The 72089-nt window shown below is 37.6% G+C and overlaps 1 non-coding gene and 1 pseudogene across 1 annotated transcript; one reads left to right on the top strand and one right to left on the bottom strand.

Moving 5' to 3' along the window:
* The first annotated feature begins 40405 nt into the window (after positions 1–40405).
* LOC132305660 (small nucleolar RNA R71) lies at positions 40406–40512 on the top strand. Its single transcript, XR_009481663.1, has one exon. It is a non-coding gene; the product is annotated as a small nucleolar RNA R71 (small nucleolar RNA).
* Positions 40513–54672: 14160 nt separating this feature from the next.
* Positions 54673–54771, bottom strand: LOC132305658 (small nucleolar RNA R71; annotated as a pseudogene).
* Between the last annotated feature and the right edge of the window lie 17318 nt (positions 54772–72089).

The following is a 72089-nucleotide window of genomic DNA, read 5'->3' as shown; positions in this document are numbered from 1 at the left end:
GTTTGGTATGAAAGATTCAAAGCATCTGCAAACCCCTATGAGTACTTCATCCAAATTGGATAGAAACTCTAATTCTAACAAGGTTGATCATTTCTTGTATAGGAGTATGATTGGTATCTTGTTGTATTTGGCAGCAAGTAAGCCATATATTTCATTTAGTGTAGGTGTTTTTGCTAGGTATCAATCTGATCCTAGAGAACAACACATTCTTGCAATCAAGTGCATTATTCGTTATGTCAATAGTGCATTAAATTATGGATTGCGTTATTCTTCTGAGTCTAACTCTGAGATTACATGCTATACTGATGATGATTGGGCTGGTAATAAGGATGATAAAAATAGTACTTCGAGTGGTTGTTTCTATGTTGGTACTAATCTTGTTTCATGGTACATGCTTCTAGATTATGGAGTTGATCAAGGTATTATTGCTATCTTTTGTGATAATACTAGTACAATAAATATTTCAAAGAATTCAGTTTTGCATTTTAGGACTAAACACATTGACAATCGACATCACTTTCTTAGGGAACTTGTTGAACAAAATGTCGTGTCTTTTGAAAAAGTGCAAACTGATAAGAATTTGGCTGATATTCTCACTAAACCATTAGATGCTCCTAAGTTTTCTCATTTTAGGAAATCTATTGGTGTCTGTTATCTTGATTAGATGTATTGCAAAGACATAGTCTAGAAAGAATTTTCATGCATATCTTGAGAGTCTAGATTATGTTCTTAAGAAATTAAGCAAACCATATTGATTGAGTATGCTAAACACAAGGAGTTTAATGACATATGGATTATCTGTGGAAAACATACAATGGCTATGAATTGATGAAATTGGTTTTGCTTACTTATTTCGTATAGTAAATGAATCATTGATAATACATTTACTTAAGATGTCATTGTTTTAGTCAAAGATAATGTTGATATGATTGAGAATTGCCTTGGAATTTAAACTTTCTTTATGTATTTTAGACCAAAAGAGTGAAAAGAAAAGAAAATTGAAAAACAGCTTGGAATGAAAAGTTTTTAAAAAAGAAAGAAAAATATTTGCTATTTTGAAAAAGGTGAGATGGAAAAGGTTACCTTTGGGATTTGTCCGAAGCGACCTTGACTCAAAACAAATGGGAATAAAGGAAAGAGATGGTTGCCCATAAGCATGAAAGCTGCCAATGTGCAAAAAGAAAAATGGAGCACAAAGAGAGAAATAAAAAAAAAAAAATGTCTTTTGCATATGTTGATTGTTTGATTTCTAAGTATTTGTGATATCATTGATTTATTATCTGAAATCTGAATAATTGACAGATCATATGTTTTTGGAACTTGGTGGTGATTTTACTACACTTACTAAGTTTGTGGAACTTAAAAGAATTGATCTTGGTTATTTCTATTGATGCATATAATCTTGTGCAGTCTACATTCTCATTGGTTTCAATTTACAAGATTTATATGGTTGGTTGCTTACTACTTCTAGGATATTTATTCCTTGTGTCCCTTGTTAATTTGTGACAAAAAGGGGGACAAAGTCTAGAGTCTTATCATTCAGGGGGAGAGACACATTTTGCATTAAGGGAGAGAACTTTTTGCATTGAAGGGGAGAAGAACCATTGTTATCATTGCATGTGTTTACATTGCATTGATATTCAGGCATTAAAATTTTTATTTTTATGCTTGTATTTATTTTCTTGATTAAGCTTCACGGATAGTTGTGTTTGAGCTAATATGCAGATTACAGGTTGCTACATGTGTTGAAGCTTCTTGAAGTTCAAGAAAAAAATTCCGCGGTTTATTTCCTTTAACAATCATTGTAATTTACTTTCCTATTTGGCTAGATTGCTGAATTGTTTTTAGGGTTTTGTCACGAAATTGAGAAAGGGGGAGATTGTGATATATATATATATATATATATATATATATATATATATATATGTAATTGGCTAATTTCATTGTCAAAACTAGTCCGATCGAGTTGTAATTTTTCGGTTCAAAATTTCAAAGATTGAAGATCGGATGCGAATTTGAAGAAGGTCAAGTGTTCATGAGATACTACACTCAGAGTTGATGTGAACAATGCTATAAGAAATTTTCAGAGGTAGTGAGAACATTTAGGAAGGGTTTTGGAAGGTTCGGAAAGAGATTATACATTCTGGCCATTTTAAACTGGTTCAACAGGGCTGAACTATTTCAACTTTTGCAAAAATTATAAACTGCCCATCTTGAACCAGTTCAAGGGGGCTAAACCGATTCAAGAACCAAAGTTGGCCACGCTAGAAACTTTCTGGCCTTCTTGAACCGGTTCAGCCCCTCTGAATAGGTTCAAGGTCTCCTGGCAGCACTTGGATTTTAGTTTCTTTTTTGCTATTTGATTCCTTTTTTATCCTAACTTCTTTCCAAGTCCTATACATAAATTTTTCATATTTTTTGAGGGATTAGGACTTTATAAACTTTATATAAACCTTGTTAGTCTTTTATATTTAATCATCGCTTTAGGAAAAATCAATTCTATATTTTGAGAAAACCTTTTAGAGAGAGAAAATTCAGAAAATCAAATTTGATTGTTCTGAATTTATTTATGAGAACATACATATATATATTCATAAGTGATTTAGTAGTGTTGTTCTCTATCTCATCGGAATTATAGCTATATTGAAGATTTAGAGATTCCATAAAGAGTAGGATTTAATTCTTCTATATCGAGTTCAAATCTTGAAGAACATAAGTAAAAGCAATGACACTTTGAAAGGGTTGGAACATTTGAGGAGTATTGTCTGATCTACCTGTTACTCTTCTACAAATATCAAGCATAAGCCTGAGGTCAAGTTACCATTGGACGGGGAGTCGCAAAGTCAGAGGATTGTCAGCTGTTGACCTTAAGGATTTCATCCAAGCACAATCTAGATGTTTTGATAATAACAAATCATTAATGATGTTTAAGGACTAATGTTTGTAATGAGTGTTATATAGATTATTCACATTCAAAAAAGAACATCAACGAAGCTATAGAGATCATTCCAAATATTCCGTTATTCAAGATCTGTGATACCCCTCGATTCTAGAGCCACGGGCGATCAAGTCCCAGCACAGATCCAAGGGATACCAGAAAATTAATATGTAAATGAACACAGATTACAAAAAGAATTTAAGAAATAAATAATAAAGCCTGAAAAGAATTCTAATTATAAAAATCCTTAAAAGTTGTGAAACTAATATAATCCAAACTTTCCAAAACCTCCAATATATATACAACTAGGGAATCCATCTAGTCGACCTCTAATAAAATCCCAATAAAAAGTAAAAAACTGAAATAAAACCCAAAGCTAAAACATGGAAGGAAATCCTACGTAGTCGGAGGAGTGAGTAAATATCTTTGCTCAACACGATCAAACTCTAAGCCTAGAACTGACGAACACCCTGAAAAATAAGAGTGGGTCAGACCCACTAGCAAGTTCTACTCTACTATAATCCATAGAGATACCCGATACGTAGATACATTCTAGATAACCCAGCAATAACTAAAATAGTCCATATATGTATACATACACACTATAGGACGCTCACTAGCCCATAAGTCTGTCTCAGCCTGAGTAAAGATAACATGCAAATCGCACATAACGTGGGCATGTATACCTAGACCTACCAGGAGACTAGGTGTCTATGTCCAGTTATCCATCCTAGGTGATATACGCACCCTAACTATAATCATGAGACTCAAGCTTATATCATGGTACCACAGTCATATGTATATAAAGTCCGTATAAGCCTAATACAAAAATATCATCCATCTGATACAGTAGCCAGACATATGTATAAAAATCCATCCAAAAACCAAAGTATGTCATTCAATTGTTTATTGGCCTGACATAAATATGAGTAGGACTTAACCTTTATAGTTAATCCATACCTCAATCCAGAATAGGTAGGATTTAGTATTTTAAACTAATCCATCTATTTTATGCCATCGTCCCATACCGGTGCATACAATCCACCAAACAGTCCAATAATTGATGCAGTATATATTAAATTAAATAAGAAAACAATTACATGGTTTCCATTTACATCAAAATTATAGACGTCACTAAATTTGCCAACGATACATCATCATTCTCCCATTCAACACAACAATTACATGGTTTCCATTTACATCAAAATTATAGCCAAAAGTCTTAATTATGTCACATGGCCATGATTTACAAAAGAATGGGAAAATATACAAAAGGTATAAGATAAACTCCTAGTCATCCTCATGTTTATGGTAGGTCGGCGTCCACTACTTCTTTTCCGAGTCCTGAAAAATGTTAAATAATTAGGTGAGCGTAAAGCTCAGTAGGTGGTGCCTAAGACACACCTTTTAACGAGACTTCACTCGTCCACTAGTGTTAACCTAGGGGTTTAAAAGGCTTGTTGCATATGCTAAATGCAATCGTGTTCCCTACGAAAATAGCGTTATCTATTTATTGCTTTCTAGTTCGTAGTTAATTAGTTGTTTATTCCATTCCTTTACTTTGTAGTTCATTGTTAGGGACTAGCAATATTTAAGTTTAGGGGTGTGATGAGCGCTGAAAAGTGCACATTTCAACCCCCTAAGTGAGGTATTTTAGTCCATTTATCTATCTTTATTTACCCGTTTTAATACTTATTTGTGTTTTTGTCTATTTCAGGTCAATAAGGTTTCTTAAGGCCTTTTTGGAGTCAAACCAAGTGTTGGTGAGAATCTGAAGCAAAAGGAGGCTGATCTAGAGCAAAAAGAGGCTAATGCTGAAAAACTGCCAAGGTGGATAAATCTGAGAAAAGTCTGATAGATCTGAGAAAAGTTGGATCGATCGAACCAACTTTGATCGATCGAAAAAAAGTTGGATCGATCGAAAATATGCTGGCAGTAAGCTGTCTAATTTCCGAGCGCGCCAATTTCTACCTACCACATAGTTGCGGGATTAAATATTTTTGGGCTATATTTCTGACTTAGTGACTAAGAAAATGACCTTGTATTTAAGGGGAATTGAACCATTTTGTAGGAGAGCTTTTTATCATTTTTATTTTTACATTGTTATTTTAATTTCTCTCTCTAGAAAAGTTAGAGATTAGGGTTAGAAGAAAAGAGGGAAGTGGAGGCACATCTCAAGAACCCATCTCTAGATCCACACACACTCTCTCTCTCAAGCTTCAAAGAAGAAGAAGAAGAAAAAAAAAAAAAATGGAGCCATGTTTGGAGCTTACTCTTGAGGGCTTCATGACTACATCTACCTCCTCCATGATTGGCTAGATCTACACTTAGGGCTTGGATGAACCCTAAGACTTGTGTAATCTAAACCCTTGTATTTCTATTTTTGGGGATTTATATATATTGTTGTGATTAGTGTTCTAGCCTTGTGAATTTAATGAATCTTGGTATATTTCTATGATTTCTATAGTTTAATTCTTCCTATTAATTCTCTAGTTTATTTACATGTCTATGTGTGATTAAATTAAAAATTATTTCTTACATGATTCATATGGATTAATTCTTTCTATTGGTTCTCTATTTGATTACATGTTGTCTTATGTGTGATTATTTGGGAATTGATCTCTACACTAGTTTCTCTATGTTAGTTGCATGTCTATGTGTAATTAATTAAGGATCTAGGGATGGCTAAGCATAGGTTTTTATTGAATGGGTTTGTCAATTAATTTGATGGATTATTCTTATATTTGATGGGTTGTTCTACAATTTAATTCATGCTTGTAGGTAGGTAGACAATCTATACATTGTTTGATATTCCATGGCTTATTATTGCAAATTCCATGATTCTCTAGATTGATGTTTGCTACAATTGTGACTAGTTTGATAGGTCATGCTTAGAATTGATGGGTTGTGCTACATTTAGTTTATTTGTTAGTTAGGTAGACAATTCATGCATTAATTCGATGGTCCATGCTTAATATTGCAATTGGTAGTCGCATTTTGTTCACAACAATGTATTCCCCATTAATGGAAAGAAATTGGTTAATTACATGAGCTTAGTGGTGATTCCAACACCCTAAGACCTCTCTTCATATCTCTTAAATCCCTATCTCTCACTAGTTTACTTTACTTGCATTTTAATTTAATTGTTTTCTAGAGTAATCAAACAATCAATCTCTTTTTGTAATCTTTTGATACGCTAGAGTTGAAGTTAAATTCCAACACGTATAATCCCTTAGGACGATCCCTACTCACCCTTGCTACGTTAGTAGTAGTGGTTTTTATAAATTTAAATTTGACCTAAAAGGCTTTTCTTGAACCGCACATTCACTACATTATTTTGGCGTATAGGAATGGCCTCGTCACACTCCGATATAAGTAGTTGCTGTAGAGCTCCTAGCGGCCTCTGATGATCAATCTTGACCATCTGACAAGTACTACACTGAAAGACAAAAATAACAATGTCCTTCTTCATACCTGCCCACCAAAACTACCGCTTCATAGCCTAATACATTTTGTCTCCTCCTGGATGAACATAAAACTCGGAGTGATAAGCAGAAGGTACCACTAATTGTCCATTGTACCTCAAACCTCCATCAGTCCCAACATAATAAAATGGAACCTCTCCGGAAGCTATTGCTGCAACTTTATCAATGCACTGTTGATCAGTGAGTTGTGCAGTCAAAACCATATGAATGATTGAAGGTGTAACTACCATGCAAGCCATAAAAGCATGAGACAACTCATCAACTATCTTCAAAGTATTCCACTCAGTGATGAATAAAGTAGAAAGACTAGCATAGGGTCGACGACTGAGTGCATCTGCCACCACATTCGCTTTCCCTGGATGGTACAATATAGAGAAATGATAGTCTTTCATAAACTCTAACCATCGGTGCTGTCTCATATTCAGCTCCGGCTGAATGAACAAATACTGCAGACTCTTGTGATCACTAAATAATCTGAAAGACTCACCCAACAGATAATGCCTCCAAATACGTAAGGCAAAGACCACAGTTGCCAACTCCAAATCATATGTTGGATAATTAAGCTCATGAGGCTTAAGCTTACGAGATCCATACGAAATTGGTCATTCCTTCTGCATCAAAACACACCCAAGACCTTGCAAAGAAGCATCCGTGTAAACAAGATACTCTATCCCGCTCTGTGAAGTAAACAGAACCGGTACAGAAGTTAATTAACTTTTTAGCTCATCAAAAGCTTTCTGATAATGTTCATCCCATACGAATCATACACCCTTCTTAGTCAAATGAGTAAGTGGTCCCGCTACCTTAGAGAACCCTTGAATGAACCTACAATAATACCTTGCCAATCTGAGGAAACTCCGAATCTCGGTAGGTGAAGTAGGCTGTCCCCACTCGACCACTGCTGAAACATTGGCTGTATCTACCGCTATTCCCCTTTCTGACACTACATGACCCAGAAACTTCACTTCCCGCTACCAAAATTCACACTTCTCGAACTTGGCATATAACTGGTGTTCACGAAGCTTCTGCAATACTATGCGAAGATGTCTAACATGATCATTCTCTGACTTAAAATAAATCAAAATATCATCAATAAAAACAATGACAAATTGATCTAAGTTAGCCCTGAAGACTCTGTTCATTAAGTCCATAAAGACTGATGGTGCGTTAGTCAATCTGAAAGACATAACACGAAACTCATAAGAACCATATCTAGTGAGAAACGCTGTCCTAGGAACATCTTGCTCCCAAACCCGAAGTTGATGATATCCATAACACATATCAATTTTAGAGAAATATGTACCTCCCTTCAACTGATCAAAAAGATCATCAATCTTGGGTAAAGGGTACTTGATCTGAATAGTCACCTTGTTCAACTCCCAATAATCTATACACAAGCAAGGTGAACCATCATTCTTCTTCACAAACAAAATTGGTGTTCCCCAAGGTGAAGTACTCCTACGTATAAAACCCTGGCTGAGTAATTGCTGAATTTGATCCTTCAGTTCTCACATCTCCACTAGTGTCATTCAGTATAGTGCTCTAGCAATAGGCGTAGTGCCTGGAGCTAAGTCAATCATAAATTCTATCTCTCGACTAGGTGGTAATCCTGGAATCTCCTGAAAAATATACAGAAATTCCTGAACAATTGGCATACTATCCAATGGCATTGTAATATCCTTATCCGTTTCCTCCTCCACTTAGAACAAATAAGTGCTAGCAACCTCGTTAGAACATGACATAGCGACGACGTACATATCCTGACCAGGTATGGTAAAAACAACAGACCTTTTATAACAATTAACTTGGATATGGTAGTGAGATAACCAATCCATCCCAAGTATCACATCGTAAGTGTGCATGTCCAGGACCAATAAATTGGCTAGAAATCTGAGTCTACCAATATCTAGTGTCACAGGCCCATCACTCTTATATAGAATAGTAGTATTGCCTAAAGGTGTAAATATACCATGAGGTCTATCGCATTCTCGTGTCGTCATCCCAGATAAAGCAACAAAATATTTAGATACAAATGAATTTGTAACACCCGTATCAAATAAAACACGACCCTGTGAACCATGAATAAAAAACAAACCCTCAATAGCCTGGGTGCCTGAACAGCCTGTGGCATGGGGTTGTACACCCTACCATAATGCAACTACTGCGGTGCATGTCCCTAAGGCTGTGGCGGTGCTGGTAAAGCCGGATATGTCTGTCCCTGAATCCGTGGAATCTGTGGAAATGGTAAAGGTACTGGTGCCCTCTGTCCCTATTGCACAAGTTGTCCCTGTCCTTATCCTGCTTTCGGACACTGCCTGGAAGTATGACCAAACTCTCCACAAGTGTAGCAACTACCCTGGAAAGTGCCAAATGACCTCCTCTGTCGCCTAGCCTGTAGCTGACCCTGTCCTGCCTGTGGTCCCCCATCCTGCTACCTCTGAACAGGTTCCCCATTCCTGTGAGCATTTAAACCACTCTTATGCTTCTTCCAAGAGTCGGTGTCCATTGCCATTCCCTTTCTCCGCTAACTGATTAGTAGAGTCTCTGTCACCCGCTTCTCACCCCTAGCCTGTCTGAAGTCCACGGTCAACTGATATTGCTGTAGAGCGGCGTCTACCGCCTAAGCATATGTAGTAAGCCGGACTACCTGTAATAGCTCGCTTAATTGACCACTTCAGTCCCTTAACAAAACTATTATGTTTCTTCTCCTTTGTATCCGCCTCCTCTAGAGCAAAAAGAGACAAGCGTGTGAACTGCTGCTCATACTCTACAATCGTCATGTTCCCCTATTCAAGATTAAGGAACTCTGTCTTCATAGCTGTCCTAACTGCATATGGAAAGTACTTCTCATTGAAGCGAGCACTGAACTGATCATAAGTCAATGAAGTCCTCTCATTTGTGGTGGTAACTAACTCCCACATTGTAGTGCATCTCCGACCAGCTTGAAGGTAGCAAGCATCTGCTTCTGAACCTCCGTCCACTGAACCATTCGAAGATGTCGCTCGATATCCTTATTCCACTAATGAGCTACTTTCGCATCGGTGGAGCCTGTACACTCAGGTGGGCTCCCCTTTGTGAAAGAACTCCTAGCCTTTTCCCAATGATCAGTTTGAACCACTAGTACTGGTAAAAGTGTCTGTTGAACCTGTGGTTGATTCCAAAGTGCAGCTGTTACCCCTACTTCTATAGCCCGAGTAATGAGGTCATTGAGATGAAGAGGATACTCTAGATCTCTGCCCTAATCCTGAGTCTCCTAAACTTCTTCCCACTCTTCGTGAAACTGACCGTCCTCATCTTGAAACCCAGGCAATTGATACTCTTCCTCCATTAGCTAATGTTGTAGGAGATCTTGATGCCTACCGCTTCCCTTCGCTGCCAATTATTCTATTTGGTTCTAGCGTTAATCATTCTATTAACACAGAAAGACAAACATCAGTACAATTTAAACGAACCGTAAAGGAATACAACGAATCCTAAACTTAAGCTCTAATCAAGAGAATACGCTACATGAAAGTTTTATACAATAGAATCCTAGAGACACTTGAAGCTGAAGTGCTCTGATACCAATTGTGATACCCCTCGATTCTAGAGCCATGGGTGATCAAGTCCCAGCACAGATCCGAGGGATACCAGACAATTAATATGTAAATGAACACAGATTACAAAAAGAATTTAAGAAATAAATAATAAAGGCTGAAAAGAATTCTAATTATAAAAATCTTCAAAAGTTGTGAAACTAATATAATCCAAACTTTCCAGAACCTCTAATATAAGTACAACTCGGGAATCCATCTAGTGGACCCCTAATAAAATCCCAATAAAAAGTAAAGAACTGAAATAAAACCCAAAGCTAAAACATGGAAGGAAATCCTACGTAGTCGGAGGAGTGAGTAACTGTCTCTGCTCAACACGATTAAGCTCTAAGCCTGGAACTGACGAACACTTGAAAAATAAGAGTGGGTCAGACCCACGAGCAAGTTCTACTCTACTATAATCCATACAGATACCCGATACGCAGATACATCCTAGATAACTCAGCAATAACTAAAATAGTCCATATATGTATACGTACAAACTATAGGATGTTCACTAGCCCATAAGTCTATCTCAGCCTAAGTAGAGATAACATACAAATCGCACATAACGTGGCATGTATACCTAGACCTACCAGGAAACTAGGTGTCTATTTCCAGTTATCCATCTTAGGCGATATACGCACCCTAACCATGATCCTGAGACTCAAGCTCATATTGCGGTACCATAGTCATATGTATATAAAGTCCGTATAAGCCTAATACAAAAATATCATCCATCTGATACAGTGGCCTGACATATGTATAAAAATCCATTCAAAAACCAAAGTATGTCATTCAATTATTTATTAACCTGAAATAAATATAAGTATGACTTAACTTTTATAGTTAATCCATACCTCAATCCAGAATAGGTAGGACTTAGTGTTTTGAACTAATCCATCCCTTTTATGCCACCGTCCCATACCGGTGCATACAATCCACCAAACAGTCCAATAATTGATGCAGTATATATTAAATTAAAACATCAATTAATCCAATCTAAGCATAATTATTTTCAGATAATCAACAACACTTATAACACTGCTGAAACATGACTAACACTATTAAATCATGTAAAGAAGAATTGCTAAATTTCAGTAAGCAATTAAATCAATTATTCGATACTCAACATGCAGGTTTTCTGTTTAACTTCATGTTGTTCCATTCCTTAACATATTAATGTAATAATGCTTCCAAGTATTTTTATATGTCCGAAACAACTATTCAGACCATTAATCGCAATTTAAACCACTTCAAAATACTCCAAACGGCCAAACAGAAATCCAAACCAACGAAAACAAACAAACTGGAGAATGAGCCGCCTCCCTAAACAAGGGAGCCGGCTCTCCCTTTGGTGGAGCCAGCTCTACCCCTTATGGTGCCGGCTCTCCCCTTGTGAGAGCCGGCTTTCTCATCCCTAGAGCTGGCTCCCTCCTTTGGAAAGCCGGCTCTCTCCCTCTGAGAGCCGTAAATCAATTATGTTCATCTTCTTCACCTCCGGCGATGTGCAGAACCCTCTATACTATTTTAATAAGATTCCTAGGATTCAATCTATGTCCCAAATTAATTACAAGAAGTTATCATACATCATCAACATAAACTAAAACAAGTTTATAAACAAGGAACAACAAGATTTAATCAAGAACATCTATCAACCATAAACCAGTTTTAATTCAACGCAGTTAAATTTAACTCAAGCATGCTTAGTAAATCAATTTTAACGTTAATTTAAATCCAGGAGACTACCTAGGCATGCATAAAACACAAGTTTAAGGGAAAAAGTTAGAATATGAACTTGCCTTCGGTTTTAGTTTTAAAACCTTAAACTGTCTTCTCTAGTAATTCTGGCGACCTTAATTGTTTTCACCGACCTCTGTTACTCCTGGTTCAACCCACGAGCAAGCTTCAATTACCCTTCCTTGGTTCAGCCCTTGTCCTTAGCCAAACCCTAACTTTCCTCTCTCTGTTTTTCTTTCAAAACTCTCTCTATTCATGAAACTGAATAGGGTTTTCTTAACCCTAAGCAGACTTATACAATTATATTTATAGGTCAATTAACTTTACCCTAATTCTAATCATATGAGGAGACGGAACAAAAAACTGAAATAATATATATATATATATAGTCGACAATTTCATATATATAAAACCCTAAATAAAACATTTAATTTAACCCTTACGTTAAACAAATAAAACTATTTAATCCCACAAAACACTTAATTGAATTTTCACATAAGCACACATTAATGAAAACAAATAAAGTAATTAAATAATTAAACAAAATAATTACCCAAATAAGCACATAATTCAATTAAATAATTAAACCATTAAACAAATAATCAAATAAAAATGCAATAAAACAGTTAATTAAAATACCGAGACTATCCTTTTAAAATTAGGAATATTATAAGATCACATCAAGGAAAGTAATGAATACAAAGAAGACATGAAGTTGTAAAGAACCAAATGCAAAGTCCATCCAAAGATAGCTTGGACTACAATGAGCAAGAAAGCAACTCAAATGAAGGAAGAAAACAAGACTACCTCAAAGCCTAAAGATCATGCACAAAGCTTGAAGAAAAGGGTAGATAGGATGGTGAGTGTTTATGATTCATTGTCAAAGTATTTATGAATCAATTTGAAGCTCATCTCTATAGGACCATGCATATCATATTATCATTCATATGCTCCTATATCCATTAGGAATAGACTATGCACTTCAGTCATATATAATTTTACACATGAAGTCATTGCTAAAGAGTGAGTTAGTTCAAGCTTGCATAAACTTTGAAAAAACTCATCACTTGTGCTAGAAATGTTAAGATAATGCATATCAATATATAATTCATATTGATCAATAGTTAAGGCATGAGAGGCCTTCATTACCATGAGTTGGTAACAGACATTAGAACCCCAAAATACGCGTCATGAAAAACTGTATTTTTATCTAAGTGTGAAAAATGGATTTTTAGAATAATGATTATTTCAAAATAATTTTTCTCGGTAATAACTCTTCATATTTTAACTAGCCTAAACTGATTTTATCAGAATTTTTGACCAAGTCTGCATTGGTCTACATAAGGATTCATTTTTATCAAAACTGTTAGAAATCCAAATTTGTATTAAAATTGAATTTCTACATTTTGATTTAGTTGGATTTCAATTTTCTATTATTTTTTATTGAATCCAAATGGGGGTACTTCCTTATTGACATTATAAACTTAAAGTAAATGGACATATAAATACTTTAAAGACATTTACTTAAATATTTTCAATGGAAATATGGTATGTCCAGATATCCTGTAGAAAAACTATATCATTTGTTAACTTAGAACAAAATTTCTAAATTAGCAGTTTCATTTTGGTCTGCCGAAATATATAGGCAAATCATTCCGGACAACCAATTTGGGCAGTAGCTATGCAACAAGGCCTCAGGCTATTTCGAACGACCGAAATAAAAAGCCTATTCATTTCGTTCGACCAAAATAAAATGGTCCAAAGGCATCCTGTCATCTCGGACGACCGAAACAAAGTGTTGATTCTTTTCGGTCGACTGACTTAGCGTAGATTCAAACTTGAACGGCTATTTTGCCTTGAAACCTGTGTTCAACAGCTATATTTTTTAATTAGCGGCATTAAAACTCTATAAATAGAGCTGGGGACTTCGGGATTTAATATTGCTACCAAAGAGAAACATCATATAGCACCCAAAGAACTTTTGTTCTTCTATTCATACATCCCATATCATTAGAAGAGTATTGTGCTTCATTGTATTCATATATATACTCTAGAGTGTGATCGGTTGGTCAATTAACATCAACCTTCGCAATAGCACGAATCATTGTAAAATAGGGCTATTGGTCGGGTAAGTCGAACCACTGGGACTGCGCTAATCTATGGCAACCTAAGTGTCTAGAGTCATTTTAGAGTGATAAGGTGTAATAAAGAGTTGTTGATTGGTTTGTCACTAAGCTAGAAATGTAAAGATGCATAAAATAATAAATGGAAGGAGATTAAAAGGAGTGAAACTTAGGTGGAGAGGACTAGGGAAATGAATCCACCACATACCTCATAAATATGCTAGCTTGCAATTAACTTGGGGAGCTACTTATGTAAATGACCATGATATGTAGAGATGCATGATAACTACACTATCTTCGAGAAGTTCATACAATCAAGAGCTAAGTATAAACCATTTAAGTATAATCCCTAGGAATGGCCTATCAAATCCCTTACTTTGTATGGTAAATGCACATGTAATCAAAGACTAAGTATAATCCATCCACGGTTGGTATGAACCATCTACTTAATTACATTAAACTAGGGGTGTAGTATGGTTCATCGTTCCTAGGAATGGACTATCAAAACCTTCACAAGACATGCCAAGAAAACCATTTCATAATCTCATCTCCATTCCCACTATGAAGATGCAAGCTATAAAATCATGAGAGAATATAACCTAAAACAAGATGATAAAACTCAACATAATCATTAATAGAAATTAAGATCCATTACAACATGTGTAGAGCTCTAGATTATGAAAAATACCACATACATACTTCATTCCCCAAATTAAGAACAAAACTAGAGTATGCTTACAAGGGAGGCTTCATCACCTCCCTAGAAGAAGAGTTAGTTACCCATTGGAGCCTTAGAATGAAGAAGAAGCTTGAACTCCATCTCCAATTTTCGAGCTCCCCTTTGTTAGCTTGAAGAACTCCTTTCTTTTCTCCCCTCTCTCTCCTTTTATCTTGTAAAAATGTAGGATAGGATGCATGTGGCCCTTAGTTGCCTTATATCTTTCAACCAAGCTCTCTCTCCCTTCCAAAGACATTCCCAACCACTCCATAAAGAAGGAGGGTGGAAATGTGGAAACCAATGCACAAGTGGGCTGAAGAGGGGTTCATTTCCGAGCTGCAATCTGGCTGATTTTCGAGCACTCGAAGAGTGGTCTCGAGCACTCTAAATTAGTGTAATGTGCAACATGCTCTTCTTGCTCAGCACTAACCTACTTTGGTAAAACTGCTATAACTTTGTGTCCCGAACTCTGAATGATGATCTGTTTGAATATTTGGAGAGCTGATTTAGTGATTTAAAAACTTCATTTTTTGATGAAGACCCAATTCTCAAGTCTGGTTGGTCGAAAATGGGGAGAAAGGCAGTACTTCAGTGCTGCCAGGCAGTTCTGCGCACCTCTGTTAAGAAGATCATAACTCTCTGTTCCGAACTCCGAATGATGAACCGCTTGAAGATTTGGAAAGCTGATTCAGAGCTCTAAATCTTTTATGTTATGATGGAAGTCCAGTTCTTGAGTTTTCTAGGTCGAAAATGGCGACAAAAGTCAGGTTCTACCGCTGCCAGAAATTCAGAATTGGCACCCTTTTTGTTCATAATTCCACAAGGCATCATTTTTGCTTCTTTTTTGCACTTTAACCTGAAAATGCACAAAAACATGCAAATGGAGTTAATCTACATAAAATAATCAATTAATGGACTTTGTTAATGTAATTTAGGGCGCCTGAATATACAGTATTCAGCGCTTATCACACCCCCAAACTTACATTTTGCTAGTCCCTTAGCAAAACCAAAATGCAAAGCTCAATGGAATGAAAACATGGGAATGCTATTACAAAAATATTCACCATGGCAAAAATAAACATAAACATAACTCAAATACAACTTGAAACAGATAAAGAGCTGGAGACGGATCATTGGGAAGACTACCTTGCATATATGAAGCATTGATACAAAAATTGGGAAAAACCATTTCAACATGCATGCATCAACATCATAGTCCATATAAATAATTCAATTGTCATCTCTTAAATGGAAATAACTCAAACTCCAGTGAAAGTGAATTGGATTCTCAACATGCGGCTTTTACTTTCTTTTCCAATTCCAAAGCACAAGTTTTCAAATCATTGAATTCCCCTTTAAATGAGGTCCCTAAGGCATGATTTTATTTACAAGACAACTTTTGTTGCTTGTTGACAATTTATTGCAACTCATAAGCGAAACATAGAATGGTTGTGCAATGCTGAAGTCCCTTAAGCTTTCTAACCAACTTATGTAGCAAGCGATAGGCCAACAACTCCCAAACCAGATGGCTTTAGGGTGCTAAGTGTAGAGACACTCCATAGGGCTTAATAGCTCAAGTTGGAAAGGCTACAAACTCCAACGAACCATGTTTATTACTAGTTTATTTTTTTGAATGACCGTGCAATGTTTAAGTCCCTTAAGCTTTCTAACCAACCCTTGTAGCAAGCGTTAGGCCAACAATTCCCAAACCAGATGGCTTTAGGGTGCTAAGTGTAGAGACACTCCTAGGGCTTAATAGCTCGAGTTGGAAAGGCTACGAACGTCAACTGGTCATCTTTTCAATTTTATTTTATTATTATTTTTTATTTTTTATTTTTTTTATTTATTTTTTTTATAACCTTGCCAAAAGTATCCATCTATCAGGTTCATCAAATCAGATTAACTAGGCCAAGGTCAAGGTCAATCAAGTTGCATGCCTTACAGTTAAGTTTCCAATGTGCATCTGTGCATTGTGAAGCTTATAAGAGTGTAAATCCAGCAAGAATCTAATTGAGGCATTTATACAGACTACATTGTATTTGCATGATCACTTCAAATTCAAATTTCTTTATTTTCAAAAATTTCTCAATTGCTTCTATACACAAGGTATTAAACATATGCTTTGTCTCCGACAAGTTCCAAGTTACACTATCATTGCTTTACAAAAATATGATACCAAAACTATGCCAAGAATGCTTTGATGCATCCCCAAACTTAAACTACACAGTGTCCTCAATGTGGGACATGGATGTAAGTTAGAGATAAAAATGACAAAGAGTATAAAAAGGAACAACAATACCCAGGGGGAGGAAACGGCATGGTGATACAAAAACCCCCAAACTTGAATTGGACTGCGTAACCTGGAGAGCATCATGAAGAACAAAAAGAAACAACCACAAACAGCATTAATAGCACAAGCATAAATACAGAAAAAGAATGTACCGAAAGTTAACAGAACAGAAAGAATTTGCATTTCAAAAAGAGTTTACATGATTACAAATAGAGCTGTACAGGGATCATGTCTACTAGAGCAACCTATACATAGCAAATTCTTACAGTTCAAAAGGAAAACAAAAGATACAAGAGAAATAGGTACATATGAAACAAAAAGATAAGGTCCAACACTCGCAACAAGCTACGGTCCAGAGGGTAAACGGGCGAGGATGGAATGGAGGAGAGATTGAGTCTTACGCCATTCAGCGGAAGCTAAACGACGTTCCTCAGCTGCGACATGACGGTCTTCAACAGCAAGATGACGATCTTCTTCAGCACGTGAAGAAGTCTCATATAGAGTCCGAGTGTACGCAGACAAAGAATTCTCAAAACGATCCAGTCGCTCATGAATACCGGCAATGCTAGCCCGGATGAAAGCCTGGTCCTGGTGAGAGTCGACCGGAGGCTCTACCCTTGCAGCGGCTGCTGCGGTGGAAGCATCCTCAGAAGGAGGAGGAGGTGGAGCTTGGATGAACAGGGGGGCAGCAGGCTGAGGGGTACTAGAATGGCTAAGAACATTAATCCACCGGCGCTTGGTAAAAATTTTAATCTTTTCGCCTTTTGGTTCATGGAGAGGAACAACGAAACCCTTGTGCTGAAGGAGCCGAGTGATGAAAAATGGCAAAAGCAATTTTCGATTTTCAACTCGCGGAACCCGTGCATTATGAGCGTCATGCCAAAACTTCATAAATGTGGTCTAAATGAGCTCTGGGATGGAGAACCATTGGCCTTGGTCCATGGCATATAAGGCTTACAAAAGGAGGCCCCAACGCTCGGTGCTATGCACCAAAGGGCAGACATTGTGCTTGAAGACAGTGTCAATGAACCAGAGGCGTTCCGGAAGATTGGTTTTGCGGATAAAAGACCGGGGCCTAGTAGGATCGTCAACAGTGCAAATGGCAGCGGCAATCTGCTCCACAGTTAATGTATCCGGCTCCTCATATAAAGGGAGATTCTCACGATTGACAATGTCATCGGGGCACTCAATGGGGCAACCAGAAACCTGAATGATGTCAGTCATAGTGAAAGCATAGGTGGTGCCATCAATGGATGTAGTGAGAGAAATGGGTGGCTCTTCAGGGCAGTGGAGATTCTGATAGAAGAGGCGCACTACACGGGGGTAGGCAACCCTGGCAAGGGGCGCGCAAATGTGCTGCAGACGCCGGTTAGTCAATTTGGCTACAGCCCACGAAGTTGTGGGTAGAATATCAAAGGCATCGGTGAGCGGAAAAGAAAGCTCGTAGTTGAGTTGTTTGCGATCCCAAGGATCACGTGGTCGCTCACGATTGATAGCACGGGCACCCGCAGAGGGTCTAAGAGGGCGAGAATGACCGGCACGAGACATTTAGAGAGGTGGACTTGGTTGAGGAATTTCGGCGAACACCTGGCGTGCACCACAAAAAGGAGAAGGTGAAAATGAGTGGGGTGGATGATGAAGCCCAAAAATTTTATGCACAAACAAGGCTCGAGCATAGAGCAACATCAACAACAAGCAACACAGAACCAAACTCCAACATTACAAGCCCATCCTCCTTGTAAAACACCATGAATGAACAAAAGAAAAGAAAAACAAATGACGAGGTCACAGACCTGAATTTTAGTGTATCCGAGAGCAAGAAGGAAGACAGGAAGAGGTTGCTGGCAGGCATGGGTGTGCATGGGTTTATGGGTTTATAGGTTGCTTCATGGTGCATGGTGTAGGGGGGCATGGAGAGTGGGTTGATGGAGAGATGAAGAAGAGGAGGGAAGGGTGTGAGATAGGTGTGAGGGAGTCGAGAGGGTTGAGTGAGAGAGGCTTGGTTTTAAAAGAGAGAGGGAAGCTTGGTTTGAGCACTCGAAGGGTGTCTTCGAGTGCTCGAAATTGGGGCAGTGGCCTCGGCTGAGGATGGTGCATTGTGCTCCACACTTTGAGCACTCGAAATGGGACTTCGAGTGCTCGAAGTCTTGGCAGTGAGTGAGGTGGTGTGCATGGTGAGGGTGGTGAAAACATGGTGTGTGAGATGTGTGTGTGAGATTGATGTGTGAGATGTGAGCCACCATGTGTGTGATGCTGATGTCGAGGGTGATGGTTTGATGAAGAGAGAGGCTGGTTTGGTTGGTGTTGCTGGAGAGTGCTCGAGCACTCTCCAGGTGGGTGCATGGGAAGGGTTTGATGCTGAAGGTGCATGCATGCATGGAGCTTGCATGCATACATGCATGGCTTGGGGATGGGTTGTGAGAGAAAGAGAGAAGGGTTGGGTTTGAGTTGAGGTGGCTGAGAGGTGGGGAATGGGAAGTTTTGGTTTGGTGTTGATGGGTGGTGAAGGAGAAGTTGTTGGGATGGTTGGATGAGAGAGATAAGGAGGGCTTGGTGTGCTGTATGTAGGGTGGTGAGGTTGATGGTTGAGTGAGGACGAGGTTTGGGTGGTTATGGAGCACTCGGAGGTGCATGGTAATGAGGTTGATGGTGGTGGAAGATGAATGCCGAGAGGGTTTGTGGGTGGTTTAGGAGGTAGGTTGGTTGTGGGTAGTGTGTGGGTTAAAGGGATGTCGAGAGATGAGTGGTGTGGTGGGGGCATGATGCTCATGCATGGTGGTGGATGGCCGAGAGGGTGGGGTTGAGGTAAGGGTGTGAGCTTGCATGGAGGAGAGGTGGAGAGAAGGTGAGTTGGGTAGGCTCGAACAGTCGAAGTGGGGGCATTGGCGTTGGTTCGAGCACTCGAAACTAGTCTTCGAGTGCTCGAAAGCTAGGCAGAGAGTTGAGAATGAGAAAGGGATAAGGGCTTCGAGGGCTCGGGATGAATGGTGAGGAAGGTGTGTTGGGTTCGAGTAAGGAGGAAGGTGGCGGGGTGTTGCCGAGATGGGTTTGGTGTTGGTTTGCATGGAGAGGGGTTGCAGAAATGGTTGTTCTTGAGGAGTTGAGGTGGGTTTAAGATAAGGTTGGTTTAGAGGTGGAAGGAAGCTAAGATAGGAAGTTAGAGTGGTGAGGTTGGATGGTTGTGGGTTTGGGTAGAGAGAGGAAATTGGTTGCATGGTATGAGGGTTGATGGTGGTGGAAGATGAATGCCGAGAGCTTGTTGGTTTGAGAGAGATGTGGGTCGATGAGAGGGTGGGTGGTGTTGTATGTTGGTTGTGAGGTATGGTTCGAGCACTCCAAAGAGGAAGCTGGAGTGCTCGAGCTTGGGGCAGAGAGAATGGACAAGATGTGGAGGGATGTCGAGCACTCGAAATGGCAATTCGAGTGCTCGAAATTGGATCAGTAAGCTCGGGAAAATGAAGAGGCTTATGAGATGAAATGCTGAGCACTCGGAATGGGTGCTAGAGCCCTCGAACTGGAGGCAGTGAGCATGCTAGGCGGATGAAATCACTGGGAAGGATTTTTGAACAATTGCAACATTATGCCAATGGAAAATTTTCCAAGCTTGATACATTGCAACATGATGCAAAATGGATGAATTTCTCAAAAATGAAATTTTCAAGCTTGGCATGCATGGGAAGAAATTGAGACTTTGTATTGGAAAATCATTGGAAACTTTGCATGCTATTCCAATCCAATGCATGGATAGATTTTTAGGAAAATTTTGAAAACTTTGCATGCCATTCCCATGCATGGAAAGATTTTTAAAGCTTTGCATGGCAGTTGGAAAAATATTTGAAAACTTTGCATGCCGTTCCATGCATCGAAAATTTTTCATGTCATTCCCATGCATTGAAAAATCATTGCAAGCAGCAGCTTCAATTCAAGCCATGCATGGAAAATTTCTGGAAATTTTTTTTTTAAATTGCTTAACCTCTCTTCTAATGCCTGGATGAAATTAAGAAAATTTTTAAATTGCACACAATCTCTCCAATACATGGATGATTTTGAGAAAATTCTCAAAGTTTGCAAGAATCATGTTAATGCATTAAGATAGAAACTTCCAGGAATGAAAGTGAGAATTGAGATAATCTAAGAAGCCAGTCTAAAATTATGGAACACAACTAAAAATATTTCCAGAAAAATTAAACTTTTGGCTTTTCTAAACCGTTTCCCAGAAAATTTCAAGGCACGAGCAATTGAAGACAAGGGAAGCATGGAAATTGTAAGAATTGCTTCCCTTGAGTTGCTAAATTTAATGTCGATAGCTAGACAAAGCTAGAGCAGGCACTAATCCTCATAAATTGGATCCGTCAAGAGGACTTCCTCAACTTTTCGGGTTAGGATTGTGCCGTCAATGCAAGGCTTAAGCCGTTGGCCATTTACCTTGAAGAGTGATCCACTTGCAGGATCATGAAGTTCGATTGCTCCATGAGGAAAGACGGTAGTGACAATGTATGGACCATCCCATCTTGACCGGAGTTTACCGGGAAAGAGTTTCAAGCAGGAATTGAAAAGCCAGACCTTTTGTCCCGAGGCAAAAGACTTCTTGACGATGTGTTTGTCATGAAAAGCTTTAGTATTTGCCTTGTAAATTTTTGTGCTTTCATATGCGTCATTACGCAATTCCTCAAGTTCATTTAATTGCAACGCACGATTAGAGCCGGCTTGTTTGAGATCAAAATTGAACCTTTTTATGGCCCAATAAGCACGGTGCTCTAATTCTACCAGGAGATGACATGCTTTGCCAAAGACAAGTCGATATGGTGACATGCCAATGGGTGTCTTATAAGCTGTCTGGTAAGCCCAAAGCGCATCGTTTAGCCTTAATGACCAATCTTTGCGGTCCGGTCTAACCATTTTTTCCAAAATGTGCTTAATCTCCCGGTTAGAAATCTCTACTTGACCACTCGTTTGAGGGTGGTAAGGTGTAGCAACCTTATAAATGACGGAATACTTAGCAAGGACGAATTTTAGATAACGATTTCGGAAATGAGATCCACCATCACTAATGATTACGCAGGGCGTACCAAAACGACTAAAGATGTGAGACTGAATGAAATGGATCACGACTTTATGATCATCGGTTTTGGTAGCCTCGGCTTCAACCCATTTAGACACATAATCCACCGCTACAAGGATGTACTCATAGCCATAAGAAGATGGAAATGGTCCCATGAAGTCAATCCCCCACACATCAAAATTTTCAACAATTAAAATGTTGGTAAGGGGCATCATGTCTCTTCGGGACATGGATCCAAGTTTTTGACATCGTTCACACGATTTGCAAAAATTGTATGCATCCCGAAACAAGGTAGGCCAAAAGAATCCGCTTTGAGGAACTAAAATGGCCTCCACAAGCAAGAGTATGGCAAAAATTTAGAATGCTTGTGGCCTCGGTTTCAGGAATGCATCGCCGGATGATTTGGTCCAGGCAATACTTGAATAGTTCCGGATCTTCCCAAAAGAAATGCTTGACTTGGGAGAAAAACTGGTCCCTCTCTTGTTTGGACCAATGAGCTGGAATTTTGCCAACCGCAAGATAATTGACAATATCCGCAAACCATGGAAGAGTAGAATGTGAAACTTGAAGAAGTTGCTCATCCAGAAAGGAATCACGGATGGCTGCGAATTCTGAAGATTTCTCAATAAGCAAACGAGAGAGATGATCAGCGACAACATTGTCGGTCCCTTTTTTATCCCGGATGTCAATGTCAAACTCTTGAAGTAAGAGGATCCATCGAATTAAACGGGGTTTTGTCTCTTTTTTCGCTAACAAATGCCTAAGAGCGGCATGATCTGAAAAGACGATGACCTTGGACCCAAGAAGATAAGAGCGAAATTTATCCAAGGTGTACACCACAGCTAGCAATTCTTTTTCAGTGGTGGTGTAGTTCAATTGGGCATCGCAGAGAGTTTTGCTAGCATAATAAATGACATGCGGAAGTTTATCCACACGTTGGCCCAAAACCGCCCCTAATGCATAGTCGGATGCATCACACATGATCTCAAAGGGAAGAGACCAATTAGGGGGTTTCATGATTGGGGCGGATGAGAGGAGAGTGCGAAGTTTGATGAAAGCTTCCATGCAAGCGTCATCAAAATTGAACGGAACATCCTTGGCTAAGAGATTACACAAGGGCCGTGAGATTTTGCTAAAATCTTTGATGAAGAGACGATAGAATCCGGCATGGCCGAGAAAAGAACGGATTTGACGGACGGAATTCGGAGGAGGAAGATTAGAGATTAACTCAGCTTTTGCCTTGTCTACCTCGATTCCCCGCTTAGAAATGACATGTCCTAAAACAATGCCTTCTTGGACCATGAAGTGGCTTTTCTCCCAACTTAGAATGAGATTCGTCTCTTTGCATCTTTGGAGCACAAGAGATAAATTTTTGAGACACAAGTCAAAGGAGGAGCCAAATACGGAAAAATCGTCCATGAAAACTTTCAAGAACTTTTCAACCATATCGGAGAATATGGACATCATGCACTTTTGGAACGTTGCCGGTGCATTGCATAGACCAAAAGGCATGCGTCGATAGGCAAAAGTACCAAAGGGACATGTGAATGTTGTTTTCTCTTGATCTTGGGGGGCGATTGCCACTTGGTTATAGCCGGAATAACCATCAAGAAAACAATAAAAGCTTTGGCCGGCTAACCTTTCTAGGATTTGATCAATAAATGGGAGTGGGAAATGATCCTTCCTAGTTGATGAATTGAGTTTCCGATAGTCAATGCACACACGCCACCCGGTGGTGGTTCGTTATGGCACGAGCTCACCCGCTGAATTTTTAACAACGGTGAGACCGGATTTCTTGGGGACAACTTGTGTGGGGCTCACCCACTTGCTATCAGAGATAGGGTAGATGATTCCCGCATCTAGGAATTTGATCACCTCTTTCATGACCACTTCCTTCATATTTGGATTTAACCGGCGCTGGACCTCTCTAGTAGGCTTTGCGTCATCCTCCATATGAATGCGGTGCATACAAATTGAGGGGTCAATTCCTTTCAAATCTACCACTGTCCAACCGATAGCTTCTTTATGCTCTTGGAGCACCGCTAAAAGGTTAGTCTCTTGGTCTTTTTGAAGGTCCGAGGCAATAATGACCGGAAGGGTTTGCTTTGGACCAAGGAACACATACTTGAGATGGGCCGGGAGAGGCTTAAGCTCAAGTTGTGGCGGAGATAACAATGATGGGACCGGAGGAGTGGTGGAAAGTTGGGGAAGTGGTTCTTTTGGAATTTTCCAAGGAGGTACATCTATGATAGCATTAATATCAAGTAAGGAATTGACTTCTTGAATGGCTTGATCAACATCAAAGTTTGAGAAGTCAAAATGGGACATGCAAGTTTCAAGAGGATCTTTGCTTAGAATGAAGGGGAGAGATTCTTTGACCACTTCATCAATGACATCCACAAGAAAACAATCATCCTTATTGGAGGGATGTTGAGTTGCATGAAAGATGTGGAGTTTAACTTGCATGTTTCCAAAAGCAATGTCCATCACCCCGGTTCGGCAATTAATTGATGCATTAGCCGTGGCTAAAAATGGCCTACCAAGGATCACGGGAATGTACTTTTTTGGGTCATGGACCGGTTCCGTATCAAGAACCACAAAATCTACCGGGAAGTAGAATTTGTCCACTTTGATGATAACGTCCTCGAGAATACCTCGTGGATGCTTGACCGATCTATCGGTAAGTTGCAAAACCACGGAAGTCGGCTTAAGATCTCCCAAACCAAGTTGTAGGTAGACTGAATATGGAATTAAATTCACACTAGCTCCTAAGTCAAAGAGGGCCCTCTCGATTTTTCTGTCACCAATGACGCAAGAGATTGTGGGGGCACCCGGATCCTTATACTTCGGAGGAGTGCTGTGCTGAATGATAGCACTAACATTTTCAGTCAACCTCACTTTTTTGGCAAATGATTTTTAGAAGTGCGCTTTTGAGTGCACAAATCTTTGAGAAATTTTGCATAGGGGGGGATTTGCTTGATAGCATCCAAGAGGGGCAAGTTAATCTTCACTTGCTTGAAAACTTCCCACATGTCTTGAATTTTACAATTCTTGTTCCCAAAATGTGTCAACTCTTGAAGACGTTGAGGAAACGGAGCTTTTGGCTCATAAGTAGTTTCCACATTTGGGGTGACATGTGCGGGATTTCCGTGAATGGTATTTGGACAAGAATTTGGATTAGAAGAGCTTGAATTTGGATTTTTCAAAGGAGGGTTTTTCTCACTTGTGTCTCCATCAACCTTGTTGTCAACCACTCTACCACTCCGAAGGGTGGTGATAGCTTGAACTTGTTCATGAGTCGGCCCACTCGGAGGAGGGGTTTTATCAATCACATGCATTCCTCTAGGATTTTCAAAAGGTTGAGAGGGAAGCTTGCCCTTGTCCTTTTTAAACAATTGATTAACCGAGTTAGCTATTTGGCCCACTTGATTTTCGAGATTAGCTATGGATTGAGTATGAGAGTGAACCATTTGGAGAGTAGGCTGCAAAGATGTCAAGAGTTGCTTGTTGGCATCCATTATTTGCTTATTTAATGATTCCATCATTTGCTTGTTTGCAGCTACTATCTCATCAGTTGGACATACAGGAGGTTGATTGGAGACATTTGGATTGTAAGGAGGATGGTAGCTTGAAGAGGCTTGGAAAGGTCTACCTCTATATTGAGAAGAGGGCTGATTTTACCGCCCTTGGTTTTGGAATTGGGAATTTTGTGGGGCTTGTTGCCGCCATGAGAAATTCGGATGATCTCGCCAACCCGGATTGTAGGTGTTGGAATATGGATTGTTCCCGGGCCGCGAGAACATGGCATTAGCTTGCTCTTGGTTAGGATTGGGAAATTGCTCCGGTGTGGGGCAATCTTCCGAGAGATGGAATGGACTAGTATATGAAGCACAAACTGAACTTGCCGAATTTTGAGACAATGAAGGAGGAAGATGTGGTGCCATCAATTGGTAGAATTTATGAGCGATGGCATCCACTTGAGATGATTCCTCCCTTATTGATTTTGGTTGACAAGGGTTGGTGTTGTTTGGAGTGGTTGCGGTCGGAACCCTACGAGAATTATGTTGAAGTGAATTTTCACTCAAATTCTCAAGTAAGGTCCAAGCCTCATCCGCATTCTTGGACATGAACATCCTACCACAAGAAGAATCAACCATGAATCTATGGGTTTCAGTCAAGCCGGCATAGAAAGCTTGCACTAATTTCCATTTTGGGATCAAATGATGAGGACATTTCCGAAGAAGATCTTGTAGCCTTTCCCAAGTCTCATGGAGTTGTTCTCCATCAACTTGAGAAAAACTTAGAATGGAACGCCTCATTTGGTTGGTTTTACTCACCGGATAATACTTCTTAAGGAATTCTTGTTACAATTGAGCCCAAGAAGTAATGGAATTGGGAGCGAGGGAGTTCAACCAATATTTTGCCCTATCCTTTAGGGAGAATGGGAAAAGATGGAGATGAAGTGCATTGTCCGGAAAACCTCTCAACCGGATGGTCGAACAGATTTCAAGGAACTCATCAAGATGCTTATATGGATCTTCATTATCAAAGCCATGAAATGATGGAAGCATTTGGATGGTGCTTGATTTGATCTCATATTGAGCTGCATCGATGTTTGCCATCACTATACAAGAAGGAGAAGCATAGGTGGTAGGAATGAAATGATCTCTAAGAGTCATTGGTTCTACATTAGGAATTTTAGCCCTTTCATTCCCCGGATTTCCTACGTTATCCCCCATTGTATTGAATTCAGTTTCAAGATCCCTTATAAGAGTGGGTTTCCTGAGGTTCCGTCTAAGAGTTTTTTCAAGTGAATTTATGTCAATAGGCGAGTCAAGTGTGGGTAGAGAGAGTGACCTACGGCCAAACATCAACAATTCACAACAACATCATCACAACAAATCTTTATCATCAACTCCACATACGATGTTCCCTTTCTCCTCAATTATCAAGACAGAAAATAAATGGCCACGACAAGGACCGATGCTTGAACACGAAATTAAAACAGGATAAGAGCCTCAACAAGGGCTTCACAACTAAACTAAAACTAGATTTAACACATGCACAATATTCACAACTTGAAACTAGAAGTCACGAGACTTACCTGGGGTCCTCTAGACTTACAATTTGCTAGCATTCCCACGGTGAGCTTCGAGTCCCTAGAATCTTACAACACTTAAAACATAAAGATAGTCAAAACACACAAGGAATATTCACAAGACACAGTATTCACAATCAAACTAAATTTAACCCTAAACTTTGGTTGCTAAACCGTTTGCAGTCCCCGGCAACGGCGCCAAAAATTGATCGGTTGGTCAATTAACATCAACCTTCGCAATAGCACGAATCATTGTAAAATAGGGCTATTGGTCGGGTAAGTTGAACCACTAGGACTGCGCTAATCTATGGCAACCTAAGTGTCTAGAGTCATTTTAGAGTGATAAGGTGTAATAAAGAGTTGTTGATTGGTTTGTCACTAAGCTAGAAATATAAAGATGCATAAAATAATAAATGGAAGGAGATTAAAAGGAGTGAAACTTAGGTGGAGAGGACTAGGGAAATGAATCCACCACACACCTCATAAACATGCTAGCTTGCAATTAACTTGGGGAGCTACTTATGTAAATGACCATGATATGTAGAGATGCATGATAACTACACTATCTTCAAGAAGTTCATACAATCAAGAGCTAAGTATAAACCATCTAAGTATAATCCCTAGGAATGGCCTATAAAATCCCTTACTTTGTATGGTAAATGCACATGTAATCAAAGACTAAGTATAATCCATCCACGGTTGGTATGAACCATCTACTTAATTACATTAAACTAGGGGTGTAGTATGGTTCATCATTCCTAGGAATGGACTATCAAAACCTTCACAAGACATGCCAAGAAAACCATTTCATAATCTCATCTCCATTCCCACTATGAAGATGCAAGCTATAAAATCATGAGAAAATATGACCTAAAACAAGATGATAAAACTCAACATAATCATTAATAGAAATTAAGATCCATTACAACATGTGTAGAGCTCTAGATTATGAAAAATACCACATACATACTTCATTCCCCAAATTAAGAACAAAACTAGAGTATGCTTACAAGGGAGGCTTCATCACCTCCCTAGAAGAAGAGTTAGTTACCCATTGGAGCCTTAGAATGAAGAAGAAGCTTGAACTCTATCTCCAATTTTCGAGCTCCCCTTTGTTAGCTTGAAGAACTCCTTTCTTTTCTCCCCTCTCTCTCCTTTTATCTTGTAAAAATGTAGGATAGGATGCATGTGGCCCTTAGTTGCCTTATATCTTTCAACCAAGCTCTCTCTCCCTTCCAAAGACATTCCCAACCACTCCATAAAGAAGGAGGGTGGAAATGTGGAAACCAATGCACAAGTGGGCTGAAGAGGGGTTCATTTTCGAGCTGCAATCTGGCTGATTTTCGAGCACTCGAAGAGTGGTCTCCAGCACTCTAAATTAGTGTAATGTGCAACATGCTCTTCTTGCTCAGCACTGACCTACTTTGGTAAAACTGCTATAACTTTGTGCCCCAAACTCTGAATAAGGATTTATTTGAAGATTTGGAGAGCTGATTCAGTGCTTTAAAAACTTTATGTTTTGATGAAGACCCAATTCTCAAGTCTGGTTGGTCGAAAATGGGGAGAAAGTCAGTACTTCAGTGCTGCCAGGCAGTTCTGCGCACCTCTGTTAAGAAGATCATAACTCTTTGTTCCGAACTCCGAATGACAAACTGCTTGAAGATTTGGAAAGCTGATTCAGAGCTCTAAATCTTTCATGTTATGATGGAAGTCCAGTTCTTGAGTTTTCTAGGTCGAAAATGGCGACAAATGTCAGGTTCTACCGCTGCCAGAAATTCAGAATTGGCACCCTTTTTGTTCATAATTCCACAAGGCATCATTTTTGCTTCCTTTTTGCACTTTAACCTGAAAATGCACAAAAACATGCAAATGAAGTTAATCTACATAAAATAATCAATTAATGGACTTTGTTAATGTGATTTAGGGCGCCTGAATATACAGTATTCAGCGCTTATCAGAGTGAGCTAAACTTTGTACATCAAATCTGTGAGAGATTATTGTGTACTGAAATTCTTATCTTCAATCATTTATAAGGGCTGGTATGGCCCAAGGAAGAAGAAACAAGCTAGCTTCAATTTGTAAGGGTTGGTATGACCCAAAGGAAGACTAAGAGAGGTTGTCTCTTAGCAAAGTGAAGTAAGGAGTTGCTTCATGTAAAGGTTTGCTCTCCACTCGTAAGAAGATTCACTAGTGGATTGGGAAGTCTCAAGAGGGGTCTTGAGCCGAGAAGTTGGAGTTTCCGAACCTCGCTAAAATCGCCGTATGAATGTTTGCAATCTATCTTCCCTTATCTCTTTTACATTTATGTTATTAATTGATCATGTTTATATATTGATAATTGCATAATTGTTAGAAGGGTTTAGTAAAATTTGCAAAACTGAAAATTGGCCATTGTTTGCCAAAGACTCTATTCACCCCCCTCTAGAGTTTATACTTGGGCAATAATTGGTATCAGAACCTAACTCTAATTAAAACGACTTAACCATCTTAGAGTACGATCATGGCCAACAATGGCATATTCACATAGCTAGAAGGACAATGTATTGATAGACCTCCAATTTGTTATGGAACCAACTATAGCTATTGGAAAAGTATAATGATAGACTTTCTTCAATCCATAGATTATAGAATTTGGCTCGCCATAGTTAATGGACCATTCATTCCAATGAAAGAAGTAGAAAAGATAATGGTTCCTAAAGAAGGGAAATAATGGGATACAAATGACCATAGAATAATTTAATGCAATAGTAAAGCCATAAATAATCTTTATTGTGCATTAAACAAAAATGAGTTCAATAGAATTGCAAATTGTAAAACGACAAAAGAAATTTGGGACTCACTTGAGATATTCCATGGTAGTACTTGTAATGTTGAGGAATCAAATTTATGCATGCTTATCGATGAAAATAAATCTTGTAGCATGAATGATAGTGGTTCAGATAATGAGATGAATTTTAGTTCTACTAACATTACTAATCATGTGAATTACTAATCTTGTAGCTAGAACTTATTCATCTTCTTATAATGAAGAAAATGAAGCAATTCAAAGGAAGAGTGAAACTCACCAAGCTTCTAGCAAAGAAGCAAATGACATCAAAGATATGGTTGATCATAATGAAGATATTGCTCTTTGTCTCATGGTCGACAAAGATGAGGTTGGTGCGACCGAGCGTGTGCACAAAATAATGCACAATACTTTAGATTTAGAAATAATGTCAAGTGGGTACCATATTTTAAAATTTATAAAACCACTAAACACTTATACTATGGAGTATGAAGTGAGCAGGGATCGTCCCAAGAGATCTAAACAATTATAGGTTTTCCAGAATTGAATTCTACTTTAATGCTTATGTGATTGCCAAAAGGGTTTTGTTTGTGATTAAAACTAATTTTACACTAAATTATTGCAATAAAGAAATAGAGTTTAAGAGATTGGAAAGAGACTTAGGGTGTAGGATTCACCACTAAGCACATTCCCTAACTCACTCACTTTCAACTAATTGGGGAAATAATACTATGTAATCTATATGTGGCTAACAAGTGCAATGAAAAGTGTAAACCATCAATTTCAAGCATGAATCAACTACCTAATGACAATTAAACTAAGTGTAGTGCAATTCACCCATTCAAAGCATGATTTATCAATCCAAGTTACAAATTTAACACACATTAATCTAGAAGATAATGCAATTGTGACAAAAAGTATGGAATTCAAACATAAGTATGGATGGTCTACTTACCTAATAATTGAATTGCAATTAAATTAATTAAAGTTAAATTAAACTAATTAAACATGAATTTAAAACTAATTAGACAACAAATTAACTTAAACATGTAGTACCATCCATCAAATGGAAGCATTTTTCATCAATTTGAAACACAATTACAACTAAGCAATACCATGCATAGCCATCACAAGAATCAATTAACAAAGAATTCATGTGTAAAATTTGTTTATCAATCAACCACACATAAGACAATATGAGATTAATACAGATAATCAATTGGAAGAATTTAATTCATAATATTCAAGACTATACACTAATTACATAAATTAATCCCCAAAAAGTATGAAAAGAGAGAGAGAATAGGTGACATGCTTAGGGTTTATCCAACCCTAAGTAGAAGAATCAGCCACTCATGGTTGATGGAGTCGAAGACAGGACAATCCCCATCATCTGCTTCATCTTCTCTGAACTTTTCTTCCAAACCCTAGCCTGTTCTTGCTTTTTCTCTTTTTTCGTGTGTTTTTCCAGAGAGAAAATACGATACTACGATACAGAAAAATAATAATAATATAAAACTTAATTAAAAAACCTAATAATTCACTAAACTAATAAATATTAACCCTAAAAACAATGGGCCTCACTGGGCCTTAAGTAACAACCCTATTGAAGCCCAATAGTTCACAAAATAAGCCCAAACAATAAAAAAAATCCATAATATTGCCAAGTCCTGGGGAATTGATCCCCCACCCTAGGGGATCGATCCCCCAGAGTTGGAAAATTCCTTTAAGCCTTATTCAGCTCCATTTTTGCTCCGGACTATTTGGTTTGCTTCTCCATCTTTGGGAACATCATCAAAGGCCCGAGATTGACCGCTTTGTGCCATTTTCTGAAAATCTTTGCTTAACTCCAAAAAGGCTTAATTGGACTGTTCTTAGCTCATTTTAACTTTATTGCCCTGAAATACACATAAACATAAATTAGGACTAAAACATAAAATTAAGATAGATGCAAAGACTGAAATACCTTAGCTTAGGTGCTGAAATGTGCAACATTTAAGCACTTATCACGCCCCCAAACTTAGATATTGCTAGTCCCTAGCAATAAACTACAGCATGGAAATGAAACAAACATATATTCAATTATGAACTAATAAAGCAAATAAAGATAACACCACTTTCGTAGGGATCACGGTTGCATTTAGCATATGCAACAAGCCTTTTAAACCCCTAGGTTACCCCTAGTGGACGAGTGAAGTCTCGTGAGGGTTTGCAGAAATGATACCCACAAACATCAACAGCTCTTTCTTACTTGAGAAGCAACGACATATATCAAATAAGTGTTTAAAGTAGACTACTTCAAGTATGCAAATTTCTGCCATTTCTAAGCTATTCTCAATATTTCAATATCATGTAAGCAACAATGGTCCTCCACACATCAAGCAAGTTAATCATGCAAATTGAATCAATTCTATCATCCTTTTTTAGTGAACCGGCATCAAAATGTGTTGCTATCTTAGCAAATCAAAGTAATGGCATAGTCTTACCCTCAAACTAGCATACAGATATAGTACCAGACATCAAGACATTGAATGAACCTTGTTATTCAATCAAACATCTTTTTATTGATTTCATTTTTTTTTTAATTTTTTTAATTTTTTTAATTTTTTATGTATGACTATGTGCAATGTCCAAGTTCATTAAGCTCTCTAATCACCCCATGTAACAAGCGTTGAGCCAACGACTCCCAAACCAGATGGTCTTAGGGCGTTAAGTGTAAAGACACTCCTAAGGGCGTAATGACTCAGAATGACTAGGCTACGAACTCAAACTAATCATACATCTTACATTCTTTCTTTGTCTTCCTTTTTAATCAGTTAACATGTTGAAAGAATGCAGTTTTTTTTTTTTTTTTTTTTTTTTTTTTTTTTTTTTTTTATTTCTTTCTTTTCTTTGCAAGGTCATTTTATCAAGAATGAAAGCTTTTAAAGCATACTAGCTCAATTGGAACAAACCAAGACAATAATCAACTAAGCATATACCCTACAAATTGAATGCTAGTGTGCGCAAGTACAAATGTAGAATTCTAGAATCAACTCTCAAAGCATTTTCAACCAACAAGATGATGTGTACCACAAAAGCAAACATGATGTCAAAAATTAAAATTTACCCTTAAATGGTATCCTAGAGCATACAAGAAGTATTAGACTCTAACAACTTGTTTTTCAAAGGTACTATGCTTCAAAAGTTCGAAATCATTGCCAAACACATCTCAAATCTCATCATGCATTTAAAGCTTAACTTAAAATAGAGTGAAGCATGATGACCTTACCCCCAAACTTAAATTGTATATTGTCCTCAATGTGCAATGAGAACAATGAAAAATGATGGAAAGAGTATACCGTGATGGCAACGATTATGAAGTCCAGCAGTGATCCAGTAGGAAAGATCTCTCCCCAAAACTTGGATGCAAAAACCTAACTGTATAACCATACTAGCAAACTCACATCAAATAGCATATGGGATAAGCAATACTTACAGTTCAAAACAATATATAACATGCTGCAAAGAGATATGAGATGAAACCCTAGATAAAAGATGAAACATGTATAACTAAGCATAAGGGCATATTAGTAACATATTTTTGATTTTTGAATTTTTTTTTTTTTTTTTTTTTTTTAAGAAACAAAGAAAAAGATTATGTATACACAACCTACAAAAGAAATAAAAAAAAAAAAAAAAAAATTGGGCTAAGTTTAACGTCTCTAGCAAGACGGATTGATTGGGACTTTTGATTTTTTTTTTTTTGTATTTATTTTAAAATAAAGAAAAAAATAAATAAAAACCTTATTACAAAATCTACTGAATTGATTCTTGTTTTTAATTTTTTTACAATTAATAATTTAATTTTTATTTTTATTTTTATTTTTATTTTTTTAATCATCTATTCAACACTTTTTTTTAAAATAAATAAATAAATAAAAACAATGCAATTTATTTTTTTATTTTATTTTTAATCAACAATGCACCTTTTTTTTGTTTTTTTTATGTGTGTGTGTATATATATATATTTTTTTTTTCTTTTCTTTCCTTTTTCTTCCTTTCTTTTCTTTTTCTTTCTTTCTTTCTTTCTTTTTTTTTTTTTGACGACACGAGCTCGCCGGAGAAAGCCCAATCAAAAGCCGCCGGCCAGACGCAACCGAAATTCGCCGGAGAACAGCGACCCAGCAGCGATCGGAGAAAAACCCAGCCGCTACGCCGTTGGACAAACCAGCAGCAATCGCCGGAGAAAAACCCAGCTGCGATCGCCAGAGAGAACCCAGATGCGACGCCGGGAAGACGAGCAGCCGCGATCCGGGAAGAACAGCGACCCAAAAGCGCGACACAGAAGAATCCAGCCGGAATCGCTGGAGAACGGCGAAATCAAAATCGCCGGGAAATAACCCACAACCCAACAGCGATCGGTGGAGAAGAACCAGCCTAAATATCGCCGGAAAGAACAAGCCGCGACCAGAGAAAAATGAGCCAAAAAAATAAAGGGCGAAGCACAGTCCCAGCCGAAATCGCTAGAGAACTCGCCGAAAGAACCACGAACAACGAGCAGCCGCAAATCGCTGGGAAGCTCGCCGGAAGAACCCAGCTGCGACGCCGTTGAAAGAATAGAGATGCGACGCCGGAAAGACGACCCAGATGCGACCGGAGACGAATTTTACCGTCGACGCTACTGTTTTTCAGGAACGGCAACCCCACCCTTGTAATCGCACCCAACAGCGTTTTACAAAGGAAAGCAAAGCCGCCGGAATTGAAGGCCTGCCACACCGCGGAAGAGAAGAGCGAACCGTGAGGGTTGGACGATGAAATTGGGTTTAGAGATTTTTGGGAAAAGAAGCAGAATTTGAAGGAAGAGAGAAAAGGAATGTATCTGTGGTTTCAAGGCTAAGGAGTGATCGATCTGCTTTGACGGGGGATCGACAATTTTAGGCAAAAAAATGTCCCCTTCACTGTTTAATGAGAAGGGAGAAATACAAGTAAAATGGGATCGATCCCTTTGGACGGGGGATCAATCCACTTGGCCTATTTTTTTGTTGCTCTCTGACAAGAAAATGGGATCGATCTCCTACCCATTTTGGAGATCGATCTTTCTTTTTTCTTTTTTTTTCAATTTTTTAATTTTTTTTTTAAAAAAATAAAAATAAATAAATAAATAAAATAAACAAAAAAAATAAAACAAAACAAAACTAAAAAGAATATATACACTAAAATAAAAAATAGATAAAAAATAAAATAAAAATAATAATAAATAAAATTGAAATAAAATCACTTATCAACCTATACTAATTAATACTTTTAAAAAAAAAAAAATTATATTTTTGAATAAATCAAAACTAACATGAAATATATACAAAAATAATAAAAATAATATTAAAATAGAAATAAAATCAAACACCAACCTACATTACTCATTTACAATTTTTTTTTTATAATTTTTTTAAATTAAAAAATGCATAAATGTACAAAAGGAAAAATAAAAATAAAATAATAATAAAATGGAAATTAAAATGCAACGAAGGAGAAACTCGATACAACTAGTGTTTAACGTCGCTAGAAAGACGTGAGATGTTCTCAATCTTCAAAGTAAATGGGATCTACCAAGAAGGCAGATTCCACATTTCTTTGAAAATTTTGTCCATCAATGTATGGTTTAAGCCTTTGACCATTAACTTTGAAGGTCCCTTCATCTTTTAGATTTTTAAGTTCAACAGCCCCATGAGGTGAGACGGAGATAATTTGATAAGGGCCTTCCCATTTGGTTCGAAGCTTTCCAGGGAAAAATTTGAGCCTAGAGTTGAATAACCAAGCCTTTTGACCGGCTTCAAAGGACTTTTTCACAATATGTTTATCATGAAATGCTTTTGTCCTTGCCTTGTAAATTTTTGAACTATCATAGGCATCATTTCTCAATTCCTCTAGCTCATTGAGTTGGAGTAAACGGTCATTTCCAGCCTTATCAAGATCAAAGTTGAGCCTTTTTATTGCCCAAAGTGCTTTGTGTTCTAGCTCAACCGGAAGATGACAAGGCTTCCCATAAACAAGTTTATATGGAGACATGCCTATTGGAGTCTTGTAAGCTGTCCGGTAAGCCCACAAAGCATCGTTCAATTTTCTTGACCAATCTTTTCGGGTCGGATTGACAGTTTTCTCAAGAATATGCTTGATTTCCCTATTTGACACCTCGACTTGCCCATTTGTTTGGGGATGGTAGGGAGTGGCCACTTTATGTGTGACGGAGTATTTCAAGAAAAGTTGCTTCAAGAATTGATTACAGAAATGTTTTCCTCCATCACTTATCATAGCCCTTGGCATACCAAAATGAGCAAAGATATTTGATTTAACGAATGCAATTACCACAGAGTGGTCATTCGTTTTGGTAGCACAAGCCTCAACCCACTTTGAAACATAATCAACGGCAACGAGGATGTATTGAAAGCCATAAGACATTGGGAATGGTCCCATAAAGTCTATGCCCCATACATCGAAGATTTCAACAACGAAGACTGAAGTTAAGGGCATCATATCTCTCTTTGACATTGATCCCAACTTTTGGCACCGAACACACACCTTGCAAAAGTTATAGGCATCTCGGTGGATAGTGGGCCAGAAGAGCCCACTCTGAAGAACCTTCAAAGCGGTCTTTTTTCCACTGAAATGCCCACCACAAGCAAGTGTGTGACAAAACACAAGGACGCTCGGAACTTCACTTTCCGGCACACATCTTCTAATGATTTGATTCGGGCAATAACGAAACAGAATGGGATCTTCCCAATAGTATTTCCGGATGTTAGCAAAAAATCGGTCATTTTCTTGTTTTGACCAATTAATGGGAAGTTTGCTGATTGCAAGATAGTTAACAATGTCGGCGAACCAAGGCAACGTCCTATTTGAGATTTGAAAGAGTTGTTCATCCGGAAATGATTCATGAATTTCAAGATTTGGAGAAGATTCAACCATTAATCTAGACAGATGATCGGCAACGACATTGTCGGAGCCCTTTTTATCCTTGATTTCAAAGTCAAATTCTTGAAGAAGTAGAATCCATCTTATCAAGCGAGGTTTGGTTTCCTTTTTCATTAAAAGATGCCTAAGAGTGGCATGATCGGAAAACACAATTACCTTGGATCCTAAGAGATATGACCGAAATTTATCAAGGGCATATACTACGACAAGTAACTCTTTCTCGGTGGTAGAATAGTTCAATTGGGCACTTGAGAAAGTCTTACTCGCATAGTATATAGCATATGGTAGTTTACCTACCCTTTGCCCCAAAACAGCACCCATTGCGAAGTCGGAAGCATCACACATAATCTCAAATGGTAAGGACCAATTTGGAGGTTGCATGATAGAAGCGGATGATAGAAAAGTGCGAAGTTGATGAAAAGCATTTAGGCATGCTTCGTCAAAGACAAATAGAGTCTCCTTGGCAAGAAGGTTACACAAGGGTCTAGCAATTTTGCTAAAATCTTTGATGAATCGGCGATAAAAACCGGTATGTCCTAGAAAGGAGCGGATTTCTCTCACCGTAGTAGGTGGAGACAATTCAGAAATTAGCTCAACTTTCGCTCTATCTACTTCTATTCCTCTTTTAGAGATGACATGTCCAAGCACGATTCCTTCTTGAACCATGAAATGGCTCTTTTCCCAACTTAACACAAGATTAGTCTCACGACATCTTTGAAGCACTTTTTTGAGATTTTGGAGACACGAATCAAATGAGTACCCAAAAACCGAGAAGTCATCCATGAAGACTTCTAAATACTTCTCCACCATGTCCGAAAAAATTGACATCATACACCTTTGGAAAGTGGCAGGAGCATTGCACAATCCGAAAGGCATCCGTCGATAAGCAAATGTACCGAAAGGACATGTGAATGTGGTCTTTTCTTAATCTAATGGATCTAAGGCCACTTGATTGTACCCCGAATAACCATCTAGGAAGCAATAGTATTGTTGCCCAGCCAATCTTTCCAAGATTTGGTCAATGAAAGGTAATGGAAAATGGTCCTTCCTAGTGGCAGAATTCAGCTATCGATAATCTATGCAAACACGCCATGAAGTGGCGGTGCGTTTCGAGATGAGATCACCCTTAGCATTTTCAACAACTGTGATTCCCGACTTTTTGGGAACCACTTGAGTTGGACTAACTCATTTGGAATCAGAGATAGGATAAATGATTCCTGCATCTAGAAGTTTCACAACCTCCTTCATGACAACTTCCTTCATATTTGGGTTCAATCTCCTTTGAGCATCCCTAAATGGCTTTTCATCCTCTTCCACGTGTATGCGATGCATACAAATAGAAGGGTCAATGCCTTTTAAGTCAGCCACACTCCATCTAATGGCTTCTTTGTTAGCTTTAAGCACTTCCAAAAGATCATTCTCTTGGTCATTTTCAAGATTGGAAGCAATGATGACCGAAAGAGTCTCTTTTGGGCCTAAGAAGGCGTATTTCAGATTTAATGGAAGGGGTTTAAGCTCAAGAATAGGAGGAGAGATGAGAGATAGAACTGGTGGAGTACTAGAGAGTGAAGGAAGAGGTTCTTTCTTGCTTTTCCAAGGTGGGTAATCCAAAGTGGCCACAGAGTCCATTAAAGCATTCACCTCACTTATGGATCCTTCTGTGTCAAAACCACAACTTTCAAACATTTCGTAAAGGCACGCCTCAAGAGGGTCCTTAGATAAAATAGAGGGAAGAGTCTCCTCTATGGTTTCATCCAAGACATCTACTAGGAAACACTCGTCTTCATCTGTGGGATGTTGACTTGCATTGAATACATTAAGCTTAACCATCATGTTGCCAAAAGAGATGTCCATAATGCCGGATCTACAATTAATGGTGGCATTGGCAGTGGCAAGGAATGGCCTTCCTAGGATGACTGGAATGTGATTGGTGAGATTAGGGACTGGCTCAGTATCTAGTACCACAAAATCAACCGGGAAATAAAATTTATCAACCTTAATTAGAATATCCTCAACAATCCCTCTTGGTTTCTTAATTGATCTATCGGCTAGTTGGATTACTACCGATGTTGGCTTCAAGTCCCCTAACCCTAACTGCAAGTAAACAGAGTATGGAATGAGATTGATACTTGCACCTAAATCAAGGAGAGCTCTACGAACCTCTTGGTTTCCAATAACACAAGAAATGGTCGGAGCACCCGGATCCTTGAACTTAGGAGGAGTGTTAGAAAGAATGATGGAACTCACTTGTTCTGTTAAAAGCACTTTCTTAAGGTCCCTTCCCTTGCTCTTCCTCTTTTGTGTGCACAAGTCCTTCAAGAACTTTGCATATGGTGGAATTTGCCTAATTGCATCTAGAAGAAGAAGATTGATTTTCACTTATTTAAACACTTCCATCATATCATGAATTTTTCCTTCTTGTCTCCCAAATGATGAAGTCTCTCTCAAAGCTTGAGGAAATGGAGCTTTTGGCTCATAAGGCTTCTCTAATTGGGGAGATGATGATGAAGATGACGGAATGTCCATTTTGGAACCACTAGCATCCAAAGAAATAGGAATAGGATTTGGAATGGGATGGATGCAACCACTTGGTTGTGCCAATTCATTATCCTCCTTAGGTACCTCTACCTTATTATCCACTTTCCTACCACTCCTCAAGGTAGTAATTGCTTGAACTTGCTCATTTCCAGAAAATTCTGATGAAGGACTTGCTTGCGCCATAAATTGCCCTTTAGGATTGGTCTCAGTTTGACTAGGCAACTTACCTTTCTCTCTCACATTTAAAGAATTAGCTAATTGCCCAATTTGAGCTTCAAGCTTTGCAATTAATTGAGAGTGAGAATGAAACAGTTGATTATCTTTTTGAAGATTACCTAAAGCTTGCAAGACTTTATCCTCAAAAGCGGAACTCTTAGGAGGCGCTTGATTTGGATTAGAGTAAGATTGAGAATTTGATGCTTGAGGATGAGAGTAGGACTGAGGATTTGATGCTTGTGGATGAGAATATTGATTCACATTTTGAGGATAAAATGAAGGACGGTAACCTTGAGAATTCTGATTTTGATTTTGGAGATGTGGGGGAACATACTTTGCTTGGTAACCTTGAGTTTGAGGAGGGTTTGCACTGTCTCCTTGATTTCTCCATGCAAAGTTTGGATGATTTTTCCACCCCGGATTGTAAGTATTGGAATAAGGGTTGTTCCCTTGATGAATGAAAGCTGCATTTGCTTGTTCTTGAGACTCACTTGGTATAATTTGTCCAAGAGGGCAATTTGAAGTATGGTGAGTGTAACTAGAACAAGTCATGCACATTTCATTGGAATGGTGAGGATATGATTGAGTTGCCGGACCTTGATTCAAAAGGAATGTATCAAACCTTTGAGTAAGATTTTTGACCTCAGCGGCAATTTCCATGGAAGAGTCTATTTGATTTATAGCTTTCTTTCCTCCCATATGTGCTAGGTGACTACCCCTAGAAGATGAAGATCTATGCATTGAGTTTTCACTCATTTTTTCGAAAAGAAGCCAAATTTCATCTTCATTTCTTTCTATGTAGCTTCAGCTACAAGAAGCATCAACAATGCCCTTATTGGCATCGGATAAACTTGAAAAGAAGCATTGAACTAATTGCCACTTAGGAATGTCATGATGTGGACATTTCCGTAGCAAGTCATTCAAACGTTCCCATGCTTCATGAAGGGGTTCTCCTTCTTGTTGTTTAAATTCACGAATGGAAGTTCTCATGGCATCAGTTCGACTTGCGGGGTAATACTTCTTTAAGAACTCTTGTTGCAATTGTGCCCAAGAGGTAATTGTATTCGGCCGCAAGTTATTGAACCAATATTTAGCTTTATCCCGAAGAGTGAAAGGGAAAAGCTTTATTTTTAGGACTTCTTCCGGAACATCCGTGATTTTCACGGTGGAGCAGACTTCCAAAAACTCATCTAAATGTTTATAAGGCTCTTCATTGCTCAACCCATAGAAAAGGGGGCACATGTTAATGGTGGAAGCCTTAATCTCATAATGATGAGCACGGAAATTTGGCAATTGAATGCAAGTGGGTGCATTATATTGATTTGGAGTGTAGCGATCCCTAAGGACCATTGGAGGATTGAGAGGATTGAGAGGAGGATATGGCATTTGACCTTGTTGATGATATGCCATTTGACCTTGTTGAAGGTATGCCATTTGAACATATTGTTGTTGTTGCTCACCAATTGGGGGAACAACATTTGGCTTTGGCATCCCTAGATTAGGTTGTTGCACCGCATGATTAACTGGTTGTGGCATTGTAATACCCCTAATTTTAAAAGGATAGTCTCGGCATTTATTTATTATTTTTATTGTATTTTTGCATGATTATTTGGTTTAATTATTTTATTTAATTGATTATTCGTGTATTTAATTGGTATCTATTTATTTGTTTAAATTGCATTCTATTTATTTAATTGATTATTAAAGGTTTTAATTTAGGAAGTAATTTAGGAAGTATTTTAATTAACGATTTTTCAAAATTGAGGGTTTAGTTTCTTTAGCCGACACAGGATTTAATTAAGTTCTATGGGCCGGTTAGGATTTAGTTAGGGCTCTAATTAATGTAGGGTTTTGGTATAACTCTATAAATATATGGGTATACGTCTGCCGAGGGTTTCTAAAACCCTATTCACCATATTCCCGTATACAGTAAAGAGAGAAGTTGAGAGAACAGAGCGTCGTAATGGTCTGTCAAGGAGAATAACAGAGAGGACCAAGGGAGGTGTTTGGTGGATTAGATCAGAACCAGAGGAGGCTAGAAGGTAGTCAGTGGTTGCCGGAAAGCTTAGAACAACGGCGTCAAGGTTCTGTTTATAAAACTGTACAGGCAAGTTCTTATCTTCCTCTTTCCCTTTGGCTTGTGTTCTGTGCACCTAGACAGTCTCTAGGAGATTAATTGGCCTTAAACTGAACCATGCATGTTTTAAATATGTTTTGCTTGATCGTTTTATCTGTGCAAAATTTATTTACAAAATAGTTATAGCACGTCTGTTTTCTTGACTCTGTTTTGGCATAACGTCCTACTGTTCTAATTTTTATTTTGAATCTTACTGAAATCAACCAAGGTCTAACTGGTCTGACTAGATACTAGATGTAAATTAAGACTTCAAATTTAAATTGGAGAAAAAACAGAGGGGTTAGGATAAAACTGATGTTGCAATTTAGTTTCCGGGCCGTTCTTCAACAACGCTAGTAAATGGCTTGATTAAACTCTGTAATTGCTTTCAAAATTATTGTAAAAATCTTGGGGAATGTTTCTAGATTAAATTAAGACTCCTAAGACTGGTTTTAAAAACTAACAGAGTGTTAGGAATAAGCCGGAGAAGGAGCACAAGAGCTGGAACAACGCACCGGGGACGAAGGCTCTCAAAAGAGGTGAGAGCCAGCTCCATAGAAGTGGGAGCCGGCTCCCACAACAAAGTAGAGCCGGCTCTAGGGAGTCCTAGAGCCGGCTCTAGGCTGGAAATAGAGCCTGCTCCAAATCTTGGAGCAGGCTCCCTTTCTATTTTTGATTTATTTTAAGTTTTTTTAATTTTCTACGTATTATGCGCACTGATGGAGCATGGAGACGATTGAAATGAATTTGGAACTTTACAGAGGGATTAAGGAATGAAGTTTGAGTGTTATTAAGACTCTAAATTAATTAAAGTTTACTTCTAAATTATTGGGACAAACAGGGTAAAATTAAGGCACTTCCTATGTTGTTAACAAATGGAAGTTGAATTAATTGTTGAATTAAATTTCAGCAATTTGATGGAATATAATGTGTTTATAAAACTTGTGTTAGAATGCATTCAAGTGCATGATAAGGTCTTTTAATTATTAATTTTGATCTATGCATGCTTAGGAGGCTAGTTGCTGAGTTATTAAATCGTTTCCTGCAACTATATGGTTAATGCTTGGATTTAAATTGCCGAATTATTAAACAATCTTCTGAAATTGTTATAGCAATTTATTGGATAATAATAGGATTATTTAACCTATTCACATGCATGATAGAGTCCCTGACATATTAAATTTGAACTATGCATGTGTTGGATGTTAATTGTTAGAATAGTTTATTCTTCGATGCAATTACATGGATTACTACTGGGTTTTATTTGCTAGATTGTTAAGATTCCTTCTGCAACTATTGGATGGTGGTTTTTGGTCTGTAAATTATTGAACTGTTATATATGTTGTAATTTACATGGATCTGGAGGATTGTATGTACCGGTATGGGACGGTGACATACTAGGGACGGTTTAGCTCAAAACGTATAAACCTAACCTAATGGATTAATGGAATGGATTGAAAGATATCGAATCCTAATTGTGACTAAGTCAAATCAGCTGTAAACAAGTTGGATGACTTCCTGGATTAACGGATGGTAGTTAAGTCATATCAACTGAATAAGTTGAATGACTAACTAGTTGGTTTATTGTATGACAGTTTAATAAATAGTTGAACTGCATACCCTGGATTTGGACGGACTTTATATATATATTTATGGTACCACGAGTTGAGCTTGAGTCTCAGACTCGTTGGTTAGGGTGCGTATATGCAGTGGATGCGTAGCTGGTTATAATAGGTTGAGGTGTACCCTGTTAGGTCTAGGTACTCATGCCCACCTGTGAGTGCGTATTCGCATGTTGCCTTCTATTCAGGTTGAGACCCCTATTATAGACTAGTGAATGTCCCTTAGTGTGGATATATTTATACGTATGGACTAGATAGATATTGTGAGGTGTCTACGGTATATCTGCGTATCGGGTCACTGTATGGATTGCAGTTCGATTAGAACTTGCTCGTGGGTCTGACTCATTCCTTTATTATTCTTTTCAGGTACAGGACGGTTCCAGCCTTAGGGCTTGATCGTGCTTGTCGAGGACAGTCTCACTTTCATCTGAACACGTAGGACTTCTCTCGATATTTCTAGCATTATCTATTTTCAGTTTTCAGTTTCAGTTGAACTTTTGGTTAGGGGTCCATCAGTGGATTCCCAAGTTGTAACCTTGAAGTTTTGGAGGATTGGATTTTAAATTTTCAGTTATACATGGAGGATTTTATAATTAATGTTACTTTCAGTTTTATTCCATCACTTTTGTTTAATTTTGTCATCTGTGTTCGCTTTAAAATACTTTAATTGTTTGATATTCCCTCGGATTTGGGCCTGGGCCTGATCAACCCGTGTCTCGGACCCGAGGGGTATCACAGGCATTCCCAAGAGTGGATGCACACCTTGAGGATCCACAATATGAACTTGTGGTGGGTGGTGCACACCATTATGATCCACATGACCAAGATCTACAATGGGATCTTCAATTGGATCTTCCATTAAAGGTGATGGAAGATCAAAATTTGAAAGATTAAGATGACTATCCCTAGTACTACTTCTTAAATGCCGAAGAAAAATTTCGAGATTTTGATTTGCAGGAGCAAGAGGACGATTAAGTGATCTACGACCATGCATGCACTAGAACAAGTCAACACACCAACATTTCAAAATTTCAACCTCCACATACGATGTTCCCAAACTCCTCAATAATATCAATGCACTTAAAACAAATAAATGCCTTCACACGGGCCGATGCCTTCTACAAGAAGGTATGCTTGGACTTAAAAATAAAACAATTCAATTTAAGCCTTCACTTGGGCTGTCCAAAGCATGCAAATTGGTATACAATTAAAGTACTAAAATTAAAGAGAACTTACAGATGGTCCTTAAGCAACTTCAAATTTTTTTTAATTGCTTCTAAGTCCAGCGTTTGCTCCACTTTGCTTCAAGTACCTAATTGACAAATCAAATGAGAAAATAAAAATTTAAATGACTTAAAAGTAAACAATCAACAAAGAACTAATGTTTAATTCAATTCTTCAAAACCGTTAGATCCCCGGCAACGGCGCCAAAACTATGGTGCGACCGAGCGTGTGCACAAAATAATGCACAACACTTTAGGTTTAGAAATAATGTCAAGTGGGCACCATATTTTAAAATTTATAAAACCACTAAACACTTATACTATGGAGTATGAAGTGAGCAGGGATCGTCCCAAGAGATCTAAACAATTATAGGTTTTCCAGAATTGAATTCTACTTTAGTGCTTATGTGATTGCCAAAAGGGTTTTGTTTGTGATTAAAACTAATTTTAAACTAAATGATTGCAATAAAGAAATAGAGTTTAAGAGATTGGAAAGAGACTTAGGGTGTAGGATTCACCACTAAGCACATTCCCTAACTCACTCACTTTCAACTAATTGGGGAAATAATACTATGTAATCTATATGTGGCTAACAAGTGCAATGAAAAGTATAAACCATCAATTTCAAGCATGAATCAACTACCTAATGACAATTAAACTAAGTGTAGTGCAATTCACCCATTCAAAGCATGATTTATCAATCCAAGTTACAAATTTAACACACATTAATCTAGAAGATAATGCAATTGTGACAAAAAGTATGGAATTCAAACATAAGTATGGATGGTCTACTTACCTAATAATTGAATTGTAATTAAATTAATTAAACTTAAATTAAACTAATTAAACATGAATTTAAAACTAATTAGACAACAAATTAACCTAAACATGTAGTACCATCCATCAAATGGAAGCATTTTTCATCAATTTGAAACACAATTACAACTAAGCAATACCATGCATAGCCATCACAAGAATCAATTAACAAAGAATTCATGTGTAAAATTTGTTTATCAATTAACCACACATAAGACAATATGAGATTAATACAGATAATCAATTGGAAGAATTTAATTCATAATATTCAAGACTATACACTAATTACATAAATTAATCCCCAAAAAGTATGAAAAGAGAGAGAGAATAGGTGACATGCTTAGGGTTTATCCAACCCTAAGTAGAAGAATCAGCCACTCATGGTTGATGGAGTCGAAGACAGGACAATCCCCATCATCTGCTTCATCTTCTCTGAACTTTTCTTCCAAACCCTAGCCTGTTCTTGCTTTTTCTCTTTTTTCGCATGTTTTTCCAGAGAGAAAATACGATACTACGATACAGAAAAATAATAATAATATAAAACTTAATTAAAAAACCTAATAATTCACTAAACTAATAAATATTAACCCTAAAAACAAAGGGCCTCACTGGGCCTTAAGTAACAACCCTATTGAAGCCCAATAGTTCACAAAATAAGCCCAAACAATAAAAAAATCTATAATATTGCCAAGTCCTAGGGAATTGATCCCCCACCCTGGGGGATCGATCCCCCAGAGTTGGAAAATTCCTTTAAGCCTTATTCAGCTCCATTTTTGCTCCGGGCTATTTGGTTTGCTTCTCCATCTTTGGGAACATCATCAAAAGCCCGAGATTGACCGCTTTGTGCCATTTTCTGAAAATCTTTGCTTAACTCCAAAAAGGCTTAATTGGACCGTTCTTAGCTCATTTTAACTTTATTGCCCTGAAATACACATAAACATAAATTAGGACTAAAACATAAAATTAAGATAGATGCAAAGACTGAAATACCTTAGCTTTGGTGCTGAAATGTGCAACATTTAAGCACTTATCAGAGGTAAACTCCAACTATGATTCTTTTGATTTAAATGCTTCCTATAATGACTTAATTGATTAGCATAATGAGTTGCATGTTGCGTTTAAAGAGTTGCATGGTGTACTAGAAAAAAATGGTTATGAAATGTGATTCTCTTAAAAAGGAAAACCATGATCTCTCTCAAAGACATGAAAAAGTTCAAATGGAAAATGATTCTTTAAAAATGAAAAATCGTTATCTTGAGCAAGAATTAAAAAAGATTTAAACTGAAAATGAGTCTTTGAAAAAGGAAAATGATAATGTACTATCTAAAGAGTCACCATCAATTGATTGTGCTTTCGAATACAATTCTTCAAAGGAAGTCATTGATGATCAAAACGACATCTTAGCAAAGTTAACTAAAGGAAAAGAGAACTTGAATACTATGCTTGGAAATCAAAGAAGGTCTCTTTCAAAAATGGGATAAGATATGATCCTTGCAATAAAGATGCATACTTATCGAAAAAGAGAAAGCTCTTAAATGATTCATTTGACGCAAGTTCTTTTCAATATCCTAAATGTAATTATTATAGAAGGTTAGGATACAAAATTTTCAATTGTCCATTTAAAAAGAAGAAAAGGATCAAGAAGATTTGGGTTCCAAAAGGAACTTTTGTGCCATTGCCTAACACTTATGGACCCAAGAAAATTTGGGTACCAAACGAAGATTTTCTAAGTTTACCTTGTAGGGTTGCTTGAAGGAATCTTTATCATCCAAGGAGAAATGGCTTCTTGATAATAGTTGTTCTACATATGATGTATGGTTCTAAATTCTTAACTCTCAAAACAAAGGAGCACTACAATTGGGAACAACTACAAAAGCATGGTGCTTGTTATACTTCATATGAACTTTTCATTGCTTGACTCTTTTGGCATGTTAGAATCATGTATGATCAATAAATTGTTGCTAAATCAAAATAAATCCTTAAGCGTTTGATCATCACATATGAGGAGTCCTTGAATGTATTACACTAAAGAAATGAAGACTATGATAATATGTTATTGATTATGGAATTCTTATCTTCATTCTACAAGTACTCATTGTTTATGCAAACTATTTTTAATGCATGCTTTATAGATTTAAAATAATTTTATCCATGCATTACAATTTTGAAATTGCATTTGGCATACTACACTTAGAATTAGACAAAATTAATTTGAAAAGTGTAGCTCTTAAGAGAAACACCACTTTCCAATGAGCTAACACTCTTTGAAAATGAAAATTTGATTTGGAAAGAAATGCATCTTCCTTCTAATTGTTGAATCCTTAAGGATTTCTAAAATGAGAACTTTATTCATATTTGCCTACTTAGGAAGAATCATGTTCCTCTTTATCAATTCTTGAATTTCATCATGGATAATCCACATAGAATCACTTTGTGATTCATATATGAAATTATATTTTCCACTCAATTATTATTTATTTCATATGGATTCATCGAGTTAAATGTAATCATAAGTATATCTACTTATTTGATTGACAAATGAATTAGCATGCTAGAGACACTTAAATTGATGATTTAACTTAAAGCATGTTAATTAAGGTGAGTACCACATTTATGCTTTGTATTGAATTGGTTTCCAAATGGAACCTTATCATTGTGTGCTAACTCACAAAGACCCTAAAAGAATGGGGTACCAAAGACATCCACTTGAGTATGCTTTGTTGATTCAAAATCTATTTCACTCAAGATCAAGTGGATATACAAATATGGATGACGAAAGCACTTGAAGAGAAATCAAGTCATGAATTCCTCTCAACATCAAAAGGATGAAAGGTGCACTACATTGAGAAACCGTGCCAAAGCTAATGGAATTATTTGTTTCGGTAAATATCCCCTTCTTCATCGCAAATATGCTTTTAGTTGATAAGCTTAAATGTGACTTAATTGTACTATGTGATAAGGACTATATTATCATTTCTATATCTAGTCATGACATAATTAATGTGGTTGGTGATCTTGATATGAATACTACTTGTTGCAAAAATATCTATGTTAAAGTAGCTTGTTTTGGATTAAATGACTTAGACATGCTAGCATAAACTTGTTATCAATCGTTTCATAGATTTTAGTTAAGGGACTCCTAAGACTAAATTTGTGAAAGGTATTTGGAAATTGCATGCCATCAAGGAAAATCCAAAAGTTACTTCATTTGGATTTGTTTTAAAGTAGCTATATCTAAAAAGTTATTTTTATGCCTTTGTGATTTTAAATGTTTCATTTACATTCTTGACATCACTAGCACATAAAATGAAATCATTTAAACTTGAAAATAATTAGATCAAATCTGGAAAGTCAAGTTTTATTTCAATGAGGATATTTACTGGTTTTGCATTTCTGCATAAACCGGTCAACCGATACTTGATTCGGACGACCGAAGTAACTATTTCGGTAGTTCTAAAGTTTAATCCGGCAGACCGAAATATGCAAATCAAAATTGCTTCGGGGATGTAAACAGGCCGACCGATAGAGTCATTTTGGTCGACCGATGTGTGTGCAGCACCAGTACTTATAGGGCTTTAAAATCTACATCATTATATGCATTGTGGGTCATTATTGGTAATTAAGCTAGAATATCTTTGTGTACATATAACTTCGATTAAAGCAATAAGAATGTTACGTGTTTTTGCATAAAATGATTCTTTATCAAATGCATGACTTATTGACTTCATATCTAAAAAGTCGTTTGAAGAAAAATCATCCGGACTTGAAATGCAAAAATTTTGAACATGTTTAAAATTATCAATTGCCTTATGCACTTTTAAACAAGCTCTTAAAGCTCATTTTAAAAGATTTTAGTGATTTTCTTATGAATAATGGTTTTTAACATAATTGATAAATATGTGTTTTTAAAACCATTAATGAAAATATGTTGATTGCACTTGTATATTATTCTTGAATCAACATTTATGATTTGTGTAAAGATGATTACCACTAGCATGCAAAATGAATTGAAATTAGCATGATGAGTAAATTTGAATTCTTCTAAGAGGTGAAACTCTTCAAGTGTCATGAAAATTAAATTTCATATATCTATTTGACACTTTAGTAGGGATTATAATATTCAAAGAACATTTTGTTCTAGCCTAAATGACTAATGAGATATCACAAGTGCTAATTTATTTGATATATCCATTTTTTAGCACTCTAAAACTTCATATGACATTTCTTGATCAATTCTTAAAGAATGTGCCTAAAAGAGATATTAAGCTTACCCACATGGAAAGTCATGTAGCCAATCTCACCATATCTCTTAAAGAATACGTTTTGGTATCAAGGCCTCATTCTATACACTTCATGAGATCTCTTGACTTTATCTCTTAAAGAAATATGTATAAAGAGAAATATTGAGCTCATCCACATGTACATTCATGTAGCCAATTATTTCTAATCATACTTGTCCAAGAAAATATGTTTTTGCATTATTGGAAATCCATTGCATATAACTAGAATAGAAACACTACTTGCATATGCCTTGTGCTTTACATGCCACATGTAATTTTTATCATTCAACTATATGCTTGTAAAAGAGGATCTTTTGGTATAAAAGACTTAATTTATATATCATTGCTTTTAATGAGATATATTTATTAAATGATATATGATGCAAATGAAAGCACACTCATAGGGGGAGATTATTGATAATCTCTTATGAATGGTTATTGCATGACTTGTTATGCTTAATTAACTTATTTTGGAAATTATCAAGCATGCTACAAAATGACTTGTTAATCCTCATATTCATACTCAAGAGCTTTCTTGATTTTGATTATTTTTTCCTCCTTTTTGAAAATATCAAATGGGAAAAATATACTAGGATTGAATCACATTTAAATTCATAGATTTGCCTTACAAGGTTTTTGCCTTTTGGTTCACTTTAATTCATGTTTCATTTTTTTTTTTTTGTTACTGTTTATTATGTATACTTTTGCCTAATTGAGTTTATATTTCATCATTGGTTTATGCTTTATGTATACTTTTGTATATGCCATGAACCTTTATGATCTATTGAACTCATACTATCAATGAAATTGGTATCCTATGATATAATTGCTTATATGTTGTACTCTAAAGCTTATTGTAGTCATTACCAATATATTGCCAATTCTTGATGCCATCACATCACTATGCTTAATGATAAATGGTTAATAAAGTTGTTTAGGCCTCCCACCTTTTTGAGATGACAAAGAGAGAGAAAAATGTGATGTGTAAAATGTTATGCTATGTTGTTTCATATCAAGGGGAAAGATGCCTCTAGTTGCTAGATCAAATGCTTCATGTTATATACCATTATGTTATCATATCTTTTGATAAAAGCATGTTGATAGGGGGAGATTTGTAGAAGTCTCTTGAAAAGAAAAATGATCTTATATGCATGTTAATGTCTAAAATTCATGAAGAATGTACAAGCATGCTATTTTATAACATTATGTTCATTGAATGTACTTTGATATGGGGAGTATTTTTCAAATGCTACTCCATTTGCTTATGAACACATCAATGTTTTGTCATCATCAAAAATGGGGAGATTGTTGACCTTAAGGATTTCATCCAAGGACAATCTAGAGGTTTTGTTGATAACAAACCATTAATGGTGTTTAAGGACTAATGTTTGCATTGAGTATTATATACATTATTCACATTTAAAGAAAAACCTCAATGAAGTTATATAAATCATTCCAAGTATTCCATTATTCAAGATCACATCAAGGAAAGCAATGGATATAAAGAAGACATGAAGTTACAAAGAACCAAATGCAAAGTCCATCCAAAGATAGCTTAGACTACAATGAGCAAGAAAGCAACTCAAAGGAAGGAAGACAGCAAGACTACCTCAAAGCCTAAGGATCATGGACAAAGCTTGAAAAAAACGGTAGATAGGATGGTGAGTGTTTAGGATTCAATGTCAAAGTATTTATGAATCCATTTGAAGTTCATCTCTATAGGATCATACATATCAAATCATCATTCATATGCTCATATATCCATTAGCAATAGACTATGCACTTCATTCATATATAATTGCACATGAAGTCATTGCTAAAGAGTGAGTTAGTTCAAGCTTGCATAAGCTTTGAAAGAACTCATCACTTGTGCTAAAAATGCTAAGACCATGCACATCATTCATATAATTCATATTGGTCAACAGTTAAGGCATGACAAGCCTTCATTACCGTGAGTTGGTTGATGAGTGCTGAAAAATGCGCATTTAAACCCCTTAAGCTTAGGTATTCTAGGACATTTATCTATCTTATTTTCCCTTCTTAGATTGATTTCGTGTTATTTCCATTTTCAGGTACTTATCCCCAAAATAAGCTAACTCAGCCAAATAAGAGCATAAATGAAGCAATTCTGGGATGAATCAAAGAAAGGAGCAAAGTAGAGCAAAAGGAAGCAAAGGTGGAATTTCAGCATCTTCGATCGATCTCACCTCAAGTTCGATCGATTAAACTCTCATCGATCTCAACACTTTAAGATAGATCCAAGCCATGATGTCATTTTCAGAGTTCCCAAAAGTTCGATCGATCCAACATCATTCTTTAATCGATCGAACCTTCTTGTCCTTATCCAGATGCCAGATCTTATCCAGCTGTACCACCCTACCAACTGCTTTTGTCCTTTTCCCAAAAACATCTTCAAAATATCTCAGATTTGTTTTTATCCAAAAAAGCGCCGCCATTGAGGATCGATCCAACTTCAGTTCGATAGATCTCAGCCATATTCGATCGATCCAAGTCCAAGGTTCTATCGATCGAACTTCCTCCAGTACGAAAAAGTTAAATTTCCAGCTCACAAGAAGTTGTCCTTTATCCAATCAATGGGGAATATTTGCTGTATGACCCCAACTCATTTTGGGTGTCATTTGATCTACCTATATAAGGATAAGGATTACTTTTTACATCAGAGAATATCATATTATATCATACCATACCTTAAAGAACTCTTAGTGAGGAAGCAAAGAAGAGGAGGAGGCAAGAGACACCAGTGGAGACTCTTCATCAACCAAGGAACAAATCTTTACCATGGAGTTAGCCCTTGAGGGTTGGAGGACACCATCCATGAGTGGCTAGACATCCTTTTGGGGCTAGAGTTAGCCCTAAGCATGTTTTCTACATCTTGATTTGTGTATTCTTAAGGGGATTTATATTGTGATACTTGTTTTGACATACATATATATATATATATATATATATATATATATATATCTTGTTTATTCAATGATTTGTATGGTTTAATGCTTCCAATTGATCATTTTATTCTATCCGTATGTCTATGTTTGCTAGAATAGATGTTCATGTGTTTGCTTCTATTTCTTGTGTTGTTGATGCATATCTATGTGTATTAATGCTATGTCAAGACATAGTGCTTAATGGAATGTCCTTGTGGTTTATTTGATGGTTCATACTTATTTCTTGATGGATTGTGCATCTCCCTTAGTTTAATTAGTTTTATTTCATGTCATTAGCTTAGTTGTAGTATAGTTATAGCTAGATGTTAAATGGGAGGACAATCCATACTTGTTGTTTGATGTTCCATACTTATGAATGCAAGTGACATATTTCTCTAATTGTGTGTTGTGTTTGGATTATGAGCTTAAAGAGGAACTAATGGCTTAATTTGATACATTGTGCTATTCATTGAGTTGTCTAGACAATATATGCTTAAATGATCATCCGTGCTTGTTAAAACAACCACACACACACACGATTATTATAATACATGCCTTTTCCCTCATTAATCACTCATTAAGGGTGTAGAAGAGTTATGCTTAGTGGTGATCTCTAAACCCCAAGATCTTTCTCTCTTATTTTACCTCTATTTCATTATTGTTTACTTTAATTTAATTGCATCTTAGACTAATTCAACCACCAACCAATCCTTTGATCACTCGACCTACTAACCCTAATCTTGATTCCACAACCTTTTACGACCCTCACAATCCCTTGGGACGATCCCTTTTCACTCATACTACATAGTATAGGTGTTAAGCGATTTATAAATTTAAATTATGGTGCCCACTTGACACTAATTTCCAAACTCAAAGTGTTGTGCATTGTTATGTGCACACACCCTCCAAGCCACTGTAGTTTTTGGCGCCATTGCTGGGGATTGATTGATTGGCAACGTCGTATTTGTGGAATCAATTAGGAATTAGTACTCTTTTGATCGTGTCTTTCCTTTATTTTCATTTCCATTTTGGTTACTTATTGTGTTGGTTCTTGTTTAACTAGGAGCATTGAGCAAGAAGGTGAGCAAAGGAGCATTCAAGCAAAGGAGCTAAGCAAAGCAAGGAAAAAGGTTAAAATCATAAAAAATTTGCTAAGCTAAGCTAAGCTGAAAAATTTGGAGTTGAAGTGCTATAGGACCTTAGTGAGATCTTTCTAACTCAATCTCTAGTTAAATCATCGGTCAACGTGGAGGCTTGTTTTTCAATTTTTAGATAAATTGTGAGCCCATGTGGAGGCAATTTACTTTTCTTTGCATGATTATTCAAGCATGGGAGTATGGGAACAATGTATGTGGAAGAAGTTTGTTAATTGTTGATTTGTTGTGAAGGTTAAGTGTTTGTCATTTTTGCTTGTTGTGTTGCATTATGCATGCATAGTCGTAGCTCATTGAATCCAACTCTTGTCCCTTTAAATTTTCATCTTGAATCCATTGTTCGAAACCCTAGGGGAAGAGGTAGTTCTAGTCAATCCATTTTGCCAATGGAGGATTTGAATGACGAGAATGTGGAGGACATTGGTCACATAGACCAACAAGGTATCATCCACCCTAATAAGCATCATGATAACATACAAGATCCATTAGGCATGCTAAGGCCATTCATTCATCCACCACAACAACAAGGCCAAGTTCCATTGGGAATACCAAGGCCAATCTATGCTCCACCACCTCCCATCATTCAAGGCAATCAAGGTGCCCATGTTGCACCTCCAATTGTTAATCATCCCCTCGCTTTGAGAGATCACTATGTGCCTAATGAATATAATGCACCCACATGCATTCAATTGCCACCATTTAGAGCACATCACTATGAGATAAAGCCACAAACCATTCAAATGCTTCCTAACTATCATACACTTCCAAGTGAAGAACCTTACAAGCATTTGGATGAGTTTCTTGAAGTATGTTCCACCGTGAAATACAGGGACATGCCGGAAGAGGTCTTAAGGCTTAAACTTTTTCCATTCACCCTAAAAGACAAGGCAAAATATTGGTTTAACAATCTTGGGCCTTTTTCAATAACTTCTTGGGTAGAAATGTAACAAGCGTTCTTGAAGAAGTACTACCCGGTTTCTAAGACAAATGTCATGCGAACCTCAATTCGAGAGTTTTCACACGGGGATGGAGAAACATTCAATGAGGCATGGGAACGCTTCAATGAATTGCTTAGGAAGTGTCCACATCATGACATGCCCAAATGGCAATTAGTTCAATATTTCTTTGAAAGCTTATCGGACAATCATAAAGGCATGGTTGATGTTTCCATGGGTGGATCTTACATTGATAGGCATGAGGATGACATGTGGCGTTTTTATGAGAGCATGAGCGAAAATTCATTGCATAGAACATTATCATCCAAGAATGGTAGAAATTCTCAAGGTAGGAAGAGTGTTGGCTTACATCAAGTCGACCACTCGAATGAGATAGTCGCCAAAATGAAGTCTTTATCTCAAAGGTTTGATCAATTTTTGGTCAACCAAAACTCGGCGAATCAAGTATCTTCTTTCCCTAACCATTCTCATCGTGCATCAAGTGAATCTTGTATGACTTGTTCTAGTGTTCTTCATTCTACTTCTAATTGTCCTTATGGACATGTGCAAAATGAACCTAGTGAACAAGTCAATGCAACATTTGTGAACTAAGGGAACAATCCTTATGGTAATTATTACAATCCAAGTTGGAGAAATCATCCGAACTTCTCTTGGAAAAACCAAGGGGAAGGCTCAAACCCTCCCCAAGGCGGTTTTCCAGGGAAGTACATTCCACCTCCACTACAAAACCAAGGATCCTAAGGTTATAGACCTTATCAATCATAATGGAATCAATTTTCTAATTCTCATTTTCCCAATCAATCATATTCCCCAGGAAATGCTAGAAGTCCCGTCTTTGAAGAGAAAGTCTTGAATGCTTTGGGCACTCTTGAGGCAAATACTCAATTACTTCATTCCCACTCTCAATCTATTGCAAAGTTAGAAACCCAAGTAGGGCAAATAGCAAGCACTTTAAATGCTAGAGAGAAGGGGAAAATGCCTATGAATGCCCCACCTAAGCAACAATGTGTTATGGAAACCCATTCCTCATAGGAAGGGCACACAATTGAATATGTTAATGCGGTGACTACCTTGCGGAGTGGTAAGATTGTGGACAACCAAGTAGGTATGTCCAATGAAGAGAGTGAACCGATGCAACTCAAAGTTGTCACCCGTCCCGTTTCATATTCTATTCCCTCCTCATTGCATATACATGATCTTGTGAATGAGAAAGTTTCAAAGGGTAATTTGAAAAGTGATTTTGAAAGTGATTTTGTGAAGAAAGATTTGATGAAAAATGATTTTGAAAAAGATTTGCTGAAAAATGATGTTGAAAAGGTTTTGTTGAAAAATGTTTTGAAACAAAGTGATTTGAAAACTTCTTGTGTTGAAGAGCCTTCCAAAGAAAATTCTGAAAAAGTTTTTGAGCAAAAAGCTCAATTTTCGAATGCCATAAGGGGATCCATTTCAAAAGAAAAACAAAAGGCCAAAGCTAATGAAATCATGCAAGTGTTTAGGCAAGTGAAAGTCAATCTTCCACTTTTGGATGCAATCAAGCAAATTCCGGCTTATGCCAAGTTTTTGAAAGATCTTTGCACCCAAAAGCGGAAGAACAAAAGCCAAGCACCAAGAAAAGTGGTTTTGACCGAGCAAGTGACCTCAATTTTGTAACATAACACTCTTCCAAAGTTTAAGGACCCCGGTTCACCTACCACTTTATGCATCATTGGTGACCATGTCATTAATCGGGCGTTTCTTGACCTAGGAGCAAGTGTTAACCTACTTCCATACTCGGTTTATGTCAAATTGGGCCTAGGTGAATTGAAATCGACGTCAGTAGTTTTGCAACTTGCCGACCGATCCATTAAAAAGCCTAGGGGTATCATTGAGGATGTTTTGATAAAGATTGACAAATTCTTCTTCCCCGTTAATTTCGTTGTCATTGACACGGAACTGATCCTCAATCCTAAGAGCCAAATTCCCGTTATCCTTGGCCGTCCTTTCTTGGCAATCGCAAATGCCAACATTAATTGTAGGACGGGGATAACGAAAATCTCTTTTGGCCACATGAAGGTGAAGTTAAATATCTTCAATCCCACACCCAACTCATTTGACAAGTATGAAGGAGAGGTTAATGTTGTAGAGCGCTTTGTGTAAGACCAAAACTTCAAAGGGATCATCTTCAACCTCGCATTCTCGAAGTGTTGTTTCAAATTCTTGCATTAAAAGGGCATGGAAGCCCAAAGATTGTGATTGCATAGACAAGGGATTAAAAACATCTTTTGAGCTAAATCCAATAAATTCCTTAAAGAACTACTTGTTGGGTGGAGTTCAAAACATTTATCACCCCATTGAGGAGGGGATGCACTATAATATTTGATCCAGGCTAAAAGAGTCCAACGTCTTGCTAGAGACGTTAAAAACTAGCAAGGCATTATGTAGGGTGTCAAAACCCTATTCCTCCCTCATTTCTATCTTTAATTTCATTTCTTGTAAAGTTTAGATATTGGTTTTAGGTTCATATGCATTGCTAGGAACTGTGATTAGGATTGCATGAGCATTCATGTTGGATTTGAGCATTTTGCATAAGCTCGATCGATCTCCAAGGAATGTTCGATCGATCGAACTACTACCTGCATCCAACACTCAAAAAAAATTTCGACTTGCATCCACCTGCATCCAAATCACCTCTCTGTCCCATCGTTCGAACTTGTTCTCAAATCAATCAAAAGACCTTCGATCTATCCAAATATCACCTTTGATCGATCTTGAGTTCCAACACTTAGATAAATTTTGAGCCTGTACCAACCTGCATATTTCAGCTCTCTGTCTCATCGATCGAAGACATTCCTAGATCGATCTTAAATTCTTCGATCGATCCAACTTCATCTTGGATAGATCTGCAGTGTCCAAACACTTAGAAAATTTTTGAACCCAAAAACCTGCATACTTTTGCTCTCTGTCAGATCGATCGAACATTTGTTCGGATCGATCTCAATTCTAAAATTTGATATTTTTAACTTTGTTTTGATTTTTAATATTTTAAAAAATCCAAAAATATTTTTAATTTTTAGATTTCAATCTTTAATTTTTATTATTATAAAAAATAAATAAATAAATAAATAAAAACAAACAAACAAACAAACAAACTTTTCAAAAAATACTTTGAGGAGAGATCGATGTCAGTTCGATCGATCTGAGGATTCAGTTCAATCGATCGAACTGGCAAAGGAAGGTTTTAAAAAAAAATGAACCAAGGGTTTCAAGATCGATTTCAAAGATCGATCCAACCCTTTCTCAAACTCTACCCCTTTCATCACCGCTGCACCCATCCACTCTCCCATCTCCGGCAAGCATCTAGAGCGTCGCTTCTCTCTCTCTCCTCTTGGATTTCGCATCTCACCCTTTTCGATTCTCCACTTCTTCTTTCAGTATTTAGGTGAGATCCGAATCCCCCTTTGTGATTTAAGCATCCATTTGATATATATATGCTTTAAATGTTAGATCCATGCTCTTTTAATGATGAAAATCACCATTAATGAAGCTTGAAGCTTTTTGTATATATGGTTGTATATATTTTTGGTTTTGATTTGATTTTGGGAGTATGGGCCTCGTTAAGTGACTAGGATTGATGCTATGTTGTGTTGATGGGCCCACGACCATATTCGTGAGGACCCCGTGCCATCCATGTCACAGATCTATAACTGTCACGATTTCACTCAGTTCGATCGATCGATCTGGTGAGATCGATCTCACTCATTTTCGATCGATCGAAGTTTCTTTTGTCAAATCGATCTCATATGTTTTTGTGATCGATCGAACTTCATAGATTTGTTGCATACACTTCATATGTCATCTATTGTGTGCCATGCTACCTTATATGTGCCAATGCCTGTGTTTTCCACATTAGATGCATCTCATACTTATCCTGCCTAGCATGTTTCACATCATCATTAGTCACTTCCATAGATTCATGTCATTTATCTGCTTTGTCCATCTTATTTGACATACATGATTCTATACTGTGCTTTAAATTCTTTACTCCGGCACTGACTTCTTTTTGAATTTTATTTTTCAGGCCATGGCTAGGGTCAAAACTGTAACCCGCAGACACTATCACGCCGGAGACAAACGCAGACCAGGCGACGAGGCAGGTCCATCTCAGAGGAGAGTCCGACAGCGGACAAAGGCGCCAGTAGTGCCCTCACATTAGCCCACTCCACCTCAATCTCCCATATCCGACAGCAGATTACATTCTTCTCCTGAGGCAGCTCATTACCCTCAAGCTAATGCTGAGACTGCATTCACTCCATCTCTATCGCCATCTCCACTAGCTCAGCCAGCTCTCGAACTAGACCAGTCATTGCGCAAATACTCACTCCTTCAGGTGGCACATGAGTCAATCTTAGACACAGACTTTTTCTCCCGGTCGGTGCTTACCCGATCGGCATATGATGATATCTTCCGTAGGGACATCTAAGCTATTCTAGCCCCTGTCACTTACCCGGTATACCCTGACCGATAGCCTTTACAAGGGTCGCGATACCAAGTCAAGCTTGAAGAGTTGTGAACTTAAGAGGTGGCCAAGTTTTACATTTATAGAAAGCCACTACTATCTTTCTCTATATAAAATATAGATAGGGCGAGTAGGAATCGTCCCAAGGGATTTGATGGTGTATCGAATTGTGAAACTATGGTAATTAGGGTTAGTAGGTCGAGTGGTCACACAATTGATTGGTTGGTTGATTAAGTTAAATTGAATTCAACTAAATAAAATAATATGAAGTAAACAAGAGAGAGAGAGAGGTCTTGGGGTGTAGAGATCACCACCAAGGATTACTTCTCTATACCACTAACAAGTGATCAATTGAGGGTAATGGATGTGTTGCAATATGATAAGGGTGTGTGTGCATTAGGTTGATTCAATTGGCAAGGATGACAAATCAAGCAAGTATTGTCTAAACATCATGTGAAGAGCACAATATATCTAAACAATAGAGCATATATTGTCTAGACAACATGGGGATAGCACAATAGATCAAAACAAGTCATTAATCCTTCATTAAGCTCACAATTCACATACAACACAATATTAGAGGAATATGCCATTTGGACTCACAAGCATGGAACATCAAACATCAAGAGTAGATTGTCCTCCCATCTAACATTACACTACCACTACACTAAATCTACACTACTAGCATGAAAATAAAGCTATCTAGACTAAGAGAAAGGCACAAACCATCAAGAATAGGCATAAACCATCAAATGAACCAAAATAGCATTCATTAAGCATATCATCTTGATAATCTCTAGATCTATAGCATCAATACACATAGACATGCATCAAAAACACTAAACCTAGAGATAAGCACATGAATATCCTACTCTAACATACATAGACATATGGATAGAACAGAATAGTTAATTGGAAGCATTAAACCATACAAACCATGAAATAATCAAGATTTATATATACATGAATATCAAGATGTATCATACAACACTAATCCCTCAATAATACACAAGATTAGAGTATAGAAAGCATGCTTGGGGCTAACTCTAGCCCCAAGAGGATGTCTAGCCACTCATGGTAGTGATGATCCAACCCTCAAGGGCTAACTCCATGGCTGCTCCTTGTTGGTGAAGATCTCCTCCAATGGTGCTCTAGCTTCCCTCCTTCATCCTCTCTAAGAATAGCCTCTAAGATCAATTTCAATGTGTGACAAGACACACCCTCAAAAAGTGTATCATATTCCTTATATAGGTAGGTCAAATACACCCCATGATGAGCTATGGTCGTGCAAGGCATATTCTCCAATGATTGGATGAAGGACGGAATAAATGAGCTGGACTTTAACTTTTTCTCGCTGGAGGAAGTTCGATCGATCGAACCTTAACTTGGATCGATCGAAAATGGGTTCGATCGATCGAACTGTATCTTGGATCGATCAAAGTGGTCTGACTCCTCCGGATAATGACAAGGCTAGGATATTTTCAAGATATTTATGGGGAAAAAGACATAAGTGGTTGGTAGGCGTACAGCTGTGGATAAGATCAATCATTTGAATAGGACAAAATAGGGTTCGATCAATCGAAGGTGATGTTCGATCGATCGAACTTGGAATTTCAGCAAAGGCTAAGGTTGGATCTATCGAGAAGTACTGTGATCGATCATAGATGTTCGATCGATCGAACTCTAAGTTGGATCGATCAAACTTTTCAGCTGCACAACTTGATTCCTTTTTGCTCCTTTCTTTCTCCACTTTGCTCCCTCCTTTGGTTTATCTCAGGATTGCTTCAATTAAGCTCTTATTTGGCTGAGTTAGCTCAATTTTGGGATTAGTGCCTGAAAATATAAATAACACGTAATAAGTCTAAAACGGCAAAGTAAGATAGATAAAGGTACTAGAATGCTTAAGCTTAACGGGTTTAAATGTGCACTTTTCAGTGCTCATCACACCCCCAAACTTAAATATTGCTAGTTCCTAGCAATGAACTAAGAAGTAAAGGAATGAAATAAACAACTATACAAGTATAAACTGGAAAGCAAGTAAAATGATAATACCATTTTCGTAGGGAACACGATTGCATTCAGCATATGCAACAAGCCTTTTAAACCCCTAGGTTATCCCTAGTGGACGAGTAAAGTCTCGTGAGGGTTTCCAGAAATGGTACCCACAAACATTAAGTTCATTCTTTCAAAAGAGGCACCAATATTGCAAACAAGCATTGGGAGAAAACTACCTCAAGTATGCAATTTTTCAACCGTTTCTAAGCAATCTCCCAAAATTTCAATATCAAGCAAGCAAGTATGATCCTCCACATATCAAGAAAATGATCATGAAAATCGAAACAAGTCTAGAATCCATGTGAGAGGTCCGGCATCAAGTGTGTTGCTATCTTAGCCAACTAAAGAAGTAATTACATCCTTACCCTCAAACTAGCACACAAATCTAGTACCGATCATCAAGATAAGAGAGTGGACCTTTTATTAAAGCTTTATTGTTCTAGGTGCGCTTATTCTTTTCACTCTTTTTCTTTTTCTTTTTTATTGAGGATCAAAGATGGAAATATTGTGCAATGTGTTGATCTCTTAAGCTTTCTAGAAGATTCATGTAGCGAGCTTTAGGTCAATGACTCCCAAACCAGATGGCTTTAGGGCATTAGGTGTTAAGACACCCTAACGGACTTACAAACTCAAATCAATTAGGCTACAAATCAAGACAACAACCATCTAATCATTTCCCACTTCTCGCCTTTTGGGAGAAGTCCTCACTTTTATTGCTTTTTGTAACTTTTTTTTTTTTTTTTTTTTTTCAATTATTAACCTAGAGTTTGGGCCCTCCACCTTTCGGCGCGAGAAGTTCACTGCTTAATGAGGCAAGAATCCCGGCTACACAATGAAAAGGGGTTGTTATCCACCTTTATCAAGAATGAAAACTTTCAATGCACTACTAGCCCAATTGGGATATAACCAATTCAATAATCAACAAAGCATGTACCCCACAATTGAATGCTAACGTGCGCTGGTACTAGTGTAGAATCCTAGAATGAATCTCAAAACAATCACAAAATCAGGATTATGTGGACCACAAGTGCAAGCATGATATTAATAATTTTTTTTTTTTTTTTTTTTTGAAAAATTTACTCCTAAATGGCATTCAAAAGGCATACAAGGAGTATTGGACTCTCAAGTCAAGCAATTTTTAAATTTTAAGTAATATAGTCCTCAAAAAATCAAAATCATAGCTAGAAATGGACCAAGTATAGAAATATCCCTCAAATACACAAAACATGCTCAAAATTTGAATTTTAAAGCAACACTGAAACATACACCAATACCCCCAAACTTAAACTGCACATTGTCCTCAATGTGTGAAGAGAACAAAGGAGAACAAAGGAAAGAGTATACCAGTGCTGTAGACATGAATGATCGGGATAGAAGTATCCAAAGTGGGTGGCATGGCCCCCCCAAACTTGGGATAAACTGTGGTCCTGAAAAATTTGCACACGGATAAACTCATTAGATAACAAAGTAGGATAATCAGTACACAGTGGACATGCAAGTGTAAAATGGGATAAATAGAGAATAGAGAGAGAGGTGTAAGAGTGGTCCTGAAAAATTGGGCAGCACTCTCTCACTGAAGTCACTGTGGTGTACCTGATGGAGTCAAATATACAAATATGAAATACTAAGAGACATCCATAATCAAAAAGCAATATATAAAGAATATAAAGTGCAGGTACATCAATAAAATAATAAAGCCGACAGACCGGCCGTAAAGTATAATACAGTAACAGTGACAGTATAATTCAGATCCAGAATAAAAGAAATGAAAGCATATATTTTAAAAATACGATATGCAGAGTTCGATCGATCGAACATTAAGTTCGATCGATCGAACCTAGGTCTCCACTCTAAAATTTTTTTTTTTTTTTGTTTTTAATTTGAATTTTGAATTTTGAAAAATCAAAGGAAATTAAATTAATGAGATGCAAATTTCGATCGATCGAAGAAAGATTTCGATCGATCGAAGAGGATAAAGAATGTACAAGTTTAAGGGCTCAAGAGTTGACACGTGTTGGAACCTTGGATCGATCGAACTTGGAATTCGATCGATCGAACATGAAAAATTTTGAAAAGTACCGAGAGCATACATTTTTGAAAAATGGATGAGGCCTGAAAGTTTTTCTAAGTGTTGGGACTCATGATCGATCGAACCACATGTTGGATCGATCGAAAGATAGTTCGATCGATCGAAATGGTTTACAATCGATCGAACTTTCAAAAATTTGGAAATCCCAAGAGCATGCATTTTGGAATTTGGATACAGGTCCAAAATTTTTCTAAGTGTTGGGTGCAAAATGAGAGCTGGATCGATCGAGTCCATAGTTGGATCGATCGAACCAATGTTCGATCGATCGAACCAAAACTTGGATCGATCGAAATTATGCCTAAATGCTCAAAATGACTTGAATGCTCATGCAATCCCTTACTCAGTTCCTTCCAATGTATATGAACCACAAAAACAGTATCTAGACTTCGCAAGAATCAAAATGCAAGATAGAAATGAGGGAGAAATAGGGTTTTGATATCCTACGAATTTCGGTGCTAGTCTTTAACGTCTCTAGCAAGACCTAGGGTTCTTTTAACCCAGATCAAAGATCTTGCAATGCATCCCCTCCTTTTTTGGATGAGAGATGTTTCGAGTCACTCCCAACAAATGGTTCTTGGAAGAACTTGTTGGGGTAAACTCAAAAGACGTCTTAAGTTCCTTGTCAAAACTTTCCTTGGGCTTCCACGCCCTTTCACAACAAGAGTTTGAAATCACTTTTCTTGTATGCAATGCTGAAGATGAAGATGAAGGCTTTGAAACATTGTTCATATATAAAAGCTCATTCCTTTCACAAGCAAGATCATGATATTCCTCTACCACATTAACCTCTTCCTCATATTTGTCAAATGGATTGGGTGTGGGGTTAAAGATGTTCAACTTCACTCTCATGTGCCCAAAAGAAATCTTCATTATCCCCGTCCTACAATTTATGTTGGCATTTGAGGTTGCCAAGAAAGGACGGCCAAGGATAACAGGAATTTGGTTCTTTGGATTGGGCACCGGTTCCGTGTCAATGACGACAAAGTCAACCGGGAAGAAGAACTTATCAATCTTAATCAATACATCCTCAATTATCCCCCTAGGCTTCTTAATGGATCGGTCGGCAAGTTGTAAAACCACCGACGTCGGTTTCAATTCACTTAGGCCCAATTTGACATAAACCGAATAGGGAAGAAGGTTAACACTAGCCCCTAAGTCAAGAAGTGCCCGGTTGATGACATGTTCACCAATGATACAAGATGTTGTAGGTGCACCGGGGTCCTTAAACTTTGGCAAAGTGTTGTGTTGTAGAATGGAACTCACTTGTTCGGTTAAGACCACTTTCTTTGATATTTGGCTCTTGTTCTTCTGCTTTTGGGTGCATAAGTCCTTCAAGAATTTGGCATAAGCAGGAATTTGCTTAATTGCATCCAAAAGTGGAAGATTGACTTTGACTTGCCTAAACATATCCATTATCTCATTGTTCTTGGTCTTTTGCCTTTTTTTTTAAATGGACCCTTTCAAGGCGTCCGAAAATGGAGCTTTTTCAAAAAATCTTTCAGCATTTTCTTTTAAAGAATTCTCAGTATTGGACTTGTTCAATTCATTGGATTTCAAATCACTTTTCAAAGAAGAATCATGAATAACATTTTTCAAAGAACTTTTCTCAAACACATTTTTCAACACTGTTTTCAATAAATCTCTTTGGAAATTATCTTTCAACTCACAATTTGAGGGCTTCTCATTCTCAAGATCATGCACATGCAATGGAGGAATAGTGTGTGGAACGGGATGGGTGACAACTTAAGGTTGTACCGGTTCACTCTCTTCATTAGGCATTCTAACTTGATTGTCTACTACCCTACCACTTCTCAAGGTTGTTACCGCATTGACATGCTCAACATTATGCCCTTCCAATGAGGATTTGGTTTCTACAACACATTGTTGTTTGATTGGGGCATTCATGTGCATCTTTCCCTTCTCTCTAGCATTAAGTGTTTCAGCTATTTGCCCTACTTGGGTTTCTAGCTTGGCAATTGATTGAGAATGAGAATGCAACAATTGAGTATTTGCTTCTAGAGTGCCCAAAGCATTTAAAACCTTTTCCTCAAAAGCGGAACCTCTAGAATTTCCTTGAGAATATGATTGGTTAGGAAAATGAGAACTAGCAAATTGATTTCCTTGTGAGTTATATGGTCTTGAACCTTAGGATCCTTGGTTTTGAAGTGGAGGTGGAATGTATTTCCCTTAAAAACCGCCTTGGGAAGAGTTTGAGCCCTCCCCTGGTTTTTCCAAGAAAAATTAGGATGATTCCTCCAACCGGGATTGTAATGGTTACCATAAGGATTGTTCCCTTGGTTCACAAATGTTGCATTAACTTGCTCAATGGGTTCATTTTGAATTTGTCCATGAGGACAATTAGAAGTAGAATGAAGAACACTAGAACAAGTTATACATGATTCATTTTGAGCTCTAGGAGAATGGTTAGGAAAGGAAGACACTTGATTCGCCAAGTTTTGATTGATCAATTGATCAAACTTTTGAGATAAAGACTTCATCTCGGCGGTTATATCATTTGAGTGGTCAACTTGATGCAAGCAAACACTCTTCCTACCTTGAGAATTTCTACCATTCCTAGATGACAATGTTCTAAGCAAAGAGTTTTCACTCATGCTCTCATAAAAACGCCACACGTCTTCCTCTTGCCGGTCTATATAAGAACCTCCCATTGAAGCATCAACCATGCCTTTATAATTGTCCGATAAGCTTTCAAAGAAGAATTGGACCAATTGTCATTTAGGCATGTCATGGTGAGGACACTTCCTAAGCAATTCATTGAAGCGTTCACATGCCTCGTGGAAAGTTTCTCCCTCCCCATGTGTGAATTCTCTAATGGCGGTTCTCATAGCATTGGTCTTAGAAACCGGATAGTACTTTTTCAAAAATTCTTGTTGCATTTCTACCCAAGAAGTTATAGAAAAAGGCCTAAGGTTGTTAAACCAATACTTCGCCTTATCTTTAAGGGTGAATGGAAAAAGTTTCAGCCTAAAACTTTTTCCGGCATGTCCGTGTATCGAACGGTAGAACAAATTTCAAGAAACTCATCCAAATGCTTGTAAGGTTCTTCACTAGGAAGTCCATGAAAGTTAGGTAGCATTTGGATAGTTTGTGCTTTAATCTTATAATGGTGTGCTCTAAATGGTGGTAATTGAATGCATGTGGGTGCATTATACTCATTAGGCACATAGTGATCTCTCAATGCGAATGGTGGATTAGCAACTTGAGGTGCAACATGGACACCTTGGTTATATTGAGCTTGATTAATGATGGGGGGTTGTGGTGCATACATTGGCCTTGGAATTACCATTGGAATTTGGCCTTGTTGTTGAGGAGGTTGATGAATGTATGGCCTAGGCATGCCTAATGGAACTTGCATATTATCATTTTGTATATTAGGATGAAGGATGCCTTGTTGGTCTATGTGACCAAGGTCTTCAACATGATCATCATTGAGAGCGTCCATTGGTAGATTGGTTCTATGTGAACTTCCTCTTCCCCTTGGATTCCTAATAGTGGATTCTAAATGCAAATCAAGAGGGACAAGAGTAGGTCTCAATGAACGACGACCATTCAAGCACAATGCAACACGAATAAGCAACTTTCTTAACAATGCAATTAAACTTCACAACCACAATTTTCAAATGCAATGTATGTCAAATAAATGCCTCCACATGGGCCCCCGATTTAACTAAGGAGATTGAGTAAGAAGGTCTCATAATAGTCCTTTAGCACTTCAACTCCAAAATTAAAAGCTTAGCTTAACAATTTTACTTAACAATTTTTCATTTTAAGCATTTTTCCTTTGCTTTGCTTTGCTCCTTAGCTTGGAATTACTTTGCTAGCTCCTTACTCAATGCACCTAGTCAATGAAGAACAAATTCAATAAGCAATCAAAAACAGAAAATAAAAAGAAAGTAAAGACACGATCAAAAGAGTACTAATCCTAATTGAATTTCACAATTCGACGTTGCCAATTTAAAATCCCCGGCAATGGCGCCAAAAACTGACCGATAGCCTTTACAAGGGTTGCGATACCAAGTCAAGCTTGAAGAGTTGTGAACTTAGAAGGTGGCCAAGTTTTACATTTATAGAAAGCCACTACTACCTTTCCTATATAAAATATAGATAGGGCGAGTAGGGATCATCCCAAGGGATTTGATGGTGCATCGAATTGTGAAACTATGGTAATTAGGGTTAGTAGGTCGAGTGATCACACAATTGATTGGTTGGTTGATTAAGCTAAATTGAATTCAACTAAATAAAATAATATGAAGTAAACAAGAGAGATAGAGAGGTCTTGGGGTGTAGAGATCACCACCAAGCAATACTTTTCTATACCACTAACAAGTGATCAATTGAGGGTAATGGATGTGTTGCAATATGATAAGGGTGTGTGTGCATTAGGTTGATTCAATTGGCAAGGATGAAAAATCAAGCAAGTATTGTCTAAACATCATGTGAAGAGCACAATATATCTAAACAATAGAGCATTTATTGTCTAGACAACATGGGGATAGCACAATAGATCAAAACAAGTCATTAATCCTTCATTAAGCTCACAATCCACATACAACACAATATTAGAGGAATTTGCCATTTGGACTCATAAGCATGGAACATCAAACATCAAGAGTAGATTGTCCTCCCATCTAACATTACACTACCACCACACTAAATCTACACTACTAGCATGAAAATAAAGCTATCTAGACTAAGGGAGAGGCACAAACCATCAAGAATAGGCATAAACCATCAAATGAACCAAAATAGCATTCATTAAGCATATCATCTTGATAATCTCTAGATCTATAACATCAATACACATAGACATACATCAAAAATACTAAATCTAGAGATAAGCACATAAATATCCTACTCTAGCATACATAGACATATGGATAGAATAGAATAGTTAATTGGAAGCATTAAACCATACAAAGTATGAAATAATCAAGATTTATATATACATGAATATCAAGATGTATCATACAACACTAATCCCTCAATAATACACAAGATTAGAGTATAGAAAGCATGCTTGGGGCTAACTCTAGCCCCAAGAGGATGTCTAGCCACTCATGGTAATGATGATCCAACCCTCAAGGGCTAACTCCATGGTTGCTCCTTGTTGGTGAAGATCTCCTCCAATGGTGCTCTAGCTTCCCTCCTTCCTCCTCTCCAAGAATAGCCTCTAAGATCAATTTCAATGTGTGACAAGACACACCCTCAAAAAAGTGTATCATATTCCTTATATAGGTAGGTCAAATACACCCCATGATGAGCTGTGGTCGTGCAAGGCATATTCTCCAATGATTGGATGAAGGACGAAATAAATGAGCTGGACTTTAACTTTTTCTCGCTGGAGGAAGTTCGATCGCTCGAACCTTAACTTGGATCGATCGAAAATGGGTTCGATCGATCGAACTGCATCTTGGATCGATCGAAGTGGTCTGACTCCTCTGGATAATGACAAGGCTAGGATATTTTTAAGATATTTATGGGGAAAAAAACAAAAGTGGTTGGTAGGCGTACAGCTGTGGATAAGATCAATCATTTGAATAAGACAAAATAGGGTTCGATCGATCGAAGGTGATGTTCGATCGATCGAACTTGGAATTTCAGCAAAGGCCAAGGTTGGATTTATCGAGAAGTACTGTGATCGATCATAGATGTTCGATCGATCGACCTCTAAGTTGGATCGATCGAACTTTTCAGCTGCACAACTTGATTCCTTTTTGCTCCTTTCTTTCTCCACTTTGCTCCCTCCTTTGGTTTATCTCAGGATTGCTTCAATTAAGCTCTTATTTGGCTGAGTTAGCTCAATTTTGGAATTAGTGAATGAAAATATAAACAACACGTAATAAGTCTAAAACGGCAAAGTAAGATAGATAAAGGTACTAGAATGCTTAAGCTTAACGGGTGTAAACGCGCACTTTTCAGTGCTCATCATACCCGAGACTCGTCTGGGTGTTCTACTAGAACCTCTAGCCTGTCCTGCGTAACTCAGAGGCGATGCGGACCACCATAGACGGCTATCCGATTAGCATCACGATGGACACATTATCCAGATCTTGCCAGTGTCCCCATCTCTGCCCACCAGATCTTCAGGAGGCCTATCTTACTCTCTACAGGCCTACCTATGTAGACATGGCATTCTTTCTTATAGGCCACTATGCCGCTGGCGAGACTTTCGCCACCCGGACCTATCTTCCAAACGATTTATGGTTCTTTGATTCGGTGCTATACCGAAACGTCTTCATGGCCGGCCACAAGATTCAGCGCCGAAGCGACTATTTGACAGTCCTCTATGCTTTCTATTCAATTCCTTCTCTCATATGGTGTGTGATGAGGAAGCTGTATGATGACTATATTAGCAGGGAACGGCCCAAGTTCCTCCCATTTGGCCACCTCATCACCCAGATTTTACGCGATCAGCGCTATCCCTTCCAGCTACGGGAGCACACTGAGAGAGGATCCTGTTCCTTCAAGAAGAAGGACTGGGATAAGAGCTACAATGCTATTATTGGCATACTACAGTATCACGCGGTGATAGCCACAGAGGAGCTAGAGGCTGAGGAGGCGGCAGCAGCAGTAGCAGCGGACAATATACCAGTCGGTCCGACTGCCGTGCACATTGATATCAATTTGGAGCAGCCTCCCGAGGACCCAGAGCAGCACTCTCCAGTTAGGTCACCCATTCACGATGAGGAGCAAACTCAAGATCATTACTCTCCAGATCCATCACCTGAGGCTCCAGACCACATCCCCAGCTTTGGAGAGCATCTACAGACTCTGGAGGACTCAGTGGCATTTCTCCAATCAGAGGCTGTCTCCATCAGAGCTGACATTGCTTCCCTTCACACAGATGTCATGGCCGCATTCCGAGACCTATCCAGAGACATCCGCGGAGCGCGCCCTGCCTATCCTACCTCTTCCTCCTAATCTCTTTATCCCTTTCCTCTTGTCATCTTATATATTTTTGATACTATTATATTATTTTTGCAGCCGTATCTGTCGGCTCTGATACCGGATGTACTATACTTTATTTTTCTTTATATATATTTTCTGCATGGATGTCATATTTTCATATTCTTATTGCTATCTGTTTGACTCCATCAGGTGCATCCCAGTGACTTTAGTGAGAGAGAGTACTGCCCAAAATTTTCAGGACCACCCTTATACCTCTCTCTATTTTCAGTTGTTATCCCATTTACACTTGCATGTCCACTGTACACTGTGATTATCCCTTTTGTTTTTTGATGAGTTTTATCCAAGTGCCAAAATTTCAGGACCATAGTTAATCCTAAGTTTGAGGGAGCTATGCCACCTACTTTGGATAGTTCTGTTCCGGCTATTCTTTGCTATAGTTGCACTGGGGTACTCTTTCATTTTGTTCTCTTTGCACATTGAGGACACTGTGCCATTTAAGTTTGGAGGTAATGGTGCTTTGCAGTGTTTGTTTTTAAATTTAAAATTTTGAGCATGACTTGTGTATTTGAGGGATTTTCTATGATTGGTCCATGATTAGATATGATTTTGATCTTTTGAGGACTATATTGCTTAAAATTTAAAAATTACTTGACTTCAGAGTCCAATACTCCTTGTATGCCTTGTGAATGCTATTTAGGAGAAAAAAATTTAAAAAAATTGATATCTTGCTTACACTTGTGGTCCACATCATCCTGATTTTGTGATTGTTTTGAGATTCATTCTAAGATTCTACACTAGCACAGGCGCACACTAGCATTCATTTGTGGGGTACATGCTTTGTTGATTATTGAATTGGTTATATCCCAATTGGGCTAGTAGTGTATTGAAAGCTTTCATTCTTGATAAAGGTGGATAACAAACCCTTTTTCACTAAGTAGCCAGGATTCTAGCCTCATCAAGCATTGAATTTCTTGCGCCGAAAGGTGGAGGGCCCAAACTCTAGGTTAATAATTGATTCAAAAAAAAAAAAAAAAAAAAAAAAAAAAAAAAAAAAAAAGAAAAGAAAAGAAAAAGTTACAAAAACAATAAAAAAAAAGTGAGGATTTCTCCCAAAAGATGAGAAGTGGGAAATGATTAGATGGCTATTGTTTTGATTTGTAGCCTAGTTGATTTGAGTTTGTGAGTCCGTAGGGGTGTTTGAAAGCCTAATGCCCTAAAGCCGTCTGGTTTGGGAGTCATTGACCTAACGCTCGACCTTATGAATCGCTAGAAAGCTTAATAGATCACTACATTGCACAATACTTCCATCTTTGATCCTATTCAAAAAATAATAATAAAAATAATAATAATAATAATAATAATCGAGTGAAAAGAATAAGCGCACCTAGTTCAATAAAGCTTTAATAAAAGGTCCACTCTTTGTTTTGATGATTGGGACTAGATTTGTATGCTAGTTTGAGGGTAAGGATGTGCTCATTTCTTTAGTTGGCTTAGATAGCAACGCACTTGATGCCGGTCCACTCAAAAAGGATTTTAGTGTTGTTTTGATTTGCATGATCATTTTCTTAATGTGTGGATGACCATACTTGTTTGCTTGATGTTGAAATTTTGGGAGATTGCTTAGAAATGGTTAAAAAATTGCATACTTGAGGTAATTTTCTCCCAATGCTTGTTTGCAATGTTGGTGCCTCTTTCGAAAGAATGAGCTTAATGTTTGTGGCTATCATTTCTGGAAACCCTCATGAGATTTCACTCGTCCACTAGGGGTAACCTAGGGGTTTAAAAGGTTTGTTGCATATGCTAAATGCAATCGTGTTACCTACGAAAGTAGCGTTATCTTTTTATTGTTTTCTAGATTCATAGTTGTATAGTTGTTCATTTCATTCATT

Source organism: Cornus florida, unplaced genomic scaffold, assembly GCF_030987335.1.
Source record: "Cornus florida cultivar Cherokee Brave unplaced genomic scaffold, ASM3098733v1 CherokeeBrave_3.0.0_Hap2_Chr04, whole genome shotgun sequence".
In the NCBI taxonomy this organism is placed as follows: domain Eukaryota; kingdom Viridiplantae; phylum Streptophyta; class Magnoliopsida; order Cornales; family Cornaceae; genus Cornus; species Cornus florida.
This window is presented reverse-complemented; position numbering and strand designations above follow the sequence as displayed.